The 72,089-nt window shown below is 41.3% G+C and overlaps 1 long non-coding RNA gene across 1 annotated transcript; it reads right to left on the minus strand.

Moving 5' to 3' along the window:
- Window positions 1-6,444: 6,444 nt before the first annotated feature.
- Window positions 6,445-53,503, minus strand: LOC140133051 (uncharacterized). Its single transcript, XR_011855779.1, has 4 exons — window positions 53,213-53,503; window positions 38,284-38,426; window positions 15,562-15,636; window positions 6,445-6,573 (listed from the first exon to the last, which is right to left on the minus strand). It is a non-coding gene; the product is annotated as an uncharacterized lncRNA (long non-coding RNA).
- Between the last annotated feature and the right edge of the window lie 18,586 nt (window positions 53,504-72,089).

Genomic DNA, 72,089 nt, shown 5'->3' on the forward strand with positions numbered 1-72,089 from the left:
CAGCTCAATTTATATCCTTTTAATAAATTTAGGCACCATGGCTTGTATCATGTTTAAGGAGGACCTGTCACCCTGAAAAACGGCACTAGGAGCTGTTACTAAAGTAAGCAGCTCCTAGTGCTAAAACAAATGCAGCAGTATTAGGCTATATTCACACTGCCGTTGCCCGCCCGTACCGTACCGTAGCGGGCAACAGCAGTGTACGGGGAGAGGAGGAGGAGGTGAGCGCAGCTCACCCCCGCCCCTCTCCATAGCAACCTATGGCGCACGGCCCCGTATTACGGGAAAAGATAGGACAGGTCCTATCTTTTTCCCGGGTACGGAACGGTACGGGGCCACACGTGTGCGGCACCGTACCGCTCCCGTAGGGTGCCGTGCGCCCATAGGAGTGTATGGGGGACGTATATCGGCCGTATATACGTCGGCCGTATATACGTCCCCCATACGTTCGTGTGAATATAGCCTTACACTGCTAGCGTCATCGGAAACCTCAGATAACACTAACAAACACTGCTGCGCTGTACTCTACAAACGCCAAACCGTTCTCAAAGTGGTCCGACGTATTCATTGGGGGGCTGGGTTATGGGGCGGTGACTGCCGCATGAAGCGCGGCAGTCACCACCGGCCTATGGAGTGAGTAGGGTGGTCCGGGATGAGGCAGCGCCTTGGACTGCCCCCTCATAAATACGCTAGACTGCTTTGAGAACGGTTCGGCGTTTGTAGAGTACAGCGCAGCAGTGTTTGTTAGTGTTATCTGAGGTTTCCAATAATGCTAGTAGTGTAACACTGCTGCATTTGTTTTAGCACTAGGAGCTGCTTACTTTAGTAACAGCTCCTAGTGCCGTTTTTCAGGGTGACAGTTCCTCCTTAAGGGGAAGGGGGCCCCATTCAGAAGTCTGCTATGGGGCCCTGCCTTTCCTAGTTACGCCTCTGCCCCTCGGGATGTTCCAAAACTGCAACCCACTTATTTATCCCATAGTGCCAACCTGTCAATTTAAGCAGCTACATGTTGTTAACTTATTATTCCCTGCTGTACCACAGTTTCCACTAATATTGACAATACTGTTAAAAGAAGGAGGGAAAATCCAGATCATGATGGGAGTTTCCTATTGCCTTGGTGCCCATATAGAGGGCAGTGAGTGTCACTTCTGGTGCCCGTGCCATAGGTTAGCCATAACTGATGTAGGGTATTCATGAAAACATCTTTTTAACCATTTTGACATACATAAAAATTTGAATGAAAGGTGATCACAAGGTTGTCTACTTTAAAAAAAAGGATTGAAATCTCAGAGTGGCCCACAAAAAATGTTATCTTAATCCAGAGGTTCTCAACCTTTCTAATGCTGTGACCCCGCAATACAGTTCCCCATGTTGCGGTGACCCCAAACCATGTACAAGAATATTGTATTTGCACCCAAAACACGATAAAATCGAGGCTCCGATGGCTTTAGGCGACCCCTCTGTTTTGGCCATTCGACCCCTGCGGGGGTCGCGACCCATAGGTTGAGAACCCCTGTCTTAATCAGTTCCATACACTGAAGTGTAAAAAAGTGTGATATATCGGACGCTGAGCTCAGTGACTTAGCACTCAGTGACTTAGCGCTCAGCGTCCGATATATCGGAAGCTGGGCCAATGCCGGTTCGGCTCAAGATTTGAGCCGAACCGGCATCGGGAAACACGGGGTGCCGGCTGTGACTGATAGCTGGCACCCCAGTGTAACACCCGCGATCGGAGTTGTCTCAGATCGTGGGTGCTTAACCCGTTAAATGCTGCGGTCAGCGTGACCGCGGCATCTAACATGCATTTGGGGTGTCTTTCCCCCACGATCATTGCTATGGCATTACTGGGGTCCGATCTGGACCCCAGTGTTACCTGCAGGAACTGCCGGTAAGATGACTTTTACCTATTCAATCCCACAAAAAATGCTATAAAAAGTGATCAAAAAAACATATGTACTCAAGAATAATACTGGTGCAACGTACAACATGTCCCGCAAAAAAACAAGCCATCAACCAGCTCCGTAGCCAAAAACGTAACAATGTTATGCCACTTGGAAGACGGCAATACAAAAATGATAGATTTTTCCACACATTAGGGTTTTATTTGACAAATTTAGTAAAACGTAAGAAAATATATTCATGTCTGGTATCCCCGTAATCGTACCGACCCATAGAATAAAGATAACATGATTATTAGGCTATACGGTGAACACGAAAAAAAAAAAGTAAAAAATCCAGTACAGAATTGATGCTTTTCTACTCCTGCTCTCAAAAAGAAGTTCCTAAATTTTCAACAATAGGTGATGCCAACCCCAAAATGCCGTCACATGGCCCCAATAACGCAAAAGCGAAAATTTTATAGCCTACAAAAGAGGCCAATGAGGAAAGTAAAATCCTGGCAGCTGCAGGGCGCTCCTTCCCTTCTGCGCCTCGCTGTGCGCCCATAAAACAAGTCACGGCCACATGTGGGGGGTCACTGTACTCAGGAGAAATTGTAGAACAAATTGTATGGTGGGTTTTGTATTTTTATCTTTTGGAAATGTGTAAATTTTAGGGCTAAATGAACGTATAACCGGCACAATTTGACCATTCTAAATTTCGCCTCCATTTTGATGTAATTACTATGAAGATCTCAAGGGGTTAACAATCTTCCTAAAAACTGTTTCTGATAGTTTGAGGGGTGGAGATATGAAAATGGGTTGAATATATAGGGGGTTTTGATGCTAAATATGTAAAATTTCATTAAAAACTATATTTATCCCCAAAATAGTCAATTCTGAAAATCCGGAAATCCAGTTGACATATGGGAAATGTTATTCAGCAACTTATTTATGTGGTAAATCTATCTGCCTTAAAACGCAATGATTTCGAATTTCAAAAATGGCAAATTTTTCAAAAAATTCATCATATTTTCTTTTTTTTTGTAAATAAACGCAAAACTTATCAGCCAAAATTTACCACTAAAATGAAGCACAACATGTGGGGAAAAAACAATCTCAGAATTGTTTTGATAAGTAACAGTATTCAAAAGTTATAACCATATAAAGAGACGCAAGTCAGAATCCAAAAAATGGGACAGATGTATTTAAACATCTGCAATGTGTTCTTCACACATATATATTGTTCTTCACATGCTATTTTGGGCGCACCGTTCCGCGCGTATCTCCCGACAAGTAAGCAGATGTGCCGAACATCTGTAATCTATTCTGCACTGTGTTCTGCACTGTGTTTTTCTCTTAAATGATCCTGTGGTCACTGTTTTCACTGTGTTCACTGTTTTTATTCTATTCTTCACTGTTCTTCACATCTGCTAACTTGTCGGGAGATAATATACACGAGGAACAGTGAAGAATAGATCGCAGATGTTTGCAACTTATCAGAAGACATTATTTTTCAATTAAACAACACATTTTAATCCCAAACCATGGTCCCTTTGAAAAATGCTCGAGTCTCCCATTGACTCGCGCGTGAAAAACGCGCGCCGAAAACGCAAAAAAAAAACGCTAACAACACGCGCGTGAAAAACGCAAAAACACTAATTACTCCAAGGAAAAATGGAACAAAAACGCAGCCAAAAACGTCAGTTTTTCACGCATTGCACCCTGACGTGAAATGCAACGCTAGTGTGGAAGGGGCCTTAAGCTGTAAAATGGCTGTGTCCTTAAGGAGTTAACAAGTGAAATCTGTGCTCAATTTGCTGGAGCCTGAGTGACTTGGCCATTCAAGAATATTCCACTTCTTTGCTTTAATAAAATCCTGGGTTGCTTTTGATTTATGTGTTGGTTCATTGTCCATCTGTATTATGAAACACATTGCTCACATTTTACCCTAAATGTTTCTTTCAGATAGACATTTCTAATTATGTAAAAAGAACTTTTTCAATAAAGTTGTATGTGATATTTTTCATAAAAAAGTAAATAGGAAAACAACAAGTAGGAAATTCCCTTAAAATATCAAGTGTTAATCAGAAGTCAGTCACTTGCTCAGAGAATAGAGCACACAGTTCTCCTTTCTGTCTCACTCTCATCTTGTGAAGCATGAAGGTATTTCCCCTCCTACTCATTTGATGACGACATAGGAAATCCCAGCCATGAGAGGAGGCTTGACAGAGCTAATATTTTACACACACATGAAGCAACAGGCAAGATGATCACACACATGCACCTGTCGTGTCTGTTGTTTGGAAACTGTAAGTAGATATTAAGATATATTGCCTGTTTATGATTTTGCTAAGAGTTTATGATATGAGTAGCATTTTATTCCAGTTTACTGCCTTCTCTGGGCTATGGAGATCCAGATGAACCTGCCAGGATTAACACTAGTGTGCTCCGGCAACACTCTGCTCCTGTGCTCTTCTACTGTTACTAAAGACTGTATGGACACATCACTCTGCAAGATACAAGAGAATCAGGTAAGTGGAATTGTATAACAAAACTGAAACTATTATACCACATTTTTCAATGTGGTCTTGTCTTTTAGACAAGATAAAGAGTTGTGGAGGCCGCTGGGTGCAAACTGGTGGGGGACCTCCCTACAATTTTTTTTTAAATAAACATTGCCAGTAATAAATATATACATAGTCCCCAAGTAATAAATATTTATATACAGATCCCTGTAATAAATACATATACAGCTCAACCAGTAATGAATAAATAAACAGCTCCCCCAGGAATAAATATATTCAGGCCCTATAGTAAATGAATACAGCCCCTGTAATAAATACAAACAGCTCCTCAGTAATAAATATATAAAGCCCCAGTGATAAATATATACAGTCCTCCAATAATAAATACATACAGAGTCCCTGTAGTGCATATAAAAAAAAACCTTCAGTAATACATATTTATATATATATATATATATATATATATATATATATATAGCTCCCCCTGTAATAAATATATATAGCCCCCAGTAATACATAAATACAGCCCCCCAGTAATAAATATATATACCACTACTAATGAATATATATGCAGCTCCCCCAGTATAAATACATACAGCCCCTCGTAATAAATATCTACAGCCCACCATAATAAATATATGCAGCCCCCGAATGAATTTATACAGCCCCCAGTAAAAAAATACATACAGCCCCCAGTAATAAATATATATACAGCGCCCCGTAATAAATATCTACAGACCCCCATAATACATATATACAGCCCCCAGTAATACATATTCATATATCACTGCACCAGGAAGCTGATGTTCTATGGCAGAGCAGGGAGCGTATTGTTCCGTCACTCTGCCATAGAGACCAGTGTGTGAGAGGATCTGAGTCTCCCTCTGGCTACCACCCAAATTCTGTCCCCTTGATATATAGTGGGTGATTTGGGCGGCCATGTGATCACAAGAATCGCGCACAATATAACGGACCATTGGTTGGTGAGGGCCCCTTTAGAATAAAAGTGGTGGTGGTCCAGGTGTATGCCCTGGGAGCCCTCTCCATAAACCGGCCCTGGTTTTGGATTTCAGTTAGATACTATTGAATGGATAGATGGTTGCTTGTATATACACTATTTACAGGCTGAAACCCAGACTAACTACTTTAGTTAGCTGAGCTTTTCTGCAAACTTTACAGTCTAAACATTCATCAGTGATGTTATACAAGAGAAATAGGATTTGAGCCATGGCTGAGACAAGGCTTTTGGATAAATTAGGCAGACAAGCAAAATTGCCCCCCCCCCCTTTCTGTAAAATTGTGGCAAATATTTACCAGCAATGAATAAACAGTACTCATGAAAATATCATGCACATAAATGTATCTAAAAACGAATATACTGCATACAGAAATATATATCAGTAGTAATTAACCAATCATATATATTTACATGCATTAAATGTGCTTCACACCTTGGCTGTGTTAGGGCACTCACAGACATCACTTACTATTCAAATTAGTTTGCAGCTGTTTCCTTCTATGCCCATGTTGCTCTTGTCTATCCTGATCTTCTTCTTGCCAGATTTCTCATAGTTGGCAATCCTTTTCAGTCAGGTAGAGAATGTTATGGCAACTTCACCCAGCCATGACTTATCACTTCAGAATTTGCCACCTGGTGACTGTGGCCTCTGGAGAAGATCTCCAAACTCCATCCCTAAAAGATATCAAAGTCAACATAATGGGGCAGATTTATCAATCTGAAAGTTGCCCATGGCAACCAATCAAAGCTCCCCTTTAAAATATTCATGAGCAACAGCTATTACTCCTCAAAATGGCCACAACATGCACCTTGCATATACAGATAGTACATTGTGACCTCTCAGTATAGTTGCCCCCTCATTCATTCATATTTAACACCAGCATCTCCTCATTAATTAAGACACAGCTGCCTGATTAAAAATATGGTTACCATAGCACCCCAATATATATGTAGCCCAGCACATGCCCAAAGTATACCTACACCACAGCAGAATTAAAAAAAACATGTATACTCACCTTCTCATGCTACCTGTAGCCTTCTCTTTGCTCCCACACTTCTCTTTCAGGACGATGACACTACACTGCTGTTGTCTCTATGACACAGGCGGTCGCCAAACCATGCCTACTTCTCGTCCTGGCCCTGATCTGAACTGAATCAATCACAGGGTATATTTACACTAGTTAGCCTTCCAATTTACTACATAAATCCAGCCCGATTCTCCAAAATGGCATAGCATTTACGTTAAATTTGCTCTTAGCACCCAGACAGGCAGCCACCACCGACAATTTTACTGATACTAAGAAGGCCGTAGGCACCTTATTCACACGTACAACTCACACTGGTAAATCACACAGAACATGTGCTAAATATGCTATGCTATAAAAATCTGGTAATTTAAATCTCTTCAGAAACTTAGATTCTCTAAGGCTACAAGCAGAGACTTATTAAGGTTAAACTTTAATATACAAAGAAGTGCAATGCACACAAAAAATATAATATATACAAACAGTTATGAAATAAAACAGGCTAAAAAAACAAATAACCTTACTATGGAACCGTTAGAATTAATTTGACAATTGGGCAGCCTTCTATTGAAGATGGGTTTCCCAAGACTTAAAAACGAGGTCCCACTAATTTAAATTCGGGGGGTGGGAGGTTCACCCTATAAATGGGGATTCATAATCATCATAATTTCTATTGTGTCCCTTTGAGTGTTTATAGGCGGGAACTCTCCCCCACACACACTCCTCATGGAACGTCTTGAAGGTATGCATGCTAATAAAGCCTTCTTTGTGTCTGAAGTGTGATCCTTGGTTTTTCGACAATTTTGGGCATCATAGACTGTAAGCACTTGTGAGCAGGGCCCTCACTCCTATTGTTCTATATGACTATGTTTTTACTCTCTAATGTCCTATTTTATTTACGACCCCAATGATTTGTAAATTGCTATATAAATGCTGGCACTATATAAATTATTATTTTTATAATAACAATAAAAATTATTATTATTGTTATTATGGCCTCTGAAAAAGGTGCATTCTTTTCTCACCAAAAAGTTAGTGTGTAAAATAGCTTGTTAACACACCAGTATGTTCTTCTCAGTTTTCTGGCATAAACTAAGCCAACTAAAAGTCTAGTTTCTGCTGTGGCAATTAGGGTCGAGTTATTCAACTTTATAGTTATATAGTTATGCAGAATTGCATAAATTTGTTATTTATTCATGTACGATGGTTCTAACCATAAAATATAAACCTTCTCAGATCTGTACTTACAGTGGGTAAGGAAAGTATTTAGACCCCTTTACATTTTTCACTCTCTGTTTCATTGCAGCCAATTGGTTAGATCAAAATAGTTCTTTTTTGCCCTTTAATGCTTTCTTCCAGGATAATGTCCTTCAAAAGAGTAGGAAAGCCTAGTAGAGGAAATCAACTCACCTTAGGTATCAAAACTTGCAGAGACCCAGTGTGAGCTAACAGAAGGAACTGCCAATCATAGATTGTATTTGCGTTATTCCTTTATTCTCAAGGAAAATCTTTCTAAAGGAAATTTAACATCAAAATGAAGCATAAACTTTTAAAATTAAAAAGCTAAAGGACATCTACCACCAGGATTAGGGATTGTAAACCAAGCACACTAACATACTGGTGTGTGCCCCCATTGTCAGGAACTGCTCTTCGTTAAGCTTTTTATTCCATTATTTTTACAAAAAAGGCTTTTAAACGTATGTAAATGAGCCCGAGGGGCTCCATAGGTGTTGATGGAGCTTGCAGCCCCTCAAGCTCATTTGCAATATTTTTAAAGCCTTTTTGTTCTTAAAAACAAGTGCATTGGAAGCTTAAAGAACAGTGGATCCTGCCAAATGAGGCACACCCCACTGTGCCAGTGTGCTTGGTTTACAATCCTCCATCCTGTTTGTAGATGTCCTTTAATTATAGAAGGAAGGAGGCCATTACTCACAGATCCAGGCACTGAGACTATGGTAAGTGCCCTTGGTTTTATCATTCTTGATTTTGATGGTAGATATCCTTTAAGTTTCAATTAATAAATTAATTATGATGAATGATTAATAATTACAAAAAAGAAAATCCCAATCTTAGAGCTGTACTAAGGTATTTTAACCTCTGTCTTAGAGTCTAAAAAGAGAATAGCATGCATGCTCAAATGCAGCCTTATCAAATGATAGGACCAGGATAATCAACTGGATCTGATAACAGATTTAATACCGTGATGCAGTAATTTTACTGGATTCTGTGATGACCCACAGGATCCCAGATTGATATATGGTACCCTGTAAAAAATATGTGAAGATTTACTGGATCCCACGAAAGATCCCATAAAATTAACTGATTCCTGAAGATTTCCCAGTGGACACTCACAATGTCTACAGGATCCCATAAAATGTTCCACCGCAATCTACCATGTCCCATGACATGGATCACTGAAAGATGCAGTGACAATCTATTATATCTCATGGTGACCTGGCGGAGCCCATGGGAAATCCCAGAGTGATCTAACATATCCCATGGGATCTCCAATGGTGATATACTGGATACCATGGGAAACCCCATGTCCATCTGCTACTACCTGTATCTGTATGCCGGATCACATGTTTGTTTATTCTACTGGATGCATCTCATGTCCATCTACCAGATACTATGTTAAATCCCATGTGCTTTTACAATATCCCATGTTCTTTACCAGATTTTGTGTCCATCTAGCAGATGCCATCTGAACTTTTCTGTCTGCCAACCATATCTTATCAACAGAAACCGAATTGTGGTTTGATGCCTGTGTTTGGCTTCCAAATCTGTCTTTCTACAGGATCCTGTGTCTGACTTCCGGATTCCATATGAGATCCAGTGTTGGGCCACCTGATTACGTGTTGGATCCTGTATTTTACTACCGGATCCTATGGTAGGATACTACCGGATCCTATGGTAGATCCCATGGTTATCTACCTCATCCCACAGTGATCTTCCATGGTGAGCTACTGGATCAGACTACAGATCCCAGATTCATCTACTGGATCCCATGTTGGAACCTGTGATCCCATTTAGGATCCTGTGCCTGACTACCAGATCCCATGGCCGTCTACCAAATTACACAGGAGATCCCAATGTGATCTATCAGACCAATGGGAGATCCCACAGCAATCTACCAGTTCCCATTGGAAATCCCTTGTGGTCTTCTGGATCCCATGGAGATCTGACACATAAGCTGTTCCATGGCAATTTGCTGGCTGCCATCACAAACCCTGGATCCCTAAAATCTCTAGTGCCAGTCTATAAAATTGCAGAACCTAATCTACCAGAACCCATGGATCTTTCATAGTGATCCATGTAATTCCAAAGCAAGCAAACAGATCCATTGTTGACCCACCGGATCCCGCACACTGATCTATTGAATCATGCAGTAGACCCCATGGGATCTCTGTTTCTCACAAGAATCTTGTGGATTAAAGGACACCTGTCATCAGGTCTGTGTCACTTGTCCTGTCACTACTACCTGTTGGAGCAGCTCACAAGGATCCCATCCCAGCCTTTATCCAGTTATTTCATACATTATTCATTGTAAAATCATCTATTTTTTATCATGTAAATTAGGCTGGTCACATGGTCAGAGGCAGTGATGTCACCCCTGTTCCCCCTCCCCTCTCCTCCCCCTGCTCATGTCTGTGTGTAATGTATAGTAAAGCATTGCTAGTGTGTGTGCTACATCTGCTGACATGCTGCATCCTCCTAATATACAGGTGAGAGACACAGACATTAGCTCCACATGAATCTGACATGTTCTGCTGTAACATGGCTGCCTGGAGCTGCTGTATCTCTCCTAAACACACACACATGCACACACAGGCTGCAGGAGGCGTGGCCACCAGCACCAGGTAGCACATCATTATACAGCCTCACATCATTAAACAGGCTGTCAGTCAAGCACTGGGGGTGTGGCTGTGCCTCCCACTCATGAATAAGGTGTACAGCTTGAATATGCTAATGCTTCATTGGACATTTAACAGGTCATTTGCATACAGCTTTAGGACCTCTTTGCTTAGGTTTACAGGCATGTAGAGGGACAATGAAGGGATAGAGGCAATGCTCTCTAATGACAGTTTATGAAAATATATTTAGTTTAGGGGGTTATTTTGCATGACGGGTTCTCTTTAAGTGTGAGATCTATAAGAGCCCTGATGCCAGTTATCAAATCCTGTGTCTTTCTGTTGGATCCCACATAAGATCACATAAATCATCAACTAGATCCTGAAGAGATACCAACAGAGATATATTTATTCCTTAAGAGACTCTTATGGGAATCTTCTAAATCATATAAAAGGTTCTATGGCAGTTTGCCAGCTCCCGTGATCCACCAGATCCTGCAGTGACCCAACAGGTCCACCGAGAATCTACCAGATCCAACTGTAGATTACATGGTGATCTAGTGGATCACACAGGATCTACTGGATCCAATGATGGTCTATAAGATACCATAAGAGACCCCAGTGTCAATCTCATGGATCCCATGGATCTTCCATAGTAATCCAACAGATCCCACAGTGAGCCAACAGGTCCATCTGGAATCTACCTGATCCAACGGTAGATCACATGGTGATGTAGAGGATCACACAGAATCTACTAGATCCCACAATTGTTTATAAGATACCATAAGAGACCCCAGTGACGCTCTTATGGATCCCATGGAAACACCATAGTGATCGTCCAGATCCTGCAGTGACCCAACAGGTACACTGGAATTCTACTGGATCCAATGGTAGATCAAACAGTTATATAGTGGATCACACAGGATCTACGGTATCCCACGATGGTCTATAAGATATCATAAGAGACCCCAGTGTTGATCTTATGGATCCCATGGATCTTTCATAGTGATCCACCAGATCCCGCAGTGACTCAACAGGTCCATATGGAATCTACTGGACCCAATGGTAGATCACACAGCAATATAATGGATCACACATGATCTATTGGATCCCAGGATGGGCTATAAGATACCATAAGATGCCCCAGTGTTGATCTTATGGATCCCATGGATCTTTCATAGTGATCTATCAGATCCCACAGTGACCCAACAGGTCCGCCAGGAATCTGCCTGATTTAATGGTAGATAACACAGTAATATAGCGGATTACACAGGATCTACTGGATCCCTCAATGGTTTATAAGATACCATAAGAGATCCCAGTGTCACCCTTATGGATCCCATGGATCTCCCATAGTCATCCACCAGATCTTGCAGTGATGCAACAGGGTCAATGGGAATCTACCAGATCCAACAGTAGCTCACACGGTTTTGTAGTGGATCACAAACAATTTACTGAAGCCATAATGGTCAATCTTATGGATCCCATCGATCTTCCATTGGACCCAACAGGTCCAATGGGATTCTACTGATCCATTGGTAGATAACACTGTGATATAGCAGATCACACAGGATTTACTGGATCCCACGATGGTCTATAAGATACCATAAGAGACCCCAGTGTCACTCTTATGTTTCCCATGGATCTTTCATAGTGGCCTAACAGATCCCACAGTGATCCAACAGGTCCACTGGGAATCTACTGGATCTAACAATAGCTCACGTGCCGATACAGTGGATCACACAGAATCTACTAGATCCAACGATGGCTTATAAGACACCATAAGAGACCCCACTGTTGATCTTATGGATCTTCCATAGTGATCTAACAGATCCCACAGAGACCCAACAGGTCCATTGGGAATCTACCGGATCCAACGACAGATCACACGGTGATATAGTGGATCACACAGGTTCCACTGGATCCCACAATGGTGTATAAGATACCATAAAAGACCCCAGTGTTGATCTTATGAATCCCATGGATCTTCCAAAGTGATCCAACAGGTCTTGCAGTGATGCAACAGGTCCCCTGGGAATCTACCGGATCCAACGGTACATCACACAATGACTGGATCCCACAATGGTCTATAGGAAAACACAAGAGACCCCAGTGTCAATCTTATGGATCCCATGGATCTTCCAAAGTGATTCAACAGGTCTCGCAATGACAGTGACCCACAGATCCACTGGGAATCTGATGGATCTACCAATAGATCATGTGGCATTATAGCAGATCACACAGTATCTACTGTATCCCACGATGGCATATGAGATACCATAAGTGACCCCAGTGGCGATGTTATGGATCCCATGGATGTTCCATAGCAATCCACCAGATCCAACAGTGACCCAAAAGGTCCACTGGGAATCTACCGGATCCATCTCTAGATCACAAGGGTATATAGTGGATCACACAGTGTTCTTTAAAATACCATAATAGACCCCAGTTTCGATCTTATGAATCTTCCATAGTGATCCAGCATTTCATATTGGATCCCGTGTCTGGCCACTGCATCTTATGTGAGATCCCATGACCATCTACCGTATTGTGCGTGAGATCCTGTGTCCATCTACGGGGTTCCATGTTGGATCCCATGTCCCTCAATCGCATGCTGTGTGAGATCCTGTGTTCATCTATTTGATCTCATGTCCAGCTTCTTGATCTCATATCCATCATCTGGATTCTGTGTGAGATACCTTTACTGTCTACTAGATCCCATGTCTGTCTAATAAATCCTGTGCCTATTGGATCCTGTGTTCATCTACCAGGTCTTGTGTCAAGCTATTTGATCCCACAAACTAGACTGGTTGTAGTATACAGTGGAATGTATAAGGAATATAAATGTTTGGTAATATAAAATCCAGTTACCCCCCAGGTATGACATTACCAATGAAAAATACACCAACTGACACCCTGATTACCCTCTGTCAATGGGGTAAATGGCAAAATGATTTGGGAGTTTTGTGATTTATTATTATTACTATTTGTGTTATTGTATGAATAAGACTTAGGGACACAGCTAAACAGGTGAAAGCATCAACTTCAAAACAATGGGGGTAATTAACGAGCACCAATATGCTAAAGTTCCTGTAGTACCCTGTAATAGAGGAGCATTAAACTTTGGACATTTGTGGACATTTGAATATTTCCCCTATGCGAACTCAGCACTTATTACTTTATTTTACAACAAGGGTTAACTTGCACTAATCTATAGAGTTTTTTAATTTACATTCTGTTTATTATTACTGTATCTGGGTAGACTAGTAGAAAGACTTAATGAGCATTGAGAGATATTTCTAACTGTGTAACTCTATCTGTTTTGCAGAAGATAAACATACTTGCTTACCAGACAGCAGACAGCTTGACCTTTATAATGACAGGTTCTGTCTGGAAACTTGTTTACACTTTAGAACCCTAGAATTTTATGGGGAATCAATGTAAGTCTTTGGTAAAACTCTTTGGTGTTTGTTCAAAATGTAACCTCTCCTCCCCTTGTATATAAGGAGATTAGTCCCAGTCCTTAGTGTCTGCAGTTAGGGAACAGGTCTGCAGTAGGGGAACAGAGCTTGAAGAAGAAGTTGAGATGGGGATTCTCTACCATAGAGTCTGGGCTCCTAGGGTAGCTTCCTTCTGAAAAAGAGAGTGACAGCTAGCGCTAGCGTAGCGATTTCCTCAGCATTAACACTTCTTCAGTCTGGGAGGACATCGGAGAAGTCAGACATTTGATTTGTATTTTTTGTATTGCTACTTACCTCAATTTCTTCAGTAAAGAAGTGTTCACTGCTTACTCTGACTCTCTGGACTTGTTTTCCATTGGGGTGCACAACAGCTTATTATCTCTACCGGAGCAGCAACACATGGTGACACCTCGATGGCACATGGTGGACCCAGCATAGCGCTGGGGCCACCACTTACCCAGGGACTGCATTACCACCCCTCCAGCACCAGCTAAGCTTTGTTCTATCCTATTCTTTTTTTTCTGTTTTAAGGAATCAATAGGAAAGATTGTTCCTGGCCTGCTCCACAAGCACAACCTTTACATAGTTACAAACATTTAGAGATAACCAAAATGAAGTGGCAGCATAACCTAAGTTACATTAAAAGTCATTAAAAGTTCACTATTTATTCTCAGACGTACCAGTGGAACACAGGAGCACATCTTTATTAGGCATATGAATTAAAAACCATATTATACTGTGCAAAATCTATCTGAAACATATATTTGTTTTTACAGAGAAATGAAAGCCATAGAAACATATTTGCATCCCTCATAGAATCTCTGTGTAATCATTCTTCAAGTAATCATTCATACAACAATGGGAACTGGAGACACCATGTTTTGGAAAATCAAATAGACATGCAGCTTACAGGTATGGTATTTGTCTGAAATGTTGTTTCCATATCATGGCTAACCCAGGCTTGATTACTCTATGAAAATGTACTCTTTTGGTAAGCTATCTTTCATACTGGGATCTTTTGAAAATGTATGTATCTGTTCATGTGATTATGCTAGTATAAGAAAGGGGTGTGTGTTAATGTCGGGAAACCACAAGTAAGCTCAGGTTAAGAAAGGTATGAACTTCTCTCCAACACAATTCATGTTATAGAGAACCAGTATGACAATATGACAAATATTGGAAAACTATATTGTACTATATTTATGTTATTATTCTTGGGGTCCTTATAAATATAACTTGCTACCGCATTATAGTGATAGATAAAACAATGCATTAACAACACCTAACAAAATTTGTCACACTGGTCCCTCACACTACCCGGATGTGTTGGTGCCAAAACAGGTTAAAACAATGCTCTATCAGTCCTCTTGTAATGGTAATGATACTGTCAGAAGCCAGTACAGAAAATGCACGCGCACACACACACACAATAATATCTGTCAGCAGCGAGTTAACCTATCACTTTCTAGAGTTAACTAACAAACACTGTGTGATCCTGCAAACGACTGCTTGAATTTGCTTTCCACTGCAAGCTGCTGGCAGATGGAGCAAATTGGTAGAGAATAAAGAAATATCAGTCAGTCACAACAAAATTAAGAAACAGAGAAAACAAACACAACAACGGACTGTAATCATAGCCGTGGTCTGGCCAAACAAATTGTGGTCTGATCATAGCCACAATAGAGATTTATGCTGTAATATGATATAAAGGCGTAGTATTATAATATGCCATCACTTCAAATCTAGAGCTTATACTTCTTTATAGATATATTTTATTATGTATAAAAGATAAGGGATTTACCTGTAACTTACAGATTTCAGAAAAGGGACATGTGTATTGCAGTGTGTAAGGGCTTGAACAAGCACTCAGACGAACCTGGAAAAATTAAAAAGTAAAATAAGTAAAAATCATTTTATTATAATAATTTAATAAATAAAATAAAAGTTCCCTAATCACCACAGTTACATATAAAAACCAAATAAAGTATATTAAACACAAAAAAAATACGTATTTGGTATCACTGTGTATATTAAGCTGTACAATAAAACTAAATCAATATTGAAACCACACCGTGAACAACGTAAACATTTTTTTTAAAAAAACCTTATATCGAATTTTTCATCAAATACCCTTCATCAAATACCCTTAGAATAATGTTCTAAAAAGCGATAAAAAAGTTTAGCGCCTAAAATGATACAACTGAAAAGAACAACTGTTTTCGCAAAAAAATAAGCCCTTGACTAGATCTTTTAACAGATAAACACAGAAGTTATTCCTCTGAAAAATTGTTGATACAAAAAAATTTTGTAACGTTAGTGCCAAAGCATCCCTCTATCCTGAGTTAGCGATAAAAAAGTTTAGCGCCTAAAATGATACAACTGAAAAGAACAACTGTTTTCGCAAAAAATAAGCCTTTGACTAGATCTTTCAACAGATAAACACAGAAGTTATTCCTCAAGCCTTCAACTAGATCTTTCAACAGATAAACACAGAAGTTATTCCTCTGAAACGTTAGTGCCAAAGCATCCCTCTATCCTGAGTTAGCAGAATAGCTTGCCATTAAAGGGGTTGTCTGAGAGCTATGAAAAAAAACTAAAAGGTGGCCGGAGGGGGCTGCTTAATATAATAAAGATCTACTTACCTTTCGGTGCCCTCCGGTGTCCCGCGCTGCTGTCGCTCCTGTCCAGGCGCCATGTAAACAAACATGGCCGCCGGAGCAGTGCTGGATTCAGCACCTAAAGTTCTAAGCATCATAACATAGTTAGTTTAACTATCTGCCTGGAAAATGTTCTGAAATTTTGCTACATTTTCATTTTTTTTCAGAACTAAACTGAAAACTTATCACCTTAAGTTTACAACTAACATAAAGTATAATGTGTCACAAGAATAGACTCTAAGTAATGACTCTAAGAATAGAGTCTATTCATTAAAGGAAACCTACCACATGAAATAGTAGGTGTAAGCTGCAAATACCAAGCACCAGCTCAGGGTGAGCTGGTCATAAACCGCTGTATTGCGGTTTAAACACTTTGTAATGTTTTAATGTGAAGCAGCTTCGGCGCCCCATGCGCACATATGTAGAAGCTGCTTCACATATAAACATTAAAAAGTGTTTAAGCCGCGATACAGCGGTTTATGACAATAATGAAAATAAGCTCCGGCACCAGCTCACCCTGAGCTGGTGCTTGGTATTTGCATCTTACACCTACTATTTCACGTGGTAGGTTTCCTTTAAGCTGAAAACAAGCGTCAGTGTTAAGGGGTTAATTCTGTTTGTCTAATTATTGATATAAGAAAACCATACTGAATTGTAGATTCAATATGAATTTTTTTTAATACTACTTCTTTTTATTCTGTAGATTGTTGGAAACATAAAATCCAGTCAACAAATTATTCCCCTGAACTAGTGTGTTCTGTGGTGGTTTTCCTATCCATAATAATAATGTTCCTCAGTTACGTAAGTAAAAAATTTAAGCACCAATAAAAGGATTCATTATTGTTATTATATCATCTCTGTACATTCAGATATAAAAAATGGTATGTATGTATTAAGTCATGAGACACATAACAATTGTGTTAAATAATTAATAACATACTAGCGGTTATAGTAAGATTAGTCATCCATATAATTCTTAAGGGGTATTCAATACAACAGAACGTTATGATAATAAGAATAATTCCTTTATTTATATAGCGCACACAGATTCCATAGTGCTACACAGAGCTTGCCAGATCAGTCCCTGTCCCTATGGGGCAAAAAATAAAAAGGTCCCAGTTAAAATGATTGAAGATGCCCTTCAAAAAGCAGTCGAGGTTCCTAGATGCAGATTATTGAATTTCGGTAGAAACGGCATAAAGGAAACTAAAGTCAGATTTGCGTTCTCCTTCGATTTCAGTTCTAGTAAATTAATTATCCGGAATATAATCAATAAACACTGGAATATACTCGGCCAGGAACCGAAGCTTGTTGATGTTACATGCTACAGACACCTCGTCATATTAAGGAAATGTCCTACATTTAAGACCCAGTTGGTCCAAAGTAGGTACTCTGTCCCCAGACAAAATTGGTTGAGTGATGTTGTCCCGAAATAGAACCACATGTGTGATCACTGCAATTTTTGATGGGGGTGTCACGGTTGACGTTAGAGACTTTATCACCCATAGGACCTCCTTTGTGGTCTATGTACTTTTTTGCCCATGTAATAAGTTTTACATCGGTGAAACGATCAGGAGTCTTTTTACTAGATTTAGGGAACATTTAAATTCTATCACTTCAGGGAATGGTTGTCTTAGGCTCATCGATCACATCAGAACGTGTCATTCAGGCGACATTAACCCTCTACGCTTCTCTGGCATCAAACGAGTAGATAGAAACCCTAGTGGAAGAGACCACCAGAAGGATCTCTACGTTGTGAAACAAGAGGTGTGATACATTGGGACCATAAGGCTTGAATGACCGCATTGTGTGATTTGTGCGTATTTTTATAGCTATTGTGCACTTTTCTACTCATAATGTCTACTCATGTGCAAAATTAGAACCCCTCCTGCCTTTTTAAATAACCACGGTTTATGTGAATGTTGTAATATAAGTGTTTCTCCTTTGTATGATTGCAATGCATTGTGTTTGTGTATCCACGGCAAACCTTCCGGGAGTAACACTTATACATGACTTAGGAGGCTAGAGAAAGTGCTTGGCAGCACGAAACATCCCGTTGCTTCAGCCGCATTACGGTGTCCTGTATTACTCCTATGCACCAATAAAGTTTTGAAGCTCCGATGGCGAGTCCCGCATCTTGCTCTACAACCTTCCATTTGACTAAGGCTAGTACACGCCCAAGTAGCCTCTGCTGTTAATTAACATATTACTAAAAGAAAGTTTTCTGATTTGAAATCAGAATAAACCTTTCTGGTTTTAGGTCAGTATGATTATCAAAATTAACTATATTTGCCAAATGCCAGAAGAATGAGACAGATAGAATGTTTTAGGCATTTTTATAAAAAGTTTAGATACACTAAGATCATTATGCCTTTAAGCAATTTGGGGCAGCCCAAAGTCAGTTTTATAAAAAAGTTTTAGATTTATAAAAAGTTTCCTATGGTTTGAGAGTGCAGAGTTAGACTACTTATTCTGCAGTATAACCTGTCTAGTCGTACTCTGCACTTCCTATTAGTTGGCTTTCTTTTCGCCAAAAAATTAGGACAAAATTCAGGTCAGCAGTATTTTTGAGACACTGACCTTTTTGGTGCAAGGCCATGGCGCTTTTGTCTTGCAAGTTGTAGGAGAGCCAGAAAACTGTCTAAAACCCTTAATAAATGTGGTGCAGACAGTTTTTTTGTGAAAACTACGACAGAATGCTGTAGACAGATTAATGTTTTTGGAGTGGCCATCACAAAGCCCCGATCTCAATCCTATTGAAAATTAATGGGCAAAGCTGAAAAGGCAGGTGCGAGCAAGGCGGCCTATAAAAAGGACACCAGTTCTGTCAGGACGAATGGGCTCAAATTCCTATCAACTATTTTTGGAAAGATTGTGGAAGGATATTCAAAACATTTGGCCCAAGTTATACAGTTAAGAGCAATGCTACCAAATACTAATGAGATGTATATAAACTTTTGCCCTAAAACATTCTCCCTCTCTCATTATGCTGGCATTTTGCTAATATATATATATATAACTTTGGTAATCCTAATTGACCTAAAAGGGAAACTGTTTATACTGGTTTCATGAAAAAACTTCCTGTTTCAGATGTAGAAGAGTGAAAAAAAAATGGGTTTTTTTTAGAGGCTAACTGAGTATATTTGATAGTGAGCTTTCGTGAATACTCGTTCTCTTCGTCAGACATGATGATATGCATGAAACAGAAAATTCCCAGCATTTTATACCCACTAGACAATGATCAAAGGATATTTAAAAAAAACTTTAAAACAAGATTGATATATACAGACTAGAAACCTGTGAAGCATGACAGGAGATGGCTGGCTCTTATCTTTTTGTGGCCATGTCAGAGAGAGGCTGTCATGAAGCTCCCATGTAAATGTAGACCACTTTGTGAGGTGTTAAATCTCTGCATTCATTTATACTTCCATTCTTTCCTATCCCTCTGTGTCTTGAAATGGCCTATTAAAATAGTAATCCACAAATCTTCCATAGTGTGCTCCTCTCTGAAGATATGTGCAGCCGTTGGGAAATATTTCCTTTCCTTTCTAATGTCAGATTGGTGCAAGTTCAAGCCTGGCCTGTTTCACCAACATAAAGCATTGTGGTTGGACACTGTTTACACATAACAAGGTATGAAGACCTGCAGGAAAATATCACCTTGATCTTTTGTACCTGCTGTGATTGTGATACAGGAACATGGTCACCTGTGTGAAAGTGCCAACACATTTTGCGCCTGTTTTGCAGCCAAGGTGAGGTGCCATTTTCTGTTGGGGGTCTTAGGGCACTCCAGACAACATGTTGTTTCAACTTTGGTGGTTTCCAGAAGGAAAGAAGAAGAGGGACTGGGGATATTTCTTTTGGTCTTGTATCTTTAGGCAGAATCGCAGTTCCCTGTCATTAAGATATAGGATCTCCAGTTGTGGCTGTAGGTGACTACAAGGGGTACTCGGGCCTCCTGTTTGGTCCTTATATGCGAGTAACCTGTCTCTGTTTTATGCAGTTTTACTTAAATTATATTTTGAATATGTTTTTGTATCTTTGTGTACACCTACTGCACATGGATGTAGTATGTCTAATTACAACTTACTACTATACAGTCTATAAATAATCACACTTCAAGGCCAGTTTCAGTTAAGCTCCACAGAGGAAGTACTTGCACCATATGTTATATGGAAGAAGGGGTAAGACCTTGAAAATAGTAGGGCTATTTTTGCAAGCTGTGTGAGTAACAACTGTTCTGATATCAAGACTAAGGGAAAGTTCTTGAATTTCCATTTCCTACTGTAGACAAGCAGAACATCTCGTTGACATTCTTCTACAGATAAAAAGTAAAATGCAAAAGAGGAAGTCAAACTTTCTGGAGAATGTTATATTTATTATTTCATCATTGAAGTTTTTTGGTTAAGCCAGTGCTTTCCAACACCATGTATAGTCAGGCCCCTCTACTCATTTCAAGATAAGCAACTGTATTTAATCCATCACAAAAATAAAAAACACAAATTAGAAATATAAATCAATCTCAATCTATTAGATATGCTTGGGCCCAGGCTCTAAAAGTATTCTTGAGAACAGTCTTTCCACATGTTAAGACATTTGTGTGGATGGAAGTCTCTCTGTATATCTACAGGGAATATTTATTTTTTATATATGTTTACCGTATTTTCCGGGCCATAAGGCGCATTGGAATATAAGGCGCATTAGTCCGATGCGCCTTATATATGTAATAATTCCATATATAAGGCGCATCGGACTATAAGGCGCAGGGTCGGGGGCGTGGCGGAGGTCCGGGGGCGGAGCGGAGACCCGACGGGACGCGACGCGGAGAAGAGACGCGGCGACGCGGGGAAGGTGAGTGGGGAAGGTGAGGGGGAGGTGGAGGAGGGCAGCGGACCATACTTACATAGGTCCCCGCTACCGGAGACAGCAGATCTCCAGCAGGAACTGCAGACCACGCGGCAGAAGTTGTTCGTGCCGCGTGGTCTGCAGTTCCCGCTGGAGATCTGCTGTCTCCGGTCTCCGGTAGCGGGGACCTATGTAAGTATGGTCCGCTGCCCTGTGCCATACATAGGGCGCACCGGACTATAAGGCGCACTTTGGATTTCCAAGGAAATCCAAGGCTTTTAAGTGCGCCTTATAGTCCGGAAAATAGGGTACTCACTGACTCTATAAGGATTACGGGAGTGTTTGGTACGTGGGCTCGTCCGTTTAATTTTGTCTGCACGCTTCCTCTGTCAGTCCTGGCGTTTCGGATGAGCTGATCTAAGAGTCTCTGGGTCGCTGTTGTCGGCGCCTTAGTCAGCTGACCAAAATTGGTGAAACAACAGTCTATAGTAAGATTTTAATCCCGTGAGTTCAAATGGATGTAGGTAATATTTATCTTCCTCCATTTTGATCTCCACACAAGGCACCAATAATAAAAATCCACTAAGTTTTTTATGTACTTGTTTCGGAGCTGCTTGCTCCTTCCTCAGCCAACCTACAGCAGGGTCTCCCGCGCTCCACAGCTCCCCAAGCGCCACAACGGTCATAGAACCGTATTCACACCACCGCAAGCCCAGCAATCCGTGCCTGAAGAAGGTCTGATGTTATAAGACTGAAACGTTGCATTAATTTTGGATTGCCGATCCACTATAATAAAATATGCAAATCAAGTATCACAGGAGTGCCAAGTTTTTTTCAAGATTTATTGAGAGGTGTTGCAGCCTACTTGTGCACTCATACCACCAACATTGAGTGACGTGTACTACTTCCACAATTACTTACAGAGCCGGAACTGTTACTGAGGAGACCGCAGCTGGAGCCGGGGAAGGCTGACTCCAGAGGCACACAAGTGCGCCTGTGACCGGGGATAAGGGTCGCAGGAACACCCGTGACAACATATAGCAACAGGCAAACTTTTTGTAATGACCAAACACATACTGTTACTGAACTAATATGAATTAGTAAAGCATACACGATCCTATAGCATGCCACAGAATACCATCCTATTATTTTCCTAGTATTTACCGATATTTTATATTTCATAGAGTTTACCCAATATTCCATACTCTATAAAATATTTGATAGAATATCTAGTAGAATATCATCCTGTGTATGGGGGACGGGGGTGCGATGCAGTGGTCTGTGTGCTGGGTAATCAGCCTGATCCAGACTTTATAAATCACATCTCTTCCCCTCACTACAGTTATGCATGCAATTTCCATACAATAAAAAATTACAACATAGGCAATACAAAAGCCACATACAGAACTGTTATAAAAAGCCAAAGAGTTCCATTTCTGCATTTAATCCCATAGGTACAAATTAATTGAAATCATAAATGTATTGTGATTCTGCCAGAGACATTTTAGCTATGTAGTTTCCTCCCCTCCAATCTTTTTTTACTGACCAGATAGCATAGATACGTAGTCCTTTAAGGTTCTTGCTATGAACTCTTTTAAAACATGCTGACAAAATATGGTTGTCAAAGCCATTAATTATATTGTTAATGTGTTGACTAATCCTTTGTTTTAGGGTTCTGCATGTGCAGCCAATATATTGTTTGCAACATGGACATTCTATTATTTATATATATATATATATATATATATATATATATATATATATATATATATATATATATATAGTGCCTACAAGTAGTATACAACCCCCTGCAGATTTGGCAGGTTTGATAAGAAGCAAATAAGTTAGAGCCTTCAAGCTTCAAACAAGAGCAGGATTTATTAACAGATGCATAAATCTTACAAACCAAAAAGTAATGTTGCTCAGTTAAATTTTAATAAATTTTAAACATAAAAGTGTGGGTCAATTATTATTCAACCCCTCAAACCACCAGAATTCTGTTTGGTTCCCCAAAAGTATTAAGAAGTAGTTCAGGCACAAAGAACAATGAGCTTCACATGTTTGGATTCATTATCTGTTTTTCCAGCCTTTTCTGACTATTTAAGACCCTCCCCAAACTTGTGAACAGCACTTATACATGGTCAACATGGGGAAAGACAAAGGAGCATTCCAAGGCCATTAGAGACAAGATCGTGGATGGTCACAAGGCTGGCAAGGGGTACAAAACCCTTTCCAAAGAGTTGGGCCTACCTGTCTCCACTGTTGGGAGCATCATCCGGAAGTGGCAGGCTTATGGAACTACTGTTAGCCTTCCACGGCCTGGACAGCCATTGAAAGTTTCCTCCCGTGCCGAGGCCAGGCTTGTTCGAAGAGTTAAGGTTAACCCAAGGACAACAAGGGAGGCGATCCGGGAAGATCTCATGGCAGTGGGGACATTGGTTTCAGTCAATAACATAAGTAACGTACTCCACCGCAATGGTCTACGTTCCAGACAAGCACATAAGGTACCTTTACTTTCAAAGCGTCATGTCAAGGCTTGTTTACAGTTTGCTCATGATTACTTGGAGGACTCTGAGAAAGACTGGTTCAAGGTTCTCTGGTCTGATGAGGCCAAGATCGAGATCTTTGGTGCCAACCACACACGTGACGTTTGGAGACTGGATGGCACTGCATACGACCCCAAGAATACCATCCCTACAGTCAAGCATGGTGGTGGCAGCATCATGCTGTGGGGCTGCTTCTCAGCCAAGGGGCCTGGCCATCTGGTCCGCATCCATGGGAAGATGGATAGCACGGCCTACTTGGAGATTTTGGCCAAGAACCTCTGCTCCTCCATAAAGTCCACATGACACCCAAAGAACCTAGATAACTTGGAGAAGATCTGCATGGAGGAGTGGGCCAAGATAACTCCAGAGACCTGTGTTGGCCTGATCAGGTCTTATAAAAGACGATTATTAGCTGTAATTACAAACAAGGGTTATTCCACAAAATATTAAACCTAGGGGTTGGATAATAATTGACCCATACTTTTATGTTTAAAATTTATTAAAATATAACTAAGCAACATAACTTTTTGGTTTGTAAGATTTATGCATCTGTTAATAAATCCTGCTCTTGTTTGAAGTTTGAAGGCTCTAACTTATTTGCTTCTTATCAAACCTGCTAAATCTGCAGGGGGTTGAATACTCCTTGTAGGCACTGAATATATATATATATATATATATATATATATATATATATATATATATATGCCACGAAGAATTGAGGCAGTTCTGAAGGCAAAAGGGGGTCCAACCCGTTACAAAGTGGTACACCATGCTAGTAACGGGTTGGACCCCCTTTTGCCTTCAGAACTGCCTCAATTCTTCGTGGCATAGATTCAACAAGGTGCATTCCTCAGAGATTTTGGTCCATATTGACATGATGGCATCACACAGTTGCCGCAGATTTGTCGGCTGCACATCCATGATGCGAATCTCCCGTTCCACCACATCCCAAAGATGCTCTATTGGATTGAGATCTGGTGACTGTGGAGGCCATTTGAGTACAGTGAACTCATTGTCATGTATAAGAAACCAGTCTGAGATGATTCCAGCTTTATGACATGGCGCATTATCCTGCTGAAAGTAGCCATCAGATGTTGGGTACATTGTGGTCATAAAGGGATGGACATGGTCAGCAACAATACTCAGGTAGGCTGTGGCGTTGCATTGATGCTCAATTGGTACCAAGGGGCCCAAAGAGTGCCAAGAAAATATTCCCCACACCATGACACCATCACCACCAGCCTGAACCGTTGATACAAGGCAGGATGGATCCATGCTTTCATGTTGTTGACGCCAAATTCTGACCTTACCATCCGAATGTCGCAGCAGAAATCGAGATTCATCAGACCAGGCAACGTTTTTCCAATCTTCTACTGTCCGATTTCGATGAGCTTGTGCAAATTGTAGCCTCAGTTTCCTGTTCTTAGCTGAAAGGAGTGGCACCCGGTGTGGTCTTCTGCTGCTGTAGCCCATCTGCCTCAAAGTTCGACGTACTGTGCATTCAGAGATGCTTTTCTGCCTACCTTGGTTGTAACGGGTGGTGATTTGAGTCACTGTCCTTTCTATCAGCTCGAACCAGTCTGCCCATTCTCCTCTGACCTCTGGCATCAACAAGGCATTTCCGCCCACAGAACTGCCGCTCACTGGATGTTTTTTCTTTTTCGGACCATTCTCTGTAAACCCTAGAGATGGTTGTGCGTGAAAATCCCAGTAGATCAGCAGTTTCTGAAATACTCAGACCAGCCCTTCTGGCACCGACAACCATGCCACGTTCAAAGGCACTCACCTTTCTTCCCCATACTGATGCTCGGTTTGAACTGCAGGAGATTGTCTTGACCATGTCTACATGCCTAAATGCACTGAGTTGCCGCCATGTGATTGGCTGATTAGAAATTAAGTGTTAACGAGCAGTTGGACAGGTGTACCTAATAAAGTGGCCGGTGAGTGTATATTGTTACAAGTTCTGCAATGTAAATCTGTGCGATGTTGAAATCACCTGTGCTGTCTTCCTTTGAAAATAGGTAATTTTACAGTTACTACAGAGTCGTGCAGACTCTGTGCAGGTCTTAGCAGCCCCGTAGAGTGAACCCTATTTCCTGTACCTCATATTGTTTTATAAGATTTCTGTTTAGTTTAGGTTTCAGAACCTCCCATTGATTAATTAGTCCACAGAATCATTCAGGATTAGACAAAGTGTTAATGAGGGGGAGAGTCCAGGAATATTCAAACAGTTTCTTTGTTTCCATGTCTTGAGGCAGCGATGGGGGTAGGTGTGGAGAAAAGATGACCAAATGTTTTTGAAGTCATCACAGAACATTCTCCAGGTGAGAGTTTATCAGGCTGTAAAATTCTACACACTGAATCTAAGTCCTTCCCTGAAAAGCTCTATAGACAATATAAGCTCTGGATTCAAGGGGAGGGGGGCATGCAGTGCTGACTGTTTTATAGGTGAGGTGGCATAGCTGTGTGAGTTAGTGGGGAACATGTATTTTACTTTATTTTGGCTAGTTTCTGTGACTTTTGTTGTCGTTTTTCAAGTACACCTTGGTCTGCACCTTGTACAGTGCCTTATGTATCTTTATTTTCCAGATGTAATGCGCAAATTTTCACTTGTGTATCAATATTTTTTGCTTCTATTTTATTGTAGAGCAGTGCAATTATTATTGCTTTGTTCTAACTAGCTATACATCTTTTATTATTTTCGAAAAGGATTTGTCTGACCTGATCTGTTTCTCCTGATGAATCTGCAATATAGCAGAGGAAACACGTTGGGATTGTTGTTTGCCGGAGACTATCTAAGCTAGGGCAAGATATCCAGTAGGGATAGTTGTGGACCGTCCTTGTGAGGACGGGAGTCTGGGCACCTGAAGGGCAATTTAAAGCTGAGGGTTATACAGAGTCTCGGCATGAACTGCATGAGTCGATGACCTGAGATCTCCAGGAATGGTAAGATCACCTTATGCTTTTCCCATCTTTTCCATTTTGGACTGGTGGACGGTAAGAACATGCCACCTGCTATTTAACTGTATGTGCCCACATCTATATTGTGTCCACTCTGTACTAGACATTTGAGCATGATATATAGTGGATACATTTGATTATCAATTTATGTATATCAAGCCTATCCCTCATCTGTACCTGGTTGCCCTATGGCGCATAGATAGCTTTCTAACTATTACAGGATAGTCAATCATGTAACGTTTTGCTGTCCTCTTTATGAATTTGATTTGAGATTTTTTGAGCATCACGTAACACGGGCTGTACTTTATACGTGGTTGCTCATATGATGATAGCACATTGTTTGTATTTTGGTTCAATAAGTAAGTTTTAAGGATTTTTGAATAAAAGTTATATTTTACCCACCTTGCTTCAAGATACTATTTCCATATTGGTGGTTGGTACAGTTGGGGGCCCATATTTACCCAAACGGCGATTGTGGCGCCTAACTCACTCTATATTAACTGGTGGTAGATTTCCTTGAATGTTTGATCATCCACTGCACTAGTAAATGGAGTAAGCAGGTAGTTAAAGGAACAACTTATTAGTTTAATATAAAAGACAGAGCCCTCAGATTGTATGTGATTTTTAACATAACAAGTTTCATTTGATTGTAGAACTTTTTCTTACAGATATGCCTAAAGAAGACATTTACTCAATACCTACTTAGAAGACAAAAGTCATTTTTGTTCGTGAGACCTAATGTACCAAAAAATGTGGAACTGCTGTAAAATACAGCAATTGTTCAGTATGAAGAGGACAGAAGATTTGTTCAGGAAGAAACAAAAAAAAAGTATTCCTTTGGAGTATGTCACGACTGTAGAGAGCATAAATAGTGACAGTAAAAGTCGTTTCCAACTTAAAGGACACTAAACTATTGATTATAATAGCAGATCTGTTATAAAAGTACTGGGTTTTTAGTTAACCATGAGCACTACTAGTGACAGTTGTAATTATAGCAAACTATGTTGTTTGTTGTCTTTCATCAATATCACATCACACACATGAACAATAAGCTGCATTGTTAGGCTACGAGCAGCCATGTATGGCTATTGGCATTAACTCTTCGAGATCGCTGAACATGTGCAAAAACGGTCTGCAAACCCTGACTGTTTTATTCAGCCGTGTAAACAAGGGTGTAAGGAAAGTGTACTTCTGCCCCTCCCCTCTCCATAGGAAACTGAGTGGCCGCACCAGAGATAAGGGCTGGAATTGGACCTGCCATGTTATTTGTGGTGCGACCATCTGGTTCAGTTGGAGTGTGGTTAGACATGTTGTGAACCAATGCACTTTTATGGTGCCGTGAGCTAACTGCTTTTTTTGCAGCTACCTCACAGCCGCTATATATGTTTGTGTTCATCAGGCCTTAGGCTCCATGCACACATCTGCATGAGCAGACATGAGCAGACATAAGCCGTCAGACACAAGCCGGGTGCAGAGGGGAGGGGTGAGGGGTACTCCTCCCTCCTTTCTCCATAGTAGCTGAGCGGCTGCCCTAATTCTTTCAATTGGATGCTATTGAAAAATTCAATAGTGTGAAGATAATTTCCTCTAAATGTAGCCATGTTATCCCTTAGAAACAAGATTGTTGTTCTTTGATACCATTGCTGACGTGATTGCACAAAGAAACAGTGATTGCATGTGAAATTGGCAGGAGTTACTGCACCTGCCACAGCCGTCCTTTGGTAATGAACGCTGAATCCAAGTGCTCGGACTCCTCAATGGTGCATGTGTAGCCACCGCTGCCAACGAGTGCGGGGTGGTTGTGTCCAAGGAAAACATTTCTAAGGGACAACATGGCTACATTTATGATAAATTATCTTTTTACTGGTAATTATTTTATTAATAACATGCAATTGAGAAAATGTATGTATATGGCTGTTGGAGGTTCAACATGATGTGGCTTGAAATAATGTAAGGGTATTTGTGGACAGAGGAAGAACTAAGCTATAAATGCCTACACTGCCCCTAATAAAGATTGTGGAGACAACCTGCGTGTGATAATAATGGACTGTGATATTATACCTGGAGGCTAAGGGCATCCTGACAAGAAGACACTGAGGACAGCTGCATATCTTTGCCCCCTGGGGATTCTCCCAGATGTGGGGGGAGAGAGAGCAAAGACTAAAATTACTTCTCTTCAAGTTTGTGAGATAAGAAGATGTGGAAGCAAGGAGAACACCTATTGACTCTATATCTTCATCGGATTGGCCAAGACAGTGGTGGAGTTGGTGTGGGGATGGGCAATGTGTGTGAGTTATGGGTGTATGTATATAAGATTGTATACTGATCTTTAGTTAGAGCACTTCCTCCCCTACCCTCTTTTAACCTATTCCATTCTTTTGTGACATCTTGTACTTCATTTTGTGGAAACTTTGGGTTAATATAATTAAGTAATACAATTATTTGTGCAAGGGGTAAAGAAGAAAAGGTACTAGTTGTCTTGAATACCGAAATATCCCATTTGTGGTCGGAAACTGTTATAGGGTCACACAGTGGGGCACAGAAGAGAAGGTGAAACAATTGGTTTTTGGAGTTTGCTGGGACAGATTGCAGATTCTATGTCACATTTGCAGAGCCCCTATGAGAACCAGAACAATGGAAACTACCAAAGAGAGACCCTATTTTGGCAACTTAACCCCTTGAGGGTGACAATATTACATTGATGAAAATGCATTGACTGGGGAAATACAAAAAATAAATTCTGGAATTGATTTTTAACCTTTTTTTTATACATGGAAAAATGTAATTTTACTTTTACTCTATGGGTCATTATGATTACGGTGATATCCCATGTACATAGCTTTTTTTATGTTTGAGTAATTTTGCAGAATAAAAAATTCATTTGAGGAAAAAAAGATGCATAACAATTTTATTTTTTGTTGATGGAGCTGTTTTAGTGTTTATTTTTGTTGCAGGAAGAGTTGTATTTTTTATTGTTAGCATTTTCGAGTACACGTGACTTTTTGCATTAGTCCTCACTCATTAGTGAAATAAAACAGGAAAACAAAAGGTAGCAAATATATGGGCATATCAGACATATAAATACAGTGGTATTCAACAAATACCTCCCCATCATTAGATTATACTATCAACTGTGCACAGATTAAGCTAATACCCAAGTTTAAAAATGAAAAATTGAGAAAATAAATGCTGGTACAAGTTGATGTTGATGTTCTAACAAAATATGTATTTATTTAAAAAAATAAAATGCCATAATAAAAACAGATTAATTAAAATATCCTAAAACTCACAATGTTAGAAGAAAATGTGCATACCCAACATATAATTATATGTACTACAAATGTGTACAATGCATGTCACTTCGATTAATAAATCAAATACAATACAGGGCTAACCGATTTTGATGGATCGGGAATTTTTGAATGTGATGATACCTGACATGTTTATGATTTTATTTATTTATTTTTATATCAGTTCTATGGAAAAGGTGGAAAAGAGATTATTTGTGCTTTTATGTTTTATTTTTTTTTTTTTTACTGGATTTTCAAACTGAACTGCAATACTACAATACTGCAATAACTTGATGTTACTTGAGAGGGTGCAGAGGGTTTGGTGGCAACCTGTCCTATAAGAATCCTAGAACTATACATATACATTATAGTCTGGGACCTGGCACGGACTTTGCACTGGGGCCCATCAGCTTCAAGTTACACCACTGAATCCTACAGTATTGCAGTATATGGGGATTTTCCTACTGATATTTTACAGTGTTTCACCAGCACACTATTATAGATTGTGCTTAATGGCAATCGTAGGAGTATCATATAGACCAGGGGTGGCAAACCTTTTAGAGACCGAGTGCCCAAACTACAACAAAGACCCGCTTATTTATCGCAAAGTGTCAACACAGAAATTTAATTTGTGATTAACTTCTCTGTCACAGTTTTCATTGATACCAGCACCTGAGGACACGAATAAAGCAGAAAATAGTCCCAGGTACAGGTGTCACTTTAAAATAGCTCTGTGCACAGCAAGTCCTGGGCTGTCTGGGACTGCAGGAATATACCTGGAGTCATCTCTGGTGATGGCCTGTGTGACCACCGAAAGGGCTCCGAGTGCCACCTCTGGCACCAGTGCCATAGGTTAGCCATCACTGATATAGACTCTCCTAGTCCCATAGACACAGTGTCTCACATAGATTCCAGTGGGCAGTTAAAGAGATGTAATGTCCTTGCCCATGAATACTTGTCCACATGTCAGTTGTGCACCTCTTGACTAATTGCAATGCACAGTGCACAACTGATTTTCTCCACAACCTGCGGATAGCGTGCCAAAAATATTACTGGAAGCTGGGAATGACTTATTGTGAGACATCCACTGCCATAAGATTCTATCAGCCAGAATGGTAGCTTTTCAAAGGTCAGAAATATTGTCAATACAATGGCTTGTCGGTGAGATGGCCCAAACTTCTTCTTTCTTTCCATTGTATGGGGTATAGAAAGCTGAATGCTTCCCTGGGATGGTGTGGTGATGGTCCTGCTGCTGCTGTTGGTGGTCATGTCACATCCTTCCTTGACATCATCGTGGGGAGGGCAACGATCCATTGCCGTGACAGCAAAGTTTATGTGAGACTCCCAGGACTGCCGTTAAGCACAATCTATACTAGTGTTCTGGTAAAACACTGTAAAAGATCAGTAGGAAAATCCCCATATTAACCATAGCCCACAAAGACTGTTAACCCATTCCCTGCTAACCATAAATCCCTAATTCTATTTATGTTAACCCTTTCCCTGCTAACCCTATGACACTAATTATAGCCCATTAACCCTAACCTTACTAATTAAAAAAGTAGACCGTATATACTCGAGTATAAGCCAACCCGAGTATAAGCCGAGACCCCTAATTTTACCACCAAAAACTGGGAAAACCTATTGACTCGAGTATAAGCCGAGGGTGGGAAATGCATTGCTCACAGACCCAGCCAAGTATATAGCCAGCCAGCCCCCTATAATATACAGATTGCCTCCAGTAGTATATAGCCTGTCCCCAGTAGTATACAGCCACCCCAGCAGTATACAGCCACCCCAGCCTGCCCCCCAGTAGTATACAGCCACCCCAGCCTGCCCCCCAGTAGTATACAGAGTGCCCCCAGTAGTATACAGCCACCCCAGCCAGCCCCCAGTAGTATACAGCCACCCCAGCCTGCCCCCAGTTGTATACAGCCACCCCAGCCTTCCCCCTGTAGTATACAGCCACCCCAGCCTTCCCCGTGTAGTATACAGCCACCCCAGCCTGCCCCCCATTAGTATACAGCATGCCCCCAGTAGTATACAGCCACCCCAGCCTGCCCCCAGTAGTATACAGCCACCCCAGCCTGCCCCCAGTAGTATACAGCCACCCCAGCCTGCCCCCCAGTAGTATACAGCATGCCCCCAGTAGTATACAGCCACCCCAACCTGCCCCCCAGTAGTATATAGCATGCCCCCAGTAGTATACAGCATGCCCCCAGTAACATACAGTCAGCTCAGAATAAAAAAACAACAACTTATTCACTCACCCTTCAGTGGCCCCGATGCGCAGCGCTGCTCCCCCGATTTCATCGCGGCTCCTCTTCTTGCTTCCCGGCTCCTCTTCTTACTTCCGCGCCGTCTTTTGTCTTCTTTAACATCGCGTTCGGCGCCGTAACTGTTCTCTCCCATGCGGCGCCTAGTATGACGCGCCCCTGCTGACGTCATACTAGGCGCCGCATGGGAGAAGAACAATGGCGGCGCCCCGGAACGATGTTAAAGAAGACAGAAGACGGGGCAGGAAGCAAGAAGAGGAGCCGGGAAGCCAGAAGAGGAGCCACGATGACATCGGGGGAGCAGCGCTGCGCATCGGAGCCACCGGTGGGTGAGTAAATAAGTTTATTTTTTTTTAGTCCATTTTTAATTATGTTTTTTTACAAGTATTGACTCGTGTATAAGCCGAGGGGACGTTCTTTAGCACATTTTTTGTGCTGAAAAACTCGGCTTATACACGAGTATATTGTCAATCACCGTACCTTCCTGTAACTCTCCATGGTGCCCCTATCATTTGCCAAGGCGAAAGGTTCCCTAGTACGTTGTTTAGTAATCGCAGAAAGATCTCATACCCCTAGATTGTGGAAGTTTACACATATACGCTGCATATCATTTTGTGTACTGAAATCTTCCTTTGTTAGCCTTCCCCTACTACTCCTAATATGTTTAGTTTACCAGAACTCATCACTCATTGCTGATGTTCCTACTCATTTCCCCCATTCCCCCTCCCAGGTGCGTCGCTAGGTCAATTAGCCCCGCTGCCCGGCATCCTCCTCTCTCTCTTCACGATCAGTGTTCACTGCTTTCCCTGCAGGACATGTGATGATGTCACGATCACATGACCTGCAAGGGGAAGCAGTGCACGGAGCTGCAGGAGTGAGGTGAGAGGGAGAACATAGGGAGATCTATATGGGGCACATTACAGGGAGATCTATATGGGGCACATTACAGGGAGATCTATATGGGGCACATTACAGGGGAATGTGTGTGGGGCACATTACAGGGGGATCTGTATGGGGCACATTACAGGGGGATCTGTATGAGGCACATTACAGGGGGATCTGTATGGGGCACATTACAGGGGGATCTGTGTGGGGCACTTTACAGGGGGATCTTTGTGGGGCACATTACAGGGGGATTTGTGTGGGGACATAACAGGGGGATCTGTATGGGGCACATTACAGGGGGATCTGTATGGGGCACATTACAGGGGGATCTGTGTGGGGACATTACAGGGGGTCTGTGTGGGGCACATTACAGGGGGATCTGTGTGGGGCACATTACAGGGGGATCTGTGTGGGGCACATTGCAGGGGGATCTGTGTGGGGCACATTGCAGGGAGATCTATATGGGGCACATTACAGGGGGATGTGTGTGGGGCACATTACAGGGGGGTCTGTGTGGGCACATTACAGAGGGATCTGTATGGGGCACATTACAGGGGGATCTGTGTGGGGACATTACAGGGGGTCTGTGTGGGGCACATTACAGGGGGATCTGTGTGGGGCACATTACAGGGGGATCTGTGTGGGGCACATTGCAGGGGGATCTGTGTGGGGCACATTGCAGGGAGATCTATATGGGGCACATTACAGGGGGATGTGTGTGGGGCACATTACAGGGGGGTCTGTGTGGGCACATTACAGAGGGATCTGTATGGGGCACATTACAGGGGGATCTGTGTGGGGCACATTACAGGGGGATCTGTGTGGGGCACATTGCAGGGGGATCTGTGTGGGGCACATTACAGGGGTATCTGTGGGAGGCACATTACAGGAGGGCTGTGTGGGAGTTATATTACTGGGGATCATTACAGGGGGGTCTGTGTGGGGCACATTACTGAGGGAGATTACAAGGGGGACATTACTGGATAGATGTGTGGGTGACATTATTGGGGGATGAGTGGGTGACTTTACTTGGGGGGGGTGTGGGGGACATTACTGGAAGAGATGTGTGGGAGACAATACTGGGGGCTGTGTGAGGACATTACTTGGGGGGCTGTGGGGACATTCCTTGGGGTATGTTCACACATGGCAGCAGGAAGGGCCTAGGTTTGATCTCACATGAGTTTCCAGTGATGATTATGTGATGGATAACGAGCTGGTCTCTTGTATTTGTTTAAATGCCACGTGTGAGCACAGCCTTAGGGTGATGTCACACGTGGCATTTTGAACGAGTTTTTGGCCCGTTTTTAAGCAGTCCGTTTTTGAAAACGCATCCTTTTTTGACATGTTTGACCAATTATCTAAATTCAAACAGGTCAAAAACGGATACTATTTTTGACAGACTGCTTAAAAACGTCCAACAAAGTGTTCAAAACGCCGCGTGTGACATCACCCTTACAGTATTTTGGGAGAGTGTTAGGGGCAGCAGCAGGACAACACTGTCAGGGTGCAGTCAAACGTTGCAGTTACAACTGCATCACAATCAGTTTTGAGATGGTTTTAGGTGCAGTTATGTTAATTTAACAAGTGAAAGACATGAACTGGTGAATTTGAGTTTGAAGGGGAAACCTGTTCCACAAATGTTCTTCACTGCACCTAAAACCACCTCAAAACTGATTGCGATGCAGTTGTAACTGCAACATGTGAACGCAACTTTGGAGAACGAAGATTTTGGGATAATAAAGGATATAAGATGTCTGTGTGGTGAAGTCCACAGAAAGGAGACGTGGTGATGCCGAGTCCAAGGGTGGTTGCACATGTGGCGTTTTGAACCCGTTTTTAGAAAACACAACCATTTTTGTCCATTTTAAATTAAGGTAATTGGTAAAACCATACAAAAACAGATGCGGTTTAAAAAACGCATGCGTTTTTTAACGGACTGAAAACGCCTGACTAAAAATGGACTAACAACCGGTTAAAAACGTCACAAGTTCCACCACCCTAATAATGAGGTGGACATGTCACCTGCAGTCTCGGGATGTAAGTCAGGATTTCTCCGGTATTTCTGTAGCTGTATTCACCCTCAGTAAAGTTATTGGCACAATCACATGTGAGGGGGTTATTTACAGGAGGGGGCATTACTGAAAGTCTGATACAAATGCATTGGGGCCCGTGCCCTGGATCTTTTTCCACCCTAGCAACGCCCCTGCCCCCTGCCCTCTTTAGTCTTATATCTCTACCACTTTCTGATGTGCAATGTGCTTCTTGTTCTTGTTTTTTTACTTTTATTTCAATGTTTTACGTTTTACTATCCTTTGTAGTCAAGTGTCGCCATCACCATTTATGTACACGTTTTTGTTATGACTCTTTGTGCCATTTGTCCGTTGACCACTACATGATTGTACTTGGTTAATCATATTTCTCAAATACCTGTGTTTCATGAATGTGCTTCTTTCCTGGGAGAATTTGTAAGTGCTGTATTTATTGTTTTCTCACTCTGGCTTTGCATTAATAAAGTAATGAAATAAAAAAATCAGTAGATGGCACCATAAAATCATAAATGCAATATATGCTGAGTAATTTACATATATCACCTAAATAAAATCCTAACTATGTATATCTAAAGGAAGTCAAACACATCCCTAAGCATTGTAAGCTGGGCAGAGGCAGCAGCAGGCAGCGGAACACGGATGCACCCGCGATCCGCAACATGACTGGGACCGGGCATTGCACGGGTGCACCCGCGACCCGAGTCATGGATCGCGGAGTCACCTGGGACAGTACCCCCCCCTTAGGGCCCCTCTTCTTCTTCAGCCCGCTGTTCTTTCTTCGCCTACTCCAATTCTTCTTGGTGATGAGACACCTTAGGAGAAGAGCAGGCACCGAGAAGACTTGGGAAGCCGCAGGCTGGGTCGGCTCTTGGCACACCAGAGCGGCCTCAGGGGAGGCTGGTGGAGACTCTGGAGCGGCCTCAGGGGAGGCCGGTGGAGACACTGGAGCGGAGGCTAGGGCACCGCGGGAGCAGCACTGCCAAGCTGCGGAGGCTTGGGTACCGCAGGAGCAGCGCTGGCAAGCTGCGGAGGCTGGGGCGCCGCGGGAGCAGCACTGGCAAGCTACGGAGGCTGGGGCGCCGCGGGAGCAGTACTGGCAAGCTGCGGAGGCTGGGGCGCCGCGGGAGCAGCACTGGCAAGCTGCGGAGGCTGGGGAGCCGCGGGAGCAGCACTGGCAATCTGCGGAGGCTGGGGCGCCGCGGGAGTAGCACTGGCAATCTGCAGAGGCTGGGGCGCCGTGGGAGCAGCACTGGCAAGCTGCGGAGCCACTGGAGCAGCTGCGGGAAGCTGCGGAGCCACTGGAGCAGCTGCGGGAAGCTGCGGACACACTGGAGCAGCTCTGGGAAGCTGCGGAGGCAGAGGCGACACAGGAGCAGCTCTGGGAAGCAGTGGAGGCTTGGGTGCCGCTGGAGCAGCTCTGGGAAGCTGGAGAGGCTGAAGCGCCAAGGGAGCAGCTCTAGGAGGCTGAAGCGCTCACCACCATCGTGCAGCAGGAAAGAGTGCGATGGCGATATATGTGGCAGTGCCATGTGATATATGTGGCGCTACCATGCGTTATGGTACCATGTGTTATATGTGGCAGTACCATGTATTATATGTGGCGGTAGCATGTGTTATATGGTATATATAACATATATATATAAAAATAACTCTGCCCTCTGCCCTCTCCCTTCCGCCCCCCCCCCCCACACACACACTCAAACTCCGGATAATGCATGGTGAAAGTGACGGATCAGTTTGCATCACTGTCTTGTGGGCTCAGATTTTAATACCTTTGCTGTGTGCTCCAAATTATTTGTCTCCTTTATTCTTTGGTTCGGTCCGATCACAGTGATACCAGATTTATAGGTTTTATTGTGTTTTAATATTTTTCAGTAATTAAAACAGTGTATACAGTAAAAGAAAATAGTTTCGCCATCTTCTGAGGCAAATAACTTTCATACTTTAGTGTACGGAGCTGTGTGATGTGTCATTTTTTGCTAAATGAGACAACATTTTCATTTCTATCATTTTGAGGACTGAGCGGCATTTTGATGACTGAGCTTTTTATTACATTTTTATGTGATGTAAAATGGTGTAAAAGTGGCGTTTCGGACATTTGGCTATTTTCTGTTATGGGGGTCACCGCCGGTATCAACTATTTTTATATTTTGATCTGGCATTTTGGGACACAGCAATACCTAACGTGTTTGTGATTTTTACTGTTTATTTAGTAGTATATCAGTTCTAAGGAAAGGGGGGGGGGATATTTTTTTTAGGTTTTTGCAGTATGTGGCATTTTTACATAGGATTAATTGCAGTGAGCCACCGGCACATTGTAATAAATCTCCAGAAGCCATATAGCAATCTGTCTGACGCAGACCCGAGGCTGTCACAGCGACCAATCGCGGCCCCGCGATGATGTCATGGGGAGCAGCGATCTCAACAAAGTATATAAATGTGTGTGTAATTGTATAAATATGTTTGTACAAATATGTATAGATTTATTTTTTTCACGGTAAGGGGGGCCCCATGAAGAAGTTTGTCATGGGACCCAGTCTCTCCTAGTTACACCACTGATCGCGGGGGCACCCACGCCACAACTCCAGACTGGGACCGGGCAGCGCAAGGGTGCACCCATGATCCCAGTCATGGATTGCGGGGTCACCCGTGGTAGACTGACTAAGGTGTCAGGCAGCAGGCCTGAGACACCTCTGCTTCCTGGTCTGGAACACGGACTTCTGCAGCACAAGCATATGCTGCACTCTGCACTGATTCCATAGACTGACTAAAGACTGACAAAGGACCATGTTCTCCTACCTAACACTGAAACAAAGATAATATAAGTATGATAATGTGGTATAGCAAATGATGACTAAAATACAATATACAATATACTCCATAAAATTCATAGTCTGGTCAAATGAGATAACAACATTGAGGGATTACATTCATATCGTACAGTATATAGTGATTGTCATTGTCATTGATAACTGTATCCCTAAAAAAAGTGACATTGTTAACTGCATTCATACATACCTAAAGTGCAGTGTTAGTGATAATGGCACCCATATACAGTGGGGGAAATAACTATTTGATCCCAGGCCGATTTTGCCAATTTTCCTACCGACAAAGGTCTGTAATTTTTATTGTAGGTACTCTTCAGCTGTGAGATAGGGAATCTAAAAAGAAATCCAGAAAACAACATTGTGTAACTTTCAAATAATTAATTAACATTTTATTGTATGAAATAAGTATTTGATCCCCTACCAACCAGCAAGAATTATGCCTCTCTTAGTGCTGTTAGTTTGTGTTTAAAGGACACATACCACCAGATTACAAGTGGTAGAGTGTAATAATTAGACTGCTCGTTCACACGTTTTCTGCCATCTTTGTTAATGAAATAATAACTTTGTAAAACAGCTGGTGATGCTCAGCCAGACGGCACCAAGTGCCTCTCGGCTTCCACGGCTTTTAATTTATGAACAACCCCGCTGCAAGCCTCTTCCTGCTGCTGCCGGGGAACTAGGAGAGAGTACACACCCCGATGTCTCTACGGCCCGGCTCTAACATTAGGAGGAGGCTTGCAGCGGGGGCGTGCATAAATTAAAAGCCCCCCATTCGGAAGACGAAGGATGAGTACAACCCTAAGAGCAAACGACCCAAACCTGAAACATGGGGGAAGAAACATCACACTTTTGGGGTCAGTTTCTGAAAAGAGGACAGGACAACTGTACCACTATGATGTTATTATAGTTAATGCCATCTATCACAAGATGAACAAAAACCTCCTCTGTAAGACAATTGAAGATGGGTCATCGTAGTGTCATCGTAGGAGTAGTATGAGCCTGAGTAGTGGGAGGCCACCCCTCACTACTGACCTGCTTGCTCAGAGCTCAAATGATGGACAGAGTGGGTAGAGGCGGTTCAGTAGTGGCTACTGGGGACATGGAGTAGCTTTTGCCCCAGAGCTGTCTCAAGCAACTCCATATCCCCAGTAGCCTTAGAAATTAAATTAGCATATTGAAGCATTGTACTTCATTTCTGCATCAGCTGCATCGCTGAATTAGTGAAAAATGGGAAGCAGCTACAGTTTGGACGGGGAATCTACTTTGGGGAATCTCTCAGATGGTAGATTCCCCATGGTAGCTTTCCTTTGAATACTCTACCTAATATATTTTTTGCAGGAGGAGTTCGCTGTTATCACCTCCATTTTGCAATCATTCATCTCTTACTAACCCATTTTACAACCATATTTTGATCAGAAAATTTGGGCTCCCATTGATTTCTATGGGGTTGTGGTTCACGTTTGGGTCAAGTCTGGATCTCCCAAACTGAACCTTTCACAAAGTTCAAAAATCATATATAAATGTATAAATGATCTATTTTACTAATACGCTCTCCTCCTATTGCTCTGTAGCAGATGCCCTGTAGATAGGACACTATGTAAAATTGTAAATACTGTACTGCTCATGCTCTATAACATGCTGCCTGAATGTGTCTTCCATGTGAAAGACTCACTTTAATATTTGCCATTTCATAGTACAGGTGGTCCCCTACTTAAGAACACCTGACTTACAGACAACCTCTAGCTACAAACGGACCTCTGGATGTTGGTAAATTTACTTTACTTTAGCCCTAGGCTACATTAATCAGCTGTAACAGTTACCAAAGTTGTCTGCAATTAAGTTTTAGTGTTAATCCTGGTTTTTATGACAACCAAACATTTTTAAAATCCAATTGTCACAGAGACCAAAAAAATTCTGGCTGGGGCTACAATTATAAAGTATACAGTTCCGACTTGCATACAAATTCAACCTAAGAACAAACCTACAGAACCTATCTTGTATGTAACCCGGGGACTGCCTGTATAGATTAAAAATGTCCTACATTAAATTCAATGGGGAACGGAAATTGAATGGAAGACTTTCAGTTCACCTTTGTTTTTATTTTTCGTTACTCTTTCCTAAAACAGAGAGACTAATGGAAACCACTGATACAAATGTGAACTGAGCCTTAATACTTTCACTCCTTCCTCCATCTCTTACTAAAATGCAGGTTTATATTAAACCCACAACCCCCTTCCCCCTTTCTATCTGCTTTTCCCTACCTTCCCTTGTCTTTATTTTAACCCCTTATTGACCGCCCTATTGGCTTTTTACAGCGGGTACTTCTTTTGACACGATGCCTTTCTGCGGCGGTGCGTTAGAAAAAGATTTCAGGAAATTGGGTACCGAAATTGCCGGTGTGGGGCTGTGATATCACAGCCCAGACCCAACGCTAACACCCGAGATCGAAAAAACTCAGATCTTGGGTGTTTAACCTCTTACACGGTGCGGTCAAGCATGACTGCGGCGTGTAAGTATGTCCATCGTGGATCGGACACCCCACGGTGAGCTTACCGGGTGATCCGATCCCTCCTGCCACAGCCCTGGGGTCCAACAAGTGCCCAAGGTTGCCAGCTACTTTTCACGCCGGGTTCCGCCTCCATGCAACACTGTACACTGCAATACAAGTGTATTGCAGTGTAAGGGCTTGAACAAGCGAGCGGATGAATGCTTGTTCAAGCCCAGAAGTGAAAAATGTAAAAAAAAAAAAAAAAAGATTAAATCATTATATAATAATAATTAAATAAATAAAATAAAAGTCCCATAATGTCCCCAAATACACATAAAATGCAAGTAAAGTATATAAAACACATAAAAGTACATATTTGGTATCACCCCATCTGCTTGGTGAATGACGTAAAAAAAATGCGAAAAACTTCCCGTTATATACCATTTTTCATCAAACACATTGCAAAAACTGTTCTAAAAAGTGATCAAAAAAAGTTATGTGTCCTAATATGATACGACTGAAAATAACAACTCTTTCTCAAAAATAAGCCCTCAACCAGATCTGAAAACAGAAAAATACAGCAGTAATGGCCCTGAAAATTTGTCGATGGTAAAAACAATGCGATTCTCCGATATTGGTTTTGCTCAGTAAAATTAAGAAAAACTATATAAATGAGGTATCACCGTAATGGTTGTGAGTCAGAGAACAAAGATAAAATATTATCTTTACGTTACGGTGAGCAGAGGGAGAAAAAGTGGTAAACATCCAAAATAAAAATTGATGACTTTGTTTATGTCCCCCTTGAAATAGTTGATAAAATGTCATTAATAAGCTATAGACCCCCAAAATGAATTATCTATACATTGTATCTCATCCTGCAAATAATAAGCCTTCATATTTACCAAAAAATTAAAATTTATAGCTTGTACAATGTGACATTACAAACCTACTGTGAATAGCACTTCTTTCATTCTATGCCCGGCAGTGTGCCCATATAGTATTTACCACCACATATGGAGTGTCGATACACTCAGAGAACTTGGGCATCAAACGTTGCAGAGCATTTCATCATTTTTGCATTTTGAATCTGTCAGTTTTGGAGTTGCAGGTCCATATTGTTTTAACCCATGTGAAACACTTAAAGGGTTAATAGGCTTAATAGAAGTTGTTTTACATATGTTGCGGGGGGAAGTTTCTATAGTGGGATCATTTATGGGGTTTTACTATTATTTAGGCCTTTCAAAGTCACTTGAAAGTTGAGTTTTCCCTCAAAATGTGAGTTTTGGGGATATTCATGAAATTGAGAGAAATTGCACTTAAAGTTCTGCGCCTCATAACATCCTAGAAAAAGGAGAGGACGCATAAAATATCATCTCAACATAATTCTGGAAAGGTTAACTATCTAGCTTTAGGAGTAGTTTTACTTCCTGTCTTTAAAGCAGAACATTTCAAACTTGGAAAACGAAGAATTTTTACAAACTTTTGTCAAATTTTCCCTTTTTTTCAGAACGAAACGCAAAACTTATCACTTAAATTTTAGAACTAACATGAAGTACAATGTGTCACGAGAAAACATTCTCAAAATCACCTGGATATGTAAAAGTGTTCCGAAGTTATAACCAATTATCGTGACACATGTCAGATTCGAAAAATCAAGTCTGATCATTAAGCTAAAAACTGTCATCGGTGATAAGGGGTTAATGTTATAGTCTAATTTTGCCTTTCCTTAAAGGGGGTGTCCGAGAGCTATGAAAATTAACTAAAGGTGGCCGGAGGTGGCTGCTTAAAAAAATAAAGAACTACTTACCTTCCGGCGCCCTGTGGGTGCCTCGCGCTGATGATGTAAACAAACATGGCCGCCAGAGCAGCGCTGGACTCAGCTTCCGGCCGGCTGTGGACGGTTACGCCTATCCGTCCCTATTCACATCATTGTGAATGCGGGCCGGAAAGTTGTCGGGTCCAGCCACAAGCGGAGCAACAGCAGCGCGGGACACTGGAGGGCACCGGAAGGTAAGTAGTTCTTTATTTTTTTAAGCCGCCCCCTCCGGACACCTTTAGTTAATTTTCATAACTCTCGGACAACCCCTTTAATAATAATAACAATTCCTATATTTATATAGTGCACACAGATTACATAGCATTGCACAGACCTTGCCAAACCAGCCCCAATGGTACTCACAGTCTAATCAACCCACCAGTATGTTTAGGAGGACAGCGGAGGACCCGGAGGAAATCTAAGCAAACATGGAGAGAACATACACACTCTTTGTTGACCCTGGGACTTGAACCCTGCAAGGCTGTAATCCTTTTGTTAAAGAGCTTGTATTATGTACCATATTTTTCGGATTATAAGGCGGACTAAACATCCTTTGATTTTCTCAGAAATTAAAGGTGCGCCTTATAGTCCAGTGCGCCTTATATATGAACCATACTTAAAGACAACAGCTGCCTTGAACTATGCACAGGTCTGCCACCTGCTAGTCATTCATCCTTATAATCAGGTGCGCCTTATAATCCGGTGCCCCTTATATATTAACCTAGACGTTTTACCAGGCATTTATTGATGGTGCGCCTTATAGTTCGAAAAATACTGTAACCACTTTTCTATTTTCCTACTGTGTAAAGGAAATTATCAGTGTGACCATTTGTACACCTTCATTTATCATCTTTAAAGGGATTGTGCACTTTCATTGATAATTGATATTATTTGTGTAATGAAAAGTTATACAGTTTTCCAATATACTGTCTGCATTAATTCCTCATGGTTTTCAAGATCTCTGCTTTCTTTCCTTCTATAGACAGCTTCTATGTGTATTTCCAGTGGACAGCAATATGCTGTGATGTAACACAGGTGTAACAGCCGTGTCACAGAGAGTATTTATAGCTGTGTGATAATAATGGCTCGTGCAGCGGTGTGACCATGGTCAGATTTCTGTCCACTGGAAGTAAACATAGAAGCTTCCTATAGAATGACAGAAAGCAGAGACCTAGAAAATAAATAGGCGGAATTGATACAGAAAGTATAATGGAAAATTGTATAACTTTTCATTTACCAAACAATCTAAATTATATGCTGAAAGTGGACATCTCCTTTAAATGTCTGGAATTGTTTTCCTGAGATTTTGCTTCACATTTGATTAATCTGATATACAGACAACTAGACAGAATAACCACACCCACTCTCAGATTTATCAAGCTGTCTGAAAGTCAGAATATTCATAGTTACCCATGGCAACAAATTACCAATGAATGAGGATGAAAATCCCCACATACTGCCATACTGTAGTATGGCAGTTTATGATAGGATCAATCAGACAACCTAGGGTTAAAGTACCCTAGGGAGTCTGAAAAGTAAAAAAAAGTTTAAAAATTATAATAAAAAAATAAAAAAATTCAAATGAATTTCCCTAGAACTGATATAAATATAAATAAACAGTAAAAATCATAAACACATCAGGTGTCTCGTGTCCGAAAATGCCCGATCTATCAAAATATAATAACAGTTTTTCACTGCATTTAACCCTGTAACGGAAAATAGCGCCGAATTTGAAAATGTCACTCTTTTGCCATTTTGTAAAATATAAAACAATTCAATAAAAAGTGGTCAGAAAACTTCAAAACTGCAAAAAATTATTTCACACATCTCCGTACACCAAAATATGAAAAAGTTATTAGCGCCAGAAGATGGCAAAATCTGGAAAAAAAAATTTCTTACAGGAGGTTTTAATTTTTTTTAATGTATGAAAACAGTATAAAACCTATACAAATTTGGTATCCCCGTAATCGCAACGACCCAAAGAATAAAGTAGACCTGTCATTTGTGGCGCACAGTGAAAGCCGAAAAATCCAAATCCACAAGAAAACAGTGCCAATTTCACTGCATTTGGAATTTATTTCCCACAACATGGAAGAATGAATACCATCACTATGAAGTGCAGTTTATTACCTAGAAAATAAGCCATCACAGAGCTCTTTATGTGTGGGGAGTGAAAAATAGAAATGAAAAAACAAAAAAGGGCCAGGTCCTTAAAGGGTTAATATGTTTGCGTGTGATCCCTCCACCTTCTTCAGCAGCCTACATACAATGCTCCATGGCGTCACTAGATGGCAGCATTGTCCTGTTCTTGTAGAGCAGGGACCTGGCAAGCTAGTTTTGGGTCCTTCACAGTTTAACAGAGGTTTGTCTTGTAGCATTTGTATTAACACAGATCAAGTTCAAAAGTTCAGGCCAGACTTAAAAGCGTTCAGCCTTCAATGCAGACTATTTGCCCCAGCAGCGTGCACCCGGTCTGTTTGATACTAAGATAAAGAACTGACTTTAACCCCAGAGAAATATTTTTCATTAGATATAAAGTTGCCTGCATTTATAAAGACAGTCCCAGATTTGCAATCTACAGTAAAACTTTCCAATGTGTTCCATATGTCTTAGAGTATTTCGAATGCCTGAAGAAACAGACTTTATACTGCATCCTACATACAAAGGAATTGTTTTACAAAATGTAAACTTATATTTAAGGGCAGACATTTTTTTTCTAGTGATTGTTCCCATAGCTGTGCTCATGAAATAATAATAATCATACTAAAAACAGATACCGGGAAAAGAGTACAGAAAGCAGTTTCCTTACATCAGTACAATGTATACAGTTTTATACAGAGCAGAGAGTTCTATTACAGGCGGACCCCTATTTAAAGGAAACCTACCACATGAAATGGTAGGTGTAAGCTTCAAAAACCGAGCACCAGCTCAGGGTGAGCTGGTGCCGGAGCATATTTTCGTTATTCTCCTAAACCGCTGTATCGTGGTTTAAACACTTTAGTATCTTTATATGTTAAGCTGGTTTGCCGCACCGTGATACGCGCTCGGCACACCATGCGCGCGGCTCTCCAGCATTTCCTATTTAGGCGTTCGGTGCACGGTCACACGCATGGTGCTTCGAACCGGCTTAACATATAAAGATACTAAAGTGTTTAAACCGCATTATAGCGGTTTAGAAGAAGAACGAAAATATGCTCCGGCACCAGCTCACCCTGAGCTGGTGCTCGGTTTTTGAAGCTTACACCTACCATTTCATGTGGTAGGTTTCCTTTAAGAACACCCATTTTAAAAATACCCCTAGTTACAAGCAGACCCCTGGATGTTGATAATTTACTGTATGTACTTGGGCTACAATTAAGAGCTGTAGCAGTCCTCAAAGGTGTCTGCAATGAAGCTTGATTGTTAATTCTGATTCTTATTACAATCCAACATTTTTTAAATCCAATTGTCACAGGGACCAAAAAAAAGTTTGGCTGGGGTTTCAATTCTAATGTATACAGTTATGACTTACATACAAATTCATCTTAGGTACAAACCTGCAGAACCTATCTTGTACGTAACTCGGTGACTGCCTGTAATATAATAAAAGGGACCTTTCTTCGCTGTTTGTTGTAAATCCCGAGAATATACTTTACTATTGTAAATAATAATGATTTGTTTCAGAGACAAGTCTCTTTTACATTTTAAAAATGGACCTTAATGTGCTGAGACGTGTACTGAACCAGTGACTTTCCAAGTAAAGGGATCCTATTATACCTTCTGACCTCAATTTGAAGTGTGGTGTGCACCGATTCCCGGAAAGCTGTCCAAAAAAAAAAAACAACCACAAACCTGACCACAAGCATAAATAGACTTTTTACAACTTTTATGAAAAACACAGATGAGCTATGGTGTGACAGTCAGCATACACAACAGCATTATGGCTGATCATTATGAATCTGTTTTCCCCTGGAGGATACACATCAGGCACATGACATAGAATCAAGCTCCTGACTAAAACTGACAGTTTTCCAGAAATAGTCGCAGTAAGAATCAAAGACAAGAACACCAGCAGGAACTGCAGAAAAATGCTACTATACACTGTGCTTATATTAATAGATGTCCGTCCAAAGAACATTGTAATGGTAATTAAACTGCAATACGAGTGATTTTGCATCTACAGTGTGTCACTAGATAGACAATACACTAGATAGATACACAAGATAACCTTAAGGGGTTTAGCAACTAATTGTGAACTTTACCAGGACAAGTACAAGATCCTAATTGGGAGACCCATACTGTATGTACTAGACCCAGTAAAGTTTGTCTGTAATCCAGTGGAGCCCCAGGGTCACATGACTCGCCAGCAGCAGGACTCAGGACTTCTTGTGATGTTTGATGTTTTGCTGTATACCGGTGGATGGATGTTATTACTGTCTGCACGCCCCCTCTATAATAACCACTTCCATATCAGTGGTTGGCAGGGAGCACTAATATAGGAGCAGTTATCAAGGAGGGCATATGCAGATAGTAATGCCTGCACGATCCCCTCCATCCATAAGGAGCCAGTAAGATGCTACAGGCAGGTCATATGATCTAGACTGCAGGCAAACTTTACCGGTTAAAGTAAAATATGTAAAATACCTACAGTGCCTTGCGAAAGTATTTGGCCCCCTTGAACTTTTCTACCTTTTGGCACATTTCAGGGTTCAAACTTAAAGATATAAAATTTGCAATTTTTTGGAGAAGAAACAACAAGTGGGACACAATTGTAAAGCTGACTGAACTTTATTGTATAGTTTAAACTTTTGTTAAACATAATAAACTAAAAGGTGGGGCATGCAATATTATTCGGCCCTTTTACTTTCAGTGCATCAAACTCTAGGATCTCTGAATGATCCAATATTGTCCTAAATGGCTGATTATGATAAATATAATCAACCTGTGTGTAATTAAGTCTCCGTATAAATACACCTGTTCTGTTGTGGAGAAGTTTAAAGACGGATTTGGATACAAAAAGATTTCACAAACTTTAAACATCCCAAGGAGCACTGTGCAAGTGATCATATTGAAATGGGAGGACTGTCAGATCACTGACCCGGGCGTCCTTCTAAACTCTCATCTCAACAAGGAGAAGACTGATCAGAGATGCAGCCAAGAGGCCCATAATCACTCTGGATGAACTGCAGAGATCTACAGCTGAGGTGGGAGAGTCTGTCCATAGGATAACAATCAGTGGTGCACTGCACAAATCTGGCCTTTATGGAAGATTAAGAAAGCCATTTCTCAAAGATATCCATAAAAAGTCTTGTTTAAAGTTTGCCAAAAGTCACCTGGGACACACGAAATATGTGGAAGAAGGTGCTGTGGTCAGATTAAACCAAAATGTAACTTTTTGGCCACTGTGCTGAAACATATGTTTGGTGTAAAAGCAACACAGCTCATCACCCTGGACACACCATTCCCACTGTCAAACGTGGTGGTGGCAATGTCATGGTTTGGGCCTGCTTTTCTTTAGCAGGGACAGGGAAGATGGATAAAATTGGCGGGAAGATGAATGGAGCCATATTTTGGAAGAAAACCTCTTGGAGTCTGCAAAATACCTGAGACTGGGATGGAGATTTATCTTTCAAAACAATGATCCCAAACATGAAGCAAAATCTACAATCACAAATAAACATATCCAGTCTAGACCTGAATCCAATCAAGAATCTGTGGAAAGAGCTGAAAACCTCTGTTCACAAACACTCTCCATCCAACCTCACCGAGCTCCAGCTGTTTTCTAAGGAAGAATGGGCAAGTATTTCCTTCTCTCAATGTGCATAACTGATAGAGACATACTCCAAGCAACTTTCAGCTGTAATCGCAGCAAAATATGGCGCCACAAAGTATTAACTTAAGGGGGCCGAATAATATCGCACGTCCCAGTTTTCAGTTTATATATTTTTTTTTACAAACGTTTAAAATATGCAATACATTTTGTTCCACTTCAAAATTGTGTCCCACTTGTTGTTCATTCTTCACCATAAAATTACAATTTATATCTTTATGTTTGAAGCCTGAAATGTGGCCTGAAATGTTCAAGGAGGCCAAATACTTTCGCAAGGCCATGTGCATATACATAGAACATTAATTGTGCATTCCAGTAAAACTTCAGTTACCCCATAATAAAGGAAATTAAATGAAATAATCATATTGGGTTTCTCAATAATCTACTACATTTAAAGGCAAAATAAATGTATTTTCTGGAAACAGCATTATTTTATTAATCTATTTAATAATCTATTCCTGCATTTTAGTGCTTCAGAATGGCTTTTTAAAAAGAGCTTTTAACGCAGAGCTTTCTTATTGAAGTATCATGTATTTAGAATTGGGATATGAATTATTTGATGAATATGTGTTGAATTTAAAGATGAAGTACAGTAATGTATTGAAATGTGGTTTTCTATACTTTATACACTATATGACAAAATGTATGTATTACTGCTGGAAAAAACAACAACCCTTCAGTCAATTATATGCTATTCAACTTTGTTGCCTTTGTTTTGAGGTATGTCCAGCAGATCAAGGAAGCCATGCATTCATTGCTGTATGCACAATAGGAAACATGATTTGTGGCTTCAGTAGACAAAAGAGAAAGTTTACTAGGATAATTACAATATGGATAAAACTATTAGTGTTTTGTACTTGTACCCTGGTAAAGGTTTGTATTAATGGTCAATGCCTTTAAATCTCTCCATAGTTTTAAAAGTCTGGTGAAAAGCAACTCTAAAAACTCTAAAGATCTCATGTAAACCTTATCTGTTAAGATCTTCACTTCTTATATCTGTTCTTGACCACACAAATTCTCTTTCTGCAAAATAGACAAAATTTCACAGACCCAAAACAGCGAAAGCTGTTACCAGCACATGTGGTTTTGGAATTAGATGTCCAACAGACTCATACTGGTGTGAGGGTCAGATATCTAATGTGGAAAATATCTTTTCTATTTCCTGTTGCTTAGATGATACTATACATAAAGTCATAATTGAGTGCTTCCTATAGGCTAATTGGTTTCTAATAAAACTGGCAATTGGTAAATTAGAAGGCAGAAGCATTGGGGAACAGGAACTACATCCACAATCGGAAATCAATATAATGATTAAATAAATTATATTGTTTTAGTGAGTTGCAGTTCCAAAACTAAAATTTCATGTGCATAGCCCTTTTTTTTTAGCCCTTGTTCGACTAAGGATGCCTTTGTAAAATGGACATGGTCTCACGGGAAAGCAGCGTTGCCACGAAAAACTAAATTCTGATGCACAGTTTAGACCAACTAAAACTAGGTCTAAAGTAGGAACCGGCAGTATTATACTGCACCAGAATTTGACCGGTGCTGTGGTAAGACGTCATCTCAGTGCGGTAACGTGCAGTGAGGGCAGTTACACATCATTACTATGGTAACAGAGGAGGACAATCTGTTACACCATTACTGGGAGCAGAGCATGAGAGAGTTACTGAGAACTAAAGGATCATGGAACTTGTAGTTGTAAATTTTTCGAATCATAAAATCAAACTATTTAATCTCCATTTTGTGACTAATGGCATTGAGTTTTGTTATATTCATTTATTTCAAGCATCATTGGTTTTTGTATTAGATTTTCAGAACACCCCTTTAAATTCCCCCCAATAAGTAGATATGATCTGATAAGTGTGTTAATACAGCTGTGATACAATAAATTAAAAAGGGTTGTCCCTTTAATATAATGCCTGGTTATAGACAAGATATGTTATTCCGCTATGCCAGAGCTTGGTGTCAGCAGAGGATTGCAAGTACACTGCCACAGGCTACAGCCTGAAAGTTATTATTCAATGATTAAAGCAGCCAGACAGGAAAGACAGATAATGAAGCAGGGATTTGAAATATGCAGTGCTGGCTGCAGGCACATTGCCTCATAATGCTGTCAATGAATGTTGGAAACACTGTAAATTAACCAAGTGAACTTGTGTCCTTTAAAAGAATTCTATTTTGGGTCTCTTGCTGGGTTGATGGGATTTGCCTTTGAAGCGGATGCAGTTATTTCGGATGTCAGTGCCTGAATCAATAAAATACAGAATGCTCTATAGTAACTGCAGGAATTTTTTTTCTGCATGATAACATTAAGCAGAGACAGAAATGTGGAAGAACATGAGAAGCCATGAGAAATAACCCAATGCAACAGGTGTAGCAGTTGAGTTATACATCCCCAACCTTAAAGGGAATTTACAATCAAAATCAAGCATCATAAAAACCATGGGCGCTTACTCATGGATCCAGGTCCTGTGACAGTGGTAATCTTTTTATATTTGTTATCCATGGCCTCCTTTCTTCTAAAATCAACAATTAAAATTATGCTAATGTGTCACCCTGCCCCTTGTTCCCATGTTACTTCCTCTGCCTTCTGTAATCTCACACTGAAGGGGAGAAGTGCCCCTGCACAGTATAACAGTATGTGACACCACAACATGGAGGTGCTCAGTTAACGCTTTAGCATTTCTACCATAATCATTAGCATAATTTTAAAAGTTGATTTTAGAAGGAAGGAGCTCATGTATAACAAATATAAGACGATTACTACAGTCACTGTACCGGGATCTATGAGTAAGTGTATCAATCTTAATGATTCCTTAGAAAAAAATAACAATAAACCCAACCATTTTAACAAAATAAACATGGTCATCTACTTAAGGACACCCGACTTACAGACGACCCCTAGTTAAAGACGGCCCCTTTTGCCCACTGTGACCTTTGGTGAAGCTCATTGAATGCTTTACTGTAGTCCCAGACTGCAATGATCAGCTGTAAACTGTACCTTTCAATTAAAGATGCAAATAGGGAGCTATTTGGAAATTGTATAGCATAACTCTATAGTGGACGAGGGGTCAAAAGGCCCAGTAGCACAGACTGTTTGATACATCATAACGATGAGTGAAGGTTACAGACAATGGAGGATTCTCATTATGGGGGGGATGGTTTTGTTCATCAATATAAAGCTCTGTCTGCCGCTGCTATAAAAGAGCAATGGCAGGCAGCACAGACTGTGGAACAGATGAGAGATCTCTGATTGTTCCCTCCTCTTCCTGCTGCTGAGACGGCTCCGTGGTAAGAGTAGGACCAGGAAGCTGTAAGTACTGCACTAAACTGTTTTCTGTTATTCAAAGCTTTATTTTATGTCTTCTTAAAAAACAAGGATGTGGTCAGGGTAGGCCAGAGCTTTAGGAACCAGGCAGAGCTTGAGAAAGCGCTGTGTCAAGCGTGAAATGGCTGTTGCTCAGGCATCCTGCTCCCACCTACCCTGGCTGCTTCTGTGTCATTTTAGAAGATATAAAATAAAGTGTTGAACATTTTAATTAGTGAGGGATGGTGAATTGTAACTTCTTATTCTAACCTATCCTCTTTTGGGCTGCCTCTCTTCCTCATTAATATGGACTATGAAATCCCACAGTACTGAAGGGATGATCCCCTCTTGCTTCTTTACTTTTTGTGTTTAAAAATAAACAGTGTTTCCTCTCCTCTTTTAACAGGGAATGAGCTGGCAACACGGTTTCAAATATGTTTGCTCAAGTGTCCTTAAAAATGTCATACAGCACACCAAATCAACAAGGAAATCATAGGCAAGCTTTAGTAAGTTAATAATTCAACATTTTTACACCAACTTCCGAAAAATAATAAAAACACTTAAATATGTTAACAATATTTTTCCTGTAGCTGAACCATTCCACTCACTACAAATAAAAATACATTTATTAGAAGTGTCTTAGGTAAAACTGTTCTATTTGTCCATGGCAACCAATCAGAGCTCAGCTTTAATTTTACAAACAGCTAAGGGAAAATGAAAACTGAGCTCTGATTGGTTGCTGTGGGCAACTAGAACAGTTCTGCTCTAAGACACTTATGATAAATCCCCCCATCCATATTTGTATCTGTGTAATTTATTCCTGTGGGGCTTCACTAAAAAGGCAGCTCTAAATCCCTAGCGCAAATCCCAATAGGTATTATATGTAAACTGCATGGTGTGTGTGTTGGTATATTGATATGTGTATCATATGTGTATGTATGTGGTAGAATATGTGTATGTAATTGTATGATTTGTGTGATTTGTGTGTTTGAGCATGCTAGTGTATATGTGCATATGTGTATGTATGGGGCAGTATGTGGTGTGGGAATTGCCAAGAGCCGTCTGATGTCAGCAGCTCTCTGGCTGAGGAGGGGAGAAGGAGGTGGGAAGAAATGCTAAATGGAGGTGTGAATAATTAGTAGACGACTGAGCCAGAATGGGCTCCTGTGACATATACAGGAGCACCTGAGGGTAATTTTCATAATTTTAAAATACATTTTTCTCATAAACTAAGCTAGTAGAAGCAAAAAGAGTAGCAGATCATGCTTCAGGAGGCAAATGTCTGTATGAAAGTTTCTTTGATTTAGAAGCCCTGCAACCATGTGGTAGATTCCCTTTAAGGGGATGGCAATCAAAAAATGTGTCTATGATCAGCCTTCCCTAGTTTTTGGTCTCATCATCTGTTCTTTGTAGTTGAGACAGAGGATGGGAAAGGAAGCAGACAGCTCCATTCCCGGTGTAGTTTTCAAATAGGGAAACTGAACAACCTATCAGTGGGAATCAGTTTTGGACTTGAGTATGATTTTCATGTAAGATGTAATAAGATATAGTAATCCATAATATGTGTGAATCAATTTAGCTAAAGCTAAATAGTGTCTAGTGAATTCAAATTCAAAAGGGTTTGCCTTCTGCTGGATCTTTGAGGTCTATTGTAAAGTGTTAGAACCTGAACCCAAAGTCTTTTCTGGTCTGCACTTACCCAATGCTGACTGGCTATTAGTTCTTCCTTAGGATATTCTAATTGTAATGTCATAATACAGACTTATGTTGTCATAAAATTGATTTGATAATTGGCATTATATTGTTACAAATGGGAATTATAATGTTATTATGGGCATTTCGATGGCACAATCGGGCATTGTGATGTAATGAAAGGGCACTGAGATCTTATAAAGAGATAAAGTGGTATATCAAGTATATCTTCTGATACTTCTGAACTTTAGGGCCCATAATAAAATGATTGGTCTTGGGCCCACCCACTTTTCTGGTACCCAGGTGATCCAGTCCAATCCTTACTTGCTATTGCTTAAGGAGTGACTGCAAGTTGTTCTTGTCAATCTTATATTCTTATTTTTCTTATTCTTATGTCATAATGCGGCATAGTAATGTCATAATAGCTATTGCGTTGTCACAGTGGGGCTATGTAATGTAACCGAGGGGAAATGTGATGCCACAATAGGACATTGTGATGTCATAATAGTCATTGTAATTTCCAAAATGTGAACTATAACTTCATAATTGGTATGGACATTGGTATGTCATGTTTACCACCATTTTCAAGTGAATCCTAATAAAGTTCCATTTTTCATTGTGTCAGCTAAAATTGAACATTTATTGAGCATGGATTGGTTAAACTCTGTCCTTCAGATGGAGAAACTAAACAAATGGTTTTTCATGTCCTAGGAATTTTTATATATGGTCAGTCTTTGGCTGTGTGTTGAAACCTCTATGTCTGTTTTAATTATATTGATTGGTATCATCTAGAAGTACTTCATGATCGAACACAAATCTATCTGTTGTGATTGCTTGGTTGGGCCGGACAACAACATATGGTGGGGTATTGTGGAAGCTGTAGGTATGTTAATATTATAGTTATTATTGTTTCCCTTACTGTGCCTCTTTTCCTTGTTAAGCATATCTTAAATGATTTGCTTGTGTAAGCTGTATTGCCTTGTTCTGTAAAATGGTGATAAAAATTAATAACAAATTTGTAAAGATTGGTAAGGAGCGTATAAGCAGTGTACAGAGGGAGTGACCCATAAAATCATTATCTAAATTTTGATATAGTTACAAAAATTTCTCCATATGGTGGTATTGGAGTCTATGTTAGATACATCCACTAGTTCTTCCATGTTTTTCTAAGGATGATCCTATTCAGACTAATCCATTACTGAAGGTTTTTTATAGCCAGGTAACATGGAAATTTTTTGCACAAATATATTGTTTGGGGTAGCGATATCACAATTCTACAATGAGATCCCACTTTTTATGAGCAACTGAACACTGCGGATGTACAAATAATCAATGACCCAATACTCTAATAATTGAAGTATGGAGCTAAGTAGGCATTGCATGCAATCAGATCCAACGTTTATATAATCTATTCTAGCTTGTCTGAAATATAAGAGGTATAAATCTTTTAAGCTCTTGCTGGTAACACAAAACAACACCAAAATGTTTTAGTTATTTAAATAATGCCCTTATTGGTTGTACTACATTATAAAGAGTCACACATGTTTGTTAAGTATCCAGCCAGGGTTCATAGTCTGTCTGGTTATAATTCAATTGTTGGACAATTGGAATCCATATCAATTGGAATCTCCATATCTACAAAAAGGAGATTGAAATAAAAAAAGGTAAAAACGGCGCTAGGTCACATTCACACAAACGTATGAGGTGCGTATATACAGCTGACGTATATATATGGCGTATATACATCCCCCATACATTGCAATGGTCCCACGGTGCCGCACAGGAGCGGTACGGTGCTGCACACGTGCGGCACTGTACCGTTCTGTAGCTCGTAGAAAGAAAGGACATGTCCTAATTCTTTATGGAATTCGGCGCTGTGCGCTGTGTATTCCTATGGAATTCCTCTATCCTGGCACCGATGTATGCCCGCCGTACTACAATACAGTGGGCATACATAGTGTGTATGTAGCCTTAAAGTGACAAAATAGTTTTATAGACCACAAGAACAGAATACTGGAAAGGCTAATTCAAGGAAAACTTAGTCAATTTTACCATCCAAGTTTGTGATTTAGATGAATGTTTTGAACACCTATAACATTTAGTTGACAGTACAAGTAGTTAGAAGCTGAAAGTGAAGAGAAAAGTAGAACGTGAAGCATGTGCCAACTTTTCAGAACAATGGACTTATTTACTAAGGGTCCGCGGATCGCATTACCGTCGGACTTCCCAACATTTTCGGGATAGCCCGGCTGTGACAGCTATTTAGCAGGGGAATGTGTCGCACGATCCGACTGATTCGGGATTTAACACCGGGAGAAAGAAGGTCAACTCCGGCAGACCTGAGCGGGGAAGCGACACATGCAGGATATTGGGTGCACAATCTTAGGGAATAGCGGCACAGTGCATTCCGGTCGGACAATGCACTTCGGGTGAACTCTGTCGGCAGGGTAAGTAAATGTGCCCCACAAAATAAAACTAGACCATTGTTAGAAAAAGAGCTCTTACCTCTCCTGACATGTTTATTAAAATAACTTCTGGTTTACCTATGAAATATTAATCCTAGTTCATCTTTTCCTGGGACACAACCAAAATGTCAGGAATGGTAAGAGTTCTGCAAATAAGTGTTAGTATCATGAAAAGTTATACGATTTTTCCACTATACATTCAGTGTCATTATACACAGCTTTGATTACCGTACTGTGATTACTTCTAAAACCATTGCTATGTACAGTAAAAAATATAGGAGAAAAAAGAAAGTGCAGATTGTTAGAACATACAGCAGGACCAACAGTTGGGACTGAAGTACAGTAAAAAGGCATATACAAATGGCACAGGACATCCCCCTCCCCTAATTTTCTCCTCAAAGAAAAGCAAATCTTCCACTTAATCCAGATAACATATTACTATGGGGCCCATTATAGACAACATGATGGGGGAGATTTATCAGAAGTTTCTGAGATCAGAACTGCCCATGGTAACCAATAAGAGCACAGCTTTCATTTTATAAACAGGTGTTGGAAAATTAGCTCTGAGCTGAGCCGTAGCCAAGTAGAAGAAATCTGCTTGTAGACACATCTGATAAATCTCCCCCATTTCTTGTGTATTTATTCCAGCATGCAGCCACCACTAGAGGGAGCTCAGTACATAAGAATTCTATTGATCTCTTTTCTTTTAGCTTCCCATATTTCAATGATATTGAAGTGTCAATAACAGTTAAGAAATATATAATAGATGTTTGACACTTTTCTTACACCCTTTGTGTAGAGTGTTAGAATTATGATGTAAGAGACTACATACGGTAAATATACCATATTAGCCTATATAGAGTTAATGTAACTGTACATGCAAGAAAACTCAGTTTGGATCAGATTCAGTAACAACAAATTGAATGAAATGTAGCTGTTTTAGAGCTCCTTCGTTTTCTGTCGAATAGTGAAACTAAATTAATTTTAACATGAACAGTAGCTGAACAGGATACCAAACTACATTTTAGATAATATATGTCACCAATTACAATTTATTATCTGCAATACAATAAAAGTCCAGATGTGCTGAAACAGCTTGGCAAATAATTTGCCAATCACTGAAAACATTGTCAGATTGGTAGTATTGTCATTTTAACCTAATGATTTCACAATGACATTAGATGAAACCAGGCCAAACCTAACCATATGGCAAATAAAATTAAAGGGGTACTTGCCAGTACTTTAAAGTAAAAAGCATGGCATGTGCATGCTTTCTGCTGATATTGAAAAGTACCCGACTCATTAGCTGCCCTTTCATTCTGGCTACTGTGCATTAAAATAGATGCCTAGCCATCTGTCATACTAAGGGTTCAACACAGCAGCGGTAGTAATAAAGGAGGGAATAGAGCAAGATAAAATTAAATGCACTTGAAAAAATGGCCTCATTCCCAGTACACCATAATTTGGAGATCCTGGGGACTTAAATCTGTTTTAAGACGTCACTGCACAAAGGAGAAGAGATGTGTCTTAAAGCACAGCTACTAAGAAAGTGTTTGGTTCAGAAGTAGTGGAGCAGCCGTATGTGCACACAGATGGTATCCACACATAACTTTCACTGTGGAACAATAGTGGCCACTGCAGGAGAGATATGTTGTATTGCTTTCTTTCCAACCCTTTCAGCAGGTGTTTCTCTCTTATAAAGTCATTTAGGCTTCTCAGAACAAAGGATAATAAAGATTAATTAGTTTGAAAGCATGCTCTAGAATAGTAAGTAGGATGGGTCATTATGATAAGATTTTTTTTTTAAAGAGGACCTGTTGTCATGCGGTGAAATAATGATAGGCGAGAGAAGAGAGTATAGGTTTTATGAGCTCTGCTAGAGGTGCTAAAGGATACTCTATGTGAAGCTTTTAAAGTCTTAAAACAAATGAAGAAAACACCTCTGCCTTTGGTTGTAACAAGCATAATTTAAAATTTGGGTCCAATTTCTGTTATTGACCAATTGATAAATAATCTACAGCATATTGAACAATGCTCTGTTATTTACGGATAACATGTTGAAGGTGAGTAATGTAGTCAATGGCAGATTATCATATGGCTGTTTTGGGCGGTTGCCCGGGCCCCAAGGTCTTAAAGGGCCCGAGTCTGTTCAAAAGTGCTAATAATTATAATCCGACATTGTTAAGAAATCATGGCACAGAAGACTGTAGTGGCTGCGGTCATTAGCTTAGCTCTCCAGCTGAGGAAGCATGTGACAGCTGCCCCTCTGCTCTCCCTCCTCCTCACATGACATGACTGCAAAGAAGAGGAGGCGGAGCCCAATACAGAGCACAGTGGTGGTAGGAGCAGGAAAAGCATGCTGAAGGAGAGTGAGAAGAAACAGTGTAAGTTTCTCCTATGTCTTTGATAACTATTTGATGGAAGGAGGGCAGAGAGGTGTGTAGCTGCTGTCTCTGCATGTGTATCAACCGGACAGCAGCTTGTATGTAGCAACTTCACATCCTCAGCCCCCACATCCATTTTATCCTCTACACACAGGTATCCCAATTCATGCTTCTGATAATTCTGACCCCAATTCTCTGCCAGAAAGATCCTGGATTCTGACATGGTATTTGACACATATATTTATTGGTAGAAAATCTGTGTCATAGTGGGTATGAACCTTCACCACCTGATATTTTATTTGTACTTTCAGCTCATGACAACTCTGTTTTTATGTTTGTGACTGCTTTTCCTCCCATACAATGCTTCTGACATTGTAGGACCGCTTGCTTTATCATACGCAAGCGGTCCTGCTCAGGCATATAATTGCGACGACACCAAGTCCCCCTCCCCGTTGTGCCGGATACATCAAGAGGCTTAGGCTCACTGCACCAGCAGCTGCACCTCTCTACTCCCCCTCCACGCCCTTTGCCATGGCGGTGGCATATTCGCTATTTTATTTTTAATGCACAAGAAGCAGTGATAAATATTCCCCCATATATCCTTTTCAGCATCACACACCCAGCAATGTGAAAAGACAAAAACACACTTAAAATTTCACTTATTCATTGATCTACAGGAATTCTAGTAAGTAAGTTCTAGTGGCTTCAACTGCTCTTTCCCCGAGTTATACATGTCACTTCTGGACCAATCACTGGCATGTCACTCACCAGCCAATCTCTGGGTCAATTATTGGTACAACAGAGCAGTTGGACCCGCAGTACTGGATATGATCTGAACACGTTGCTACCTCCAAGCAGCTATGACCCCTTAAAAGTTCACCTACTAGCACAGTTAATTGGTGTTCACTATGCCAATTTTTCTATGGCAGAACTATGATGGAGAAAAGAAGGGCTGTGGGGAGCAAGTTTTGGGAGCAACTTGGGGCCTATGGTCCACTTAATCAGCCACTGAATGTAATAACCATTATACATCATTTGCACTATTATTTCATTATTATTTCTTGAACAAATCAAGTGTAACATATGTGCCAATTCGGGCTGCAGCGCCATACTCTGCCCATAAAGGATGGAAGAAGATGTGTTGAAAATGATTTTGTATTTGTATTGATTGATATGTATTTTGTTAGCATTCTGTACCGCACTAGTCTGAACTTATTTCATTCCGGCTGTCTAAATTGATTTCCACCACATTTCCTGTATGTCGGTCTCAAAAAATGGAGCCAGTGAAGATGATAAGTTATATGCAGCATCCGTAATTTTATTGGGGGAAACAAAGATCACAGTACAACAGGTTTGCAACAGCAAAATTACCAGCAGCAGTCTTGTGGCATGATAGATGGAATTCCATTCTATAGATGGAATAACATGAAAGTCCATTAATAATACCAATCCACATATTGTATAAAAACCTGTCCTGCAAAGAAGGGGCGTTGCTAGGGTGGTAAAAGATCTGAGGCACGGGCCCTAATGCATATGTATCACACTTTCAGTAATGTCCACTCCTATACATAACCCCCTCACATTTGGATGTGCCAATAACAGTGGCGGTATATACAGCTACAGAAAACAAGGGAAAAATCCCTACTTGTTACATCCACTGACTGCAGGTGACATGTCCTCTATCTTCTCCATTAGGCCCAGCATTACCATGCATCTCCTCAGCCGCGTTTCCTTCACCACAGTGACATCTTATGTTCTTAATTGTATCCAACATCTTGGTTCTCTGACAGTGTTATCCTGCCCCTAACACTCTCCCTAAAATACTGTAAGGCTGCGTTCACACATTAGCCTTGCATTTAAACAATACAAGACACCAGGTGCTCGTTACCCACCATATGCATTTCACTGGAAACGTATAAGATCAAACCGACTGTACGTGAACACGCCACAAGAAGTCTCCTCGACACATCTCCCCCAGTAATGTCCCCGACGCACCCCCCCAGTAATGTCCCCGACACATCCCTCCCAGTAATGTCCCGACGCATCCCCCCAGTAATGTCCCCAACACATCCCCCCAGTAATGTCCCTGACACATCCCCCTGGTAATGTCCCCGACACATCCCCCCCAGTAATGTCCTCACACAGCCAACAGTAATGTCCCCGACACAGACCCCCAGTAATGTCCCACACACAGCCCCCCCCCAGTAATGTCTCCCACACAGCCTCCAAGTAATGTGCCCACACAGCCTCCCATGTCCTCCCTCTTCCCTTAGCCCCTATCATGTTTCCCCCTCACCTCACTGGTGCAGCTTTGTGCATTGCTTTTCCCAGCAGGTCATGTGATCATGACATCACAGGTCTTGCAGCCTCTGGGCAGTAATACCGTATATACTCGTGTATAAGCCGAGTTTTTCAGCACAAAAAATGTGCTGAAAAACGTCCCCTCGGCTTATACACGAGTCATACAGTCATAAAAAATCTTTAAAAAATAATAAACTTATATACTCACCCTCCGGTGGCCCCGACCTGCAGCGCTGCTCCCCTGATGTCCGCGCAGGTCCTCTTCTGGCTTCGGCGCCCGTCTTCTGTCTTCACTAACTTAGTGCCGGGCACCGCCATGTTTTCCCTCCAGGCGGTGCCTAGTATGACGTCAGCAGCGGCGCGTCATACTAGGCGCTGTCCAGGGGAGAGCAATGGCGGCGCCCTGCACGAAGTTAGTGAAGACAGAAGACGGGCGCCGAAGCCAGAAGAGGACCCGCGCGGACATCGGGGGAGCAGCGCTGCAGGTCGGGGCAACCGGAGGGTGAGTATATAAGTTTATTATTTTCTTTTAATGCTGGGCTGGCTGTATATTACTGGGGGCAGTGCTGTATACTACTGGGGGCAGTGCTGTATACTACTGGGGGCAGGCTGTATACTAGTGGGGGCATGCTGTATACTAGTGGGGGCTGGCTGTATATTACTGGGGGCAGTGCTGTATACTACTGGGGGCAGGCTGTATACTACTGGGGTCAAACTGTATAATACTAGGGGCAGGCTGTATACTACTGGGGGCAGGCTATATACATACTGGGGGGGTCTGTGACTAATGCATTTCCCACCCTCGGCTTATACTCGAGTCAATAGGTTTTCCCAGTTTTGATGGTAAAATTAGGGGTCTCGGGTTATACTTGGGTCGGCTTATACTCGAGTATATACGGTATTTTCCCGGAGGCTACAGGTCCTGCACGGGAAAGCAGTCCTGGGGACACAGATAGTGATGAGAGAGGGGAGGAATGCCCGGGAAGAGGGACAAATGTCCTGCTGGCTAGGGTCCCGTATGTTTTGACCTAGCGACCTCACTGCATGTCATTTGTTGCTGTGCATTTCTATCTATTTGGGGTATATCTATCCCCTCACTTGTTTGTACTGCCTGGAAGATTTTGTCCTGGGTTTCTCAGAACAATTTATCTCAATGTGCTGCACATATGTAAACAAATGATAGGCCTGAATTATAAGAAAGAACCTAATTCAATTCAAGCATTGAAACATAAAATTATTGGTTACAAGTTAAACAGCAAGCACAATAAAACAAGTAAAATGTAGCCATCTGTGTGTAAAGATGGATCTGATGCAAATGAAGGAGAAAATCCAGCATATTTCTAGTTTCATATGAACGATGGCTGGTTCACAAAAACATTGTTTAGTCAGGTGGAAATAAAAAGAATATAACACAATTAAAAATGTAATATTAAATAACACTTCCTTGAACTGCATAAGCAGGGCCAGATTTTGTGTTTCAGCAGTACGGCAGACTTCTTAATATTACCTCTATATCATTCCAATATCATCCTCATTAATCCATGTAGTATACAGAATCCCCCTCAGTGATCCATGAATTATACAGTACCCCTGAGTAAACCATGTTTTATACAAGTCCCCTCAGTAATCCATATATTATACAGCACCCCCTCAGTGGTCCATGTTTTATACAGTACCCTCCTGAGTAATCCATGTATTATACAAGTCCCTTCAGTAATCCATATATAATACGCACCCCCTCAGTGATCCATGTGTTATACAGTACTCACCTGCAGGGCCAGATTAAGGTTGGTGGGGGCCACTGGGCGCAAAATCTGGTGGAGGCCCCCACTGAGTGTAGCATGCATACATGTCCTCCTGCTCACTTTCCACTATCCCAGCTGTAACACAGCTACATACAGCTGCCTCATCCCCCAGTAACACAGCTACATACAGCCGCCTCATCCCCCAGTAACACAGCTACATACAGCTGCCTCATCCCCAGTAACACAGCTACATACAGCCACCTCGCCCCCAGTAACACAGCTACATACAGCCGCCTCGCCCCCAGTAACACAGCTACATACAGCCGCCTCGCCCCCAGTAACACAGCTACATACAGCCGCCTCGCCCCCAGTAACACAGCTACATACAGCCGCCTCGCCCCCAGTAACACAGCTACATACAGCCGCCTCCCCCCCAGTAACACAGCTACATACAGCCGCCTCGCCCCCAGTAACACAGCTACATACAGCCGCCTCGCCCTTAGAAATACATCTATATACAGCCGCCTCGCCCTAAGAAATACATCTATATACAGCCGCCTCGCCCCCAATAACACATCTACATACAGCCGCCTCATCCCCAGTAACACAGCGACATACAGCAGCCTCACCCCCAGTAACACAGCTACATACAGCCGCCTCATCACCAGTAACACAGCTACATACAGCCGCCTCGCCCTTAGAAATACATCTATATACAGCCGCCTCGCCCTAAGAAATACATCTATATACAGCCGCCTCGCCCCCAATAACACATCTACATACAGCCGCCTCATCCCCAGTAACACAGCGACATACAGCCGCCTCGCCCCCAGTAACACAGCTACATACAGCCGCCTCATCCCCCAGTAACACAGCTACATACAGCCGCCTCACCCCCAGTAACACAGCTACATACAGCCGCCTCGCCCCCAGTAACACAGCTACATACAGTTGCCTCGCCCCCAGTAACACAGCTACATAAAGCCGCCTCGTCCCCAGTAACACAGCTACATACAGCCGCCTCGTCCCCAGTAACACAGCTACATACAGCCGCCTCGTCCCCAGTAACACAGCTACATACAGCAGCCTCACCCCCAGTAACACAGCTACATACAGCCGCCTCATCACCAGTAACACAGCTACATACAGCCGCCTCACCCCCAGTAACACATCTTTATATCTAACTTCACCCCTACCAGATATGCAGTCCCATCTAACATACACCTCAGCCCGCACAGCCACACACACACATTCACTGTATAGAGCATATACATACATACCATATACACAGCATATACAAAAACACACATCATATATATATATATATATATATTTAAAGGTGCACATGTATATGCTGATATAAATTTATGCGCGTATAAATACAGTATATGCATCTATGCATATATCCACAGCATATACATATATACACAGTATATACATAGTAGATGCATATATACACATATATACACAGTATATAGACAGTAGATGCATATATACACATATACACAGTATATACACAGTAGATGCATATATACCCATATATACACAGTATATACACAGTAGATGCATATATACCCATATATACACAGTATGTACACAGTAGATGCATATATACACATATATACACAGTAGATGCATATATACACATATATACACAGTATATAGACAGTAGATGCATATATACCCATATATACACAGTATATACACAGTAGATGCCTATATACACATATACACAGTATATACACAGTAGATGCATATATACACATATACACAGTATATACACAGTAGATGCATATATACACAGTTATACACAGTAGATGCATATATACACAGTATATACACAGTAGATGCATATATACACATATATACACAGTATATACACAGTAGATGCATATATACACATATATACACAGTATATACACAGTAGATGCATATATACACAGTTATACACAGTAGATGCATATATACACATATATACACAGTATATACACAGTAGATGCATATATAAACATATATACACAGTATATACACAGTAGATGCATATATACACATATATACACAGTATATACACAGTAGATGCATATATACACATATATACACAGTATATACATATTTAGGGCTCATTTACACGGCCGTCTGGGGAGACGTACATACAGCCGCAAATTTGCAGCTGCATATATGTCCCCATAGAGGGCAATGGCGGTCTGGCAGCGGTAGGGTGCTGATCCGAGCTGTACACCGCAAAAAGATAGAGCATGCTCTATATTTTTACGAGTGTGCGGTTGTGCGTCGCTGTTTTCTATGGAGGGAGGAGGGATCACCTCCTCCTCCTATCCAGCACACGGCGGTATGCCCGGACGGCGGGCATACCGCGTGTGAATGTACCCATACTCAGTATATACACAGTAGATGCACATATACACAGTAGATGCACATATACACTGTAGATGCACATATACACAGTAGATGCACATATACACTGTACATGCACATATACACTGTACATGCACATATACACAGTATATACACTGTACACTGTATTTACACCTATACACTGTATATACACCTATACACTGTATATACACTGTATATACATATATACACCTATACACTGTATATACATATATACACTGTATATACATATATACACCTATACACTGTATATACATATATACACTGTATATACATATATACACCTATACACTGCATATACATATATACACCTATACACTGTATATACATATATACACCTATACACTGTATATACATATGTATACATATATACATACATACACCTGTACATACGTATATACATATATACACCTGTACATACGTATATACATATATACACCTGTACATACGTATATACATATATACACCTATACACTGTATATACATATATACACCTATACACTGTATATACATATATACACCTATACACTGTATATACACCCATACACTGTATATACACCTATACACTGTATATACACTGTATATACATATATACACCTATACACTGTATATACATCCACAAATACATTTTTATATACTTACATTTCCAGTTGACCGTCCGTGGCGGGTGTTCGAGCGGGTGGGGATCTTGCGGGTGCTTGTTCGGCCGGGGGGGGGGGGGCGGGGGTTTGCGACGGTCGGACTATTGCTTGTACGTGCGCGGGGGGGGGTTCGCTTGTTTGGCGGGGAAGGAGGGGGCGGGGGGACTGTGTTCGGGTGGGTGGAGTTACTGAGGGTGGGTGCTTTTTACGGAAGGGGGCTGCGGGAGTTGCTAGTTCGGCCGGGGGGGGGGGGTGAGGGGGGCGGTGTTCAGCCGGGTGCTTTCTCCGGCGGGCGGGGGCGATGGTTGGAGTTGTGGAGGGCGGGTGCTTTTTCCGGTGGGGGTGGCGCGAGTACTAGCGGGGCTGCGGGGCTGCTTGGGTGGCCATGCGGGGTGTGGGCGGGCGTGGAGGCGGTCAACTTTGTCGGGGGGCGTGTGGCTCAACCTTGCAGGGGAATAGGCGGAGGGCGGGCGCGGGGCGGTAAGCTTTACCATGCAAGCAGATGGGCAGGTGGGGAGGCTGTGACCTGTGCCGGGGGGCGGGCAGGTGTCACTGGCAGTCTCCTGTGCCGGGGATGCGGCCGGGCTTCAGGGAGATGTCGGCTCAGGAGGGGAGGCGCAGGGGGTGGCATCTGGTGGGGGCCCCCTGGGGGGGCAAGATGGTGGGGGCCCCGGGGCTCGAGCCCCGGGAGCCCCGCCTATAATCCGGCCCTGCTCCCCTGAGTAAACCATGTTTTATACACGTCCCCTCAGTAATCCATATATTATACAGGTGGTCTCCTACTTAAGAACTCCCGACTTACAGACAACCCCTAGTTACCAACGGACCTCGGGATGTTGGTAATTTACTGTATTTTAGTCCCAGACTACAGTGATCAGCTGTAAGAGCTATCAAAGGAGTCTGCAATTAAGCTTCATTGTTAAACCTGGTTCTTATGACAATCCAAAAGTTTTAAAATCCAATTGTCACAGAGACCGAAAAAATTTTGGCTGGGGTTACAATTATAAAATATACAGTTCCGACTTACATACAAATTCAACTTAAGAACAAACCTACAGAACCTATCTTGTACGTAACTCGGGGACTGCATTCCATGTATTCCATGTATTATACAGCCCCCACCTTAGTAATCCATGTATTGTACGGCATCCCCCCTCAGTAATTAATGCGTTGTACAGCACCCACTTTAATAATCCATGTAGTAATCCATATATTATATAGCACCCACCTTAGTAATGTATGCAATATATAACACCCCCTTAGTAATCCATGTATTATGCAGTCCTCCTCAGTATTCTATGTATTATACAGCACCCCCTCATAAATCCATGCATTACACAGAACCCACACTCTAATCCATGTATTACAGCACCACCACCCCCTGGGCCTAGCTCCTGACTTTGGCTGCATTTAAAATATAAAAATCATCTATCACCATTACTTTGCTTACACAAGCGATCCCACGCATCATGTTCTCTCCTCCCAGCTTCCAGTGCAATGATTTTTGTGGCCTCTTTTAGATGCAGGATATATACATCATGTACATACACATACAGTATATAGACATCATATATAAACATAATACAGTATATATACATTGTGTAAATACTCAGTATTATACATCACATACATAAAAATTATTTTTAAAAATTTAAAAGACTAAGAATGCTTATGTAAAATTCTTTCCACACACTTTTCTTTTCATTTTCTATTGTTGAGGTCTTGTTAGTTGAAAGACAATGGCCCAGATCTATTAAAGGACATCTACCACCACGATGGTGGTAGATGCTCTTTAAAGTCTCTGTGCCTATTTCAAAAGCAAATTACACATAGATACATGTGAAAACTGTTGTATTTATGAAGTTTGTGCCAGTTTTGTGTCACAGCTACACTGTGTGCGCCGCAACACAAAACTGGGCACCTAAAGGGGTGTTCCGATGCAGTTTCCACATTTATGTCGTTAGTCCTGACATAACTGTGGTGAACGCCTGTTACACCAGGATGCACCAGAAAAAAACTGGCGCACTCCGCACATTAGTGTGCAGTTTGCATCACTAATGATAAATCTCAGCCATTGAGTAGACAACATAGTACAACCACCAGCTTCTGAATTGCTCTAATGATGAATAGACACAATGTAACCCATTTGATTCACTAGATACTAGCATTAAATTATGCATTGATGTAATATTGATTCAATGTTGAGGGGAAAAGTTAAAACACTTGACAAGGTCACAATGGTATCTTTTTTTCTTAAAACTCCCTGTCATGTGTGAAGAAAGAACAATGTAAAAGTAGACATGAAGGGGGAACTGAGCATCAGTAGAAATCTACGTAAAGCACAGAAGGGGATTTAGTCTGGAAACCATTAGAGCACGTGCGGCTTTATTTCAAGGTCTGCCAGAGACCCCTTGCTGAGTCTGTGAATGGAAAAAAGCAATAGAAGAATGATCAGGAATTTCCAATGCTTATGAAAAGCAACTGCTGTCAGCATGTTCCCCAAATATGCCAAATGCTTCCTCTGGTCACAGCTCTAGTAGAAGAGGCAAAGTTCTGTAGCTCATGAGAACTTTGCCATTTATAAAGAAACCGAGCGATTAATCTGACTGTAATTCACATAGGAGGCCGAGACAGTGGATTAAGAAGGCAAAATCTACTGGTGGAGCTTTAATGAAATAGAGGTCAGGCAAATGAAACATCTATCAGGCAAATGTATTTTGTCTGTTGCAGTTTGGAACTTTCAGTGTTAGATAATTTCTAATCCATCAGTAGAATTTCTTGCATTTCTAAAATAAGCAAACTATTACTCATTAGATAAAGTGTTTGTTATTTTATGTAACTATAATCCATGTCATGAGCTTTGTTTGGTATTCTAGCTCAGAATTACTCAAGTGAAGAGGAAGAGCTGTATTAAAGGGCTATTTAGGTTTGTGCTCAGTGGCGTAACAAGACACCAGTGGGCCTCGGTGCAAACTTTGGATCAGGGCCCCATATACCTAAATCCTCACCCATATCACATGATATAGCTATACACATATATGCTGCAGAGACATAGACACATAGACAATAAAAGGCATGTACCTTTTATTGGCAGCAGCTTTATCATGGCACTCACAGGCAGGAAGCATTTAGCAGCTGCACACTATGCCCAGATCTTGTGTTCCTGCTGCTTTTATGTCCCCCCTCCCCCCTTAGCCACATCTCCTCCACAGAGCTGCTGGATGCCCCCTCAAAGTTAGTGCAGGATTTGTTTGGTCTTTAGTGGAGAGCAGCAGCGAGAACACAGACCCCTGCTGCTGCACCACCACCAATCAGCGAGGGCTCTGCACATGGGGCGGGGCATTTTCTCCCCCTGCCATTCCCCATGACACCACCCACAGCTCCGTACACCAAAGTATGAAAAAGTTATTAGCGCAAGAAGGCGGCAAAATCAAAAAAAAAATTTTGTACAGGAGATTTTAATTTTTGTAAATGTATGAAAACATTATAAAACCTATACAAATTTGGTATCTGCGTTATCGTATTGACCCAAAGAATAAAGTAGATATGTCATTTGAGGTGCACAATAAAAGCCATAAATTCCAAGCCCACAAGAAAACGGCACAATTTTTTTTCACTGCATTTGGAATTTTTTTCCTGCTTCCCAGTACATGGCAGGGAATATTCAATACCATCACTATAAAATGCAATTTGTTAAGCAGAAAACAAGCCGTCACATAGCTCTTTACGTGTAAAAATAAAAAAGTTATAGATTTTTGAAGGTGGGAAGTGAAAAATGGAAATGAAAAAACAGGAAAGGGTCCTGAACTGGTTAATGATGGAGACATTATAAAAATGAAGCAAAACTACATGTATCATTGACTCCAGTGGGAAAGACCGTGTCCAATTGCACAATCCACTTGCATTCTCTTTGTGCAAGGAGTTTCTTTACATCCTCCCCTCTGATACCAGTGTGGACTTTTTCTATACCCTGCACTTTAAAGGATCTAGAGTTACAATTATTGTACGTCCTAAAGTTCAGGGGTATAGTCGTTAATTCCTCAATTTTATCAGCATCTTTTGCTTTGATGATACCCCTTACATGTTCCCTAGTTCAAGTCCGCAATTCACGGGAAGTTACACCCACATAAATCAGAGGGCAGTCACATATGGCATAATAGATCACATTCATAGAGCTGCACAAGATGTATTCTCTAATTTTGAACATCCTACTGCCATCTGCAGTTGAGAATTCATCAGTACGTAAAATCAAAAGGTCCTTCAAATTTTTACACCTTTTGGTGGTCCGGGATGGTTCATTTTGCAGCGCTGTCCTAAGTGTGATGTCGGTCTGTAATACCGAACAATGCCATTTCAGGACAGCCCTCATATCCTCCCGCCTATTGTTGTAGGTGGAGATAAACACTTTATCCCTCACCGGCAAAAGTTCATTACGGGTTTTTGAACGTGTGCTCAAATACCCTCTTTTGATGTTCCGATTACTGTAGCCCCTGTCCCTAAAGCGATGCCGTAAGTCATCGGATTGTTTCTCGAAGGCTGCCTTAGTGGAACATGTTCGCCTCATCCTGAGGAACTGTCCAGTACGGCGCGGTATGGAGCGTATCGTGGACGGGAGGTGTGCTGACGAGGCATGCAGAAGCGTGTTGACCGCGATGGTCTTTCTAAAGACATCTGTTTGCAAGTGCCCCAGTCCATCTAGTGTGATTTCTATATCCAAGAATTCGATGGTAGTTTTACTACATTTATATGTCAGTTTGATGTTTTTGTTGTTTTGATTAAGCCTCTGCATGAACCTCTCCAGCTCCACCTCCGGTCCCTGCCAGATGAACAGCAGATCATCAATATATCTTAACCAGCACTGCACGTGGGAAGTGGCGGGCACGCCGTCATCACCAAAAATACCAGAGTCAAAATAAATTGAAGTAAATCAAGTACTGATTTACTTCAGCTGTCACCAGCACCATAACAGATTCCAGGGAAATCCCGTTGATCCTAGATAAGACGTCCGAGCTATCCCTAACATAGGAGGGCAAACACTCTACAAGAGGCTTAAGATAGTAATCAACATATTTACATGTCAGGTCACACAGCCCTCCCATGCCAGAGACGATCGGTCGTCTCGGAGGATCAACGGGGTCCTTATGTATCTTAGGCAACAGGTATAAGGTGGGAGCCTTTGGATCCTGTACCAACAACCCATGAATATCTTTTTGAGGATAGTCCCCTTCTCAAATGCTGATTCCAAGATCTTGCATTGTTTGACAGAGAAACTATTGGTAGGGTTATATGCTAACTTGCCATAAGTATTGTGATCTTTAAGTTGCCTAAAAGCTTCTTTTTCATATATCTCCTAAGACCATTTCACCATGTCCCCCCCCCTTGTCTGCCGCCTTCACAACAATATCATCATATGATTATAATTCTTTCAAGGCCTTATGTTTAACATATGTTAAATTATCGTTGCGTCTACCATCACAGAGGGCCTCGAAATCTCTAGCCACCAATTTGGTTAAAATTTCCAAGTGTGGGCATAGAGACAAGGAGGGGAAACAGGTAGATCTGGGAAAGGCTGGAGTGGGGAACCTACCTTGAAATTGCAATGTTTGGTTCTGTAAAAGATCTTCTAAGGCCTGAAGTGCACCTCTCTCCACCTGACTCTCCGTCACCATATCCTTTTTGGAGTCTATTTTTTTTTACATTAATTTTTGGGAAAACAAATGCAAATCTTTTAATGCTGTAAAAAAATCTAAGTTGTTAGCGGGGGGAAACGTAAGCCCTTTACTCAAAATACCACAGAGAGGGGAAGAGAAGAAAGGTTAATTTCCTCCAGTTGATTTTTAGGTTTCTTTCCTTGTTGATATTGGGAATATAGTTTCCTTTTACCACAGGTATGTACATTATCTTCAGCTGAGGTATGTCTCTGCACATTGGCATCCTTACTTTTCGCATTTCTCGTTATTCTTCTAGTCATGAGTCTCTGATGTTCCATTGAAGAGGTCTGTGATGCTAAGGAGGAGGAGCATGACCTAGATCTAACTCTTGTAAAAGTTCTTCCTCTATTATGTGACCACCTATATATGGGTCCTTGTTTGAAGTCATTTTTCAGCAAAAGAAAAAAAGGGAGGGGGGAAATGTAGGGGAAAGAAAGTTGTGAGTGTGATAAAATTTAACTAGAAGAAGCCGGGGAGACCTGGAAAAACACGTGTCTGTATGCCACAACTCAGGGACAGATTCTCAGAAGGGACAGTGTTAGTTGCGGTACTCACCCGCAGACGATCGTTGAGTGGACCACACCGGCAACAAGAGTGACTGTTACGTGGTGCACGCTCCAATATTGCATCTGCAAATATATTGTGCAGTTTACTCCATATGTGGATGCAACCCGCTGTTTGGGCACCTTGCCGGGGAGCAGAAGGGAATAAGTGCTATTAAGCTGAGCAGATTTTGATTTTAGCTTTTAGAACATGTTTGCAGAGCCTCCGAGGTACCCAAAACCATTCCCCCGAGAACGACTCCATTTTGTAAACTTTTTATCAAGGGGTATAGGGGGCATTTTATCCCCTTGCTGTGAACGGACTTTTTACATTTTAAGTCTCTATTTTTTGGTCCCCACCTGCAAAAATCCATAACTTTTTAACTTTACACAACAGAGTTGAATAAGGACTTATTTTCTGTGTAACAAATTGTACTTCCTAGTGACGGTACTTTAGATTCCATGCTGTGTACTGGTTGGTGGGAGAAAATTCCAAATGCTGTGAAATTGACAAGAAAGCGCATTTGTGCAATTTCCTTGTGGGTTTCTTTTTTTATCGTTACGCATTTATGTAATATTCTTGTGGACTTTTTATCATTCACTGTGCTCTCCAAATAACACATCTTACTTATTCTCTGGTTCGTCAAAGGGTACCAAATTTATGTAGGTTTTATTATGTTTTC

The sequence above is a fragment of the Engystomops pustulosus genome, chromosome 5, assembly GCF_040894005.1.
Source record: "Engystomops pustulosus chromosome 5, aEngPut4.maternal, whole genome shotgun sequence".
NCBI lineage: Eukaryota > Metazoa > Chordata > Amphibia > Anura > Leptodactylidae > Engystomops > Engystomops pustulosus.